The following is a 72,089-nucleotide window of genomic DNA, read 5'->3' on the forward strand; positions in this document are numbered from 1 at the left end:
TATATATTGTATGATAACAGATTTTTTGTTTTGACCGCTCAATATTTTTTCAATAATGAATATGTCAATGTTTTTTCTAAGTACCAAAAATAGAAAACGTATAAAAACACTCTTAATTTGGCTTTTTTAGGTACCTGATATGACAAGGTGGGTCCTCGAGAAAATTTTGTTGGGAACCCCTGCTCTAGATTATGGCGCAATACTTTGTATGCTACACGCAGTCGCCTTACGCTGACCTGGCGCTAGTAGCAGTGAAATGGGGTGAGTTCCAGTACACTCGCTCGCTTCTGTATCTCTCAAATGATATAGTGCTTGTTTCACCACATCACACCCTATTTATTTTTGGGAAAAAAATCGTTTTTGAACAAAATTAAATATTAGAAACAAGTGATGTTATTATAGCTGACCTCTTTTGAATGAATCTGAATTTTGCAAAGTATTCCTTAATACTACACTCACAAAATAACCATATGTATATGGATACACACAGAAAAACTTGAGAAAACGGATTTTTATAAATCATGTGGATAAATTACACAGAAACATGGAATAAAATTTTCGATTATTACAATGTTTCGTTTTTGATTTAGGTTTTTCAGTCTTTACCTGAAAGAAAAACACAAGATTTCGATTTTCAGTACTCACTTATTTAATCAGAATCGTAGACACCAACGTGAGCGTCCGTACGAACCACTTGGACTAAAACATTTGAGGTGTACGGTGGGAAGTCACTTTATGGCGTTCTCCATTATGTTTTATTACAAAACGGAAAGGAGAGAATTCACTGTAGATCGTGTGTTACTGGCTTTCTTCTCCAGCACAGCTTGTAGGCTGCCTTTCGTGCAGCCTCCATGTCCCTGAGAAGCAGGTAACTTAGCCAAAGCTTCTGTTTTCAACTTACATCTAAGAGGGACAAAACACATTCTGGTTTCTATTATCCTTCTATAGTTTAAATAAACAATAGAGAGTTACCAGAAAGAATTTCTTTTCTTCTTTTTTAAACTGAATTTAGTATTTGGAAAATTGTTATTAACTTTTTAAAAATGGTTATTGGAAATATGTTACTTCACGAAATCGCATCATTTTACTTCATTATTAAATGTGAATGACAAATTTTGCAATTTTCTTCTTTTAACTATCTATATTATGTTCTTAAGATCCACATAGGTTCTTAAATGCTCACATTTTGGGCTAGTCTACAATTCACTTTATTCCTTTAGATGTTGCTCTACTCAGAAAATTGAGTAACCTTTGTAAGTTCTATCTACATATGGATCAATTAGCGTATGGATTACTATGCTAAAGAAGTCATTTGTTCGACACCAGTTACTTTGCTTTGTCATATATATAATCATAAAGCTGTGCTCCCTGCCGCCGTTGGATAAGCGGCTGCCAGCAGCAAGTCGTATACTCTTAGCTCACTTATTTGTTACATAGTTTAATTCTTAATTTCTTTGTGTGGTTTTGGGTACTTGCATTGTTTAATTCATAAATTTCGGGAGTATTATAGTATTTGAGAGTTGTAGCATCCCGTTTTAGTACCTGAATAGCGTAAAATCACGTAGTCTCCTTCCGCCGCCGAGCAGTGTGCCAGCAGTGCGCAAACAGCAGTGTTACTGCATTTACTAGGCAGTCTTGTATTTTAATAACCGTTCAAATTTTGTGTCGAATTGTTTGTGCTCTCTGTAGATTAGTTCAGACATTCTTTGCACAACAGTTTTTAGCGTGGATAGGGACAGCAACTGCTGTGTTCGGATGCGGGCTGAGTTGGTATCCCTTCGCTCCCAGCATCAGGCAGTGTTGGCTTCGGTCACACAGCTTGAGGCTGTTGCCAATGGGCATAATTGCGGGGGTCCAAATGGGGGTTTGTCGGGGACGGCCAGCTCGTCCCACGCATCCCCCGACTGGACTACGACAGTGGTTGCTCGGGATACTGCCCGTGGTAGAGTGGGAGGTCGTCTCAAGGTGTGGCAGGGGGCGAAAGACATTCCAGAGGGCTGAACGGAAGTAGAGTCCTGCATGACCGAGTAAGCGAGCACAAAATACGAGATGGGGCGAGCACACCCTAACTGGATAGGCTGCCCGCACTAGTTCTTCTGACCGAGCGTAGAAGCGGTGGTGGTGGTGGTTAGTGTTTAACGTCCCGTCGACAACGAGGTCATTAGAGACGGAGCGCAAGCTCTGGTTAGGGAAGGATTGGGAAGGAAATCGGCCGTGCCCTTTCACAGGAACCATCCCGGCATTTGCCTGAAACGATTTAGGGAAATCACGGAAAACCTAAATCAGGATGGCTGGAGACGGGATTGAACCGTCGTCCTCCCGAATGCGAGTCCAGTGTGCTAACCACTGCGCCACCTCGCTCGGTCGTACAAGCCGTGACAGAATACGTAGTACGTAATTTCAAACACATTACACGTGTCATTATCCGTGTGAGACTGCAGCCAGTACGGGCTTGTCATTTATGTCGCGCTCTCTCTGTAATCTTGCAGCGCTAGGGAGCCAGTGCAGTAAGACGTAACATTGAAACTAATGTTTACACACTGAAAAAACGGGAAGGTCTAAAAAGCCAAGTATGGACTGCATTTCTGTTGGTTGTAGACGAAAACAATGCGTCTACTGGGTACGTATCGTGCATAAACTGCTCCACATTATTGTGTTTCCAGTCGGGAACCACTCATTTAAAGAAACACTGTTACAAGAACTGGACGTTAAGAAGACGGGAGTAAATATTATGAAAGAAATTGAGGAGAGGATGGCTAATTGGGACATTTCGCCGGACATGTTACACAGTTTTGTTTTTCTCTGACCAGAGTGTCAATGTAATAAAGGCTTTGGAAAATCACGAAAGGATTCCTTGTGCTGCTCATTGTATAAACACAGCACTTAGCCATACTTTCGATGAAGATAACTTCTTGTTAAATCATGTTCCGAACATCGCATCAACAATAAATACTCCAAAATGCATTAAGAAAAGTGGCCTCTGCTCGTCTTCGAAATCACCGTTGAAATAAGAGATCTGCACACGCTGGAACAGCTTGTACACAATGCTGGAATCCTTACACACTCAGTATAACGAAGTTGCTGCTTTGCTGACGGAAAAGGACTCCGCTTACAGATTGCAAGGATATTATAATGAGCTTGCAGGAAAAATTGCTAATTTTCTGAGGCCATTTAAAGAGGCCACAGATGAATTAGAAGGCGAAAAAGAACCGACAATCCAGTTAGTACCATAGATCCTTCAAGTACTGTGTCATCACCACCCAGAAAGAGAGATCGTTTCAAGGAATGGAGGAACAACAGATCATCTGCAGCAGATGAAGTAGATCTCTACATTTTAATGCACCCCGGAGACCATTATGACATCTAAAAGTAGTGGAGCAGACATGAAACAGATCTGCCAGCCCTGGCTGCAGTTGCAAGACGTATTTTATGTATCCCAGCAACAAGTGCACATAGTGAAAGATGCTTTAGTAAGGCCGGCATGTTACTAACAAATCGCCACAGCCAATTAAATCGGGAACGCGTTAGTGATTTACTGCTAATCAACAACAACTATAATTTTATTTCTGTTGCAAACAAGTGTAAGGTGTGACAAGTTACGTGAGAGAGAGAGAGGGGGAAGGGAGAGGGAGATGAGAGGGAGAGAAGAGAAGCGTTGGATTTGCACAGCGCAGTGCAGAGAGCCGGGGCGAGGCGACGGGAGACGTCAGCGGTGACCGGTCATGCTCGGTTATCCGCGTGTCCGGAATCCGGACAACAGACATGGGGCGAGTACGTGACCGAGGCGAGTCCTGTGGGGCCGGACACGAGCGTCTCTGTTCCCCCTTCAACAGGCGAGCCGTGACCGCTCAAACATGGAGCGTTGCTGCACTCTAAACGGAAGGCCTCTCCAGTTTGTCTGACGAACCGGTTTCAGGCTCTTGTCTCAGGCTGATACTGATCTTCGGCCGGACGTGGCTGCTTGTCCTGGCCGGCCGCGGTGGCCGCGCTGTTCTGGCGCTGCAGTCCGGAACCGCTAGGCTGCTACGGTCGCAGGTTCGAATCCTGCCTCGGGCATAGGTGTGTGTGATGTCCTTAGGTTAGTTAGGTTTAAGTAGTTCTAAGTTCTAGGGGACTTATGACCTAAGATGTTGAGTCCCATAGTGCTCAGAGCCATTTGAACCTTTTTTTTTTTGCTGCTTGTTCTGTTCCAGAGGTTGCCCGCAGTCTGCAAGATCCAGGCGATCGTAGAGGGTGGGCTTACTGGTAGTTGAGAGCTCCAACGTCAGGTGCATAATGGGGCCCCTTAGGGATATGGCACCAAGACAGAGGAAGAAAACCAATGTGTACTCCGTGTGCATACCGGGGGGAGTCATTCCAGATGTGGAAAGGGTCCTTCCGGATGCCATGAAGGGTACAGGGTGCACCCATCTGCACGTGGTCCCTCATGTCGGAGCCAATGATGTGTGTCGCTACGGATCGGAGGAAATCCTCTCTGGCTTCCGGCGGCTACCTGATTTGGTGAAGATTGCCAGTCTCGCTAGTAGGATGAAACAGAGCTCACCATCTGCAGCATCGTCGACAGGACTGACTGCGGACCTTTGGTACAGAGCCGAGTGGAGGGTCTGAATCAGAGGCTGAGACGGTTCTGCGACCGTGTGGGCTGCAGATTCCTCGACTTGCGCTATAGGGTCGTGAGGTTTAGGGTTCCGCTGGATAGGTCAGGGGTCCACCACACACAGCAGGCGGCTACACGGGTAGCAGGGGTTGTGTGGCGTGGACTGGGCGGTTTTTTAGGTTAGATGGCCGCGAGCAAGTAGAGAAAGGGCAACAGCCTCAAAGGGTGCGCGGCAAAGTCAGGACATGAGGGGGCAAAGCAGCAATCGGTATTGTAATTGTAAACTGTCGAAGCTGCGTTGGTAAAGTACCGGAACTTCAAGCGCTGATAGAAAGCTCCGAGGCTGAAATCGTTATAGGTATGGAAAGCTGGCTGAAACCAGACATAAATTCTGCGGAAATTTTTACAAAGGCTTAGTCGGTTTTTAGAAAGGATAGAGTGCACGCAACCGGTGGTGTCGTGTTTGTCGCTGTTAGTAGTAGTTTATACTGTAGTGAAGTAGAAATGGATAGTTCCTGTGAATTATTATGGGTGGAGGTTACACTCAACAACCGAGCCAGGTTAATAATTAGCTCCTTTTATCAACCTCCCGACTCAGCAGCAATAGTGGCAGAACAACTGAGAGAAAATCTGGAATACATTTCACATAAATTTTCTCAGCATGTTGTAGTCTTAGGTGGGGAATTCAATTTACCAGATACAGACTGGGACACTCAGATGCTTATGACGGGTGGTAGGGACAGAGCATCGAGTGACATTATACTGAGTGCACTATCCGAAAATTACCTCGAGCAATTAAACAGAGAATCGACTCGTGGAGATAACATCTTGGACCTACTGATAACAAACAGACCCAAACTTTTCGACTCTGTAAGCGCAGAACAGGGAATCAGTGATCAAAGGCCGTAGCAGCATCCCTGAATATGGAAGTAAATAGGAATATAAAAAAAGGGAGGAAGATTTATCTGTTTAGCAAGAGTAGTAGAAGGCACATATCAGACTACCTAACAGATCAAAACGAAAATTTCGGTTCCGACACTGACAATGTTGAGTGTTTACGGAAAAAGTTCAAGGCAATCGTAAATTGCATTTTAGACAGGTACGTGCCGAGGAAAACTGTGAGGGACGGGAAAAACCCACCGTGGTTCAACAACAAAGTTAGGAAACTACTGCGAAAGCAAAGCGAGCTTCACTACAAGTTTAAACGAAGCCAAAACCTCTCAGACAAACAGAAGCTAAATGATGTCAAAGTTAGCGTAAGGAGGGCTATGCGTGAAGCGTTGAGTGAATTCGAAAGTAAAATTCTATGTACCGAGTTGACAGAAAATCATAGGAATTTCTGGTCTTCGGTTAAATCAGTAAGTGGCTCGAAACAGCAAATCCAGACACTCCGGGATGATAATGGCATTGAAACAGAGGATGACGCGCGTAAAGCTGAAATACTAAACACCTTTTTCCAAAGCTGTTTCACAGAGGAAGACCGCACTGCAGTTCCTTCTCTAAATCCTCGCACAAAAGAAAAAATGGCTGACATCGAAATAAGTGTCTGAGGAATAGAAAAGCAACTGCAATCACTCAGCAGAGGAATGTCCACTGGACCTGACGGGATACCGATTCGATTCTACACAGAGTACGCGAAAGAACTTGGCACCCTTCTAACAGCCGTGTACCGCAAGTATCTAGAGGAACGGAAGGTTCCAAATGACTGGGAAAGAGCACAGGTAGTCCAAATATTCAAGAAGGGTCGTCGAGCAGATGCACAAAGCTATAGATCTATATCCCTGACGTCGATCTGTTGTACAATTTTAGAACATGTTTTTTGCTCCGGTATCATGTTTTTGGAAACCCAGAATCTACTCTGTAGGAACCAACATGGATTCCGGAAACAGCGATCGTGTGGGACCCAACTCGCTTTATTTGTTCATGAGACCCAGAAAATATTAGACACTGGCTCCCAGGTAGATGCTATTTTCCTTCACTTCGGGAAGGCGTTCGATACGTTTCCGCACTGTCGCCTGATAAACAAAGAGCCTACGGAATATCAGACCAGCTGTGTGGGTGGATTGAAGCATGTTGTTCTCAATGGAGAGACGTCGACAGACGTTAAAGTAACCTCTGGCGTGCCACAGGAGAGTGTTATGGGACCATTGCTTTTCACAATATATATAAATGACCTAATAGATAGTGTCGAAAGTTCCATGCGGCTTTTCGCGGATGATGCTGTAGTATACAGAGAAGTTGCAGCAGTAGAAAATTGTAGCGAAATGCAGGAAGATCTGCAGCGGATAGGCACTTGGTGCAGGGAGTGGCAACTGACCCTTAACATAGACAAATGTAATGTATTGCGAATACATAGAAAGAAGGATCCTTTATTGTATGATTATATGATAGCGGAACAAACACTGGTAGCAGTTACTTCTGTAAAGTATCTAGGAGTATGCGTGCGGAACGATTTGAAGTGGAATGATCATATAAAATTAATTGTTGGTAAGGCGGGTACCAGGTTGAGATTCATTGGGAGAGTTCTTAGAAAATGTAGTCCATCAACAAAGAAGGTGGCTTACAAATCACTCGTTCGACCTATAATTGAGTATTGCTCATCAGTGTGGGATCCGTACCAGATCGGGTTGACGGAGGAGATAGAGAAGATCCAAAGAAGAGCGGCGCGTTTCGTCACAGGATTATTTGGTAAGCATGATAGCGTTACGGAGATGTTTGGCAAACTCAAGTGGCAGACTCTGCAAGAGAGACGCTCTGTATTGCGGTGTAGCTTGATGTCAAGTTTTCGAGAGGGTGCGTTTCAGGATGAGGTATCGAATGTATTGCTTCCCCCCACTTATACCTCCCGAGGAGATCACGAATGTAAAATTAGAGAGATTAGAGGGCGCACGGAGGCTTTCAGACAGTCGTTCTTCCCGCGAACCATACGCGACTGGAACAGAAAAGGGAGGTAATGACAGTGGCACGTAAAGTGCCCTCCGCCACACACCGTCGTGTAGTTTGCGGAGTATAAATGTAGATGTAGATGTAGATTATGACATACAAACACTCTACAATCTGCATTTTTTAACCCATTTGTTTATCTGTATCGTTGTCTGCATGTGTCAATTGACCATCTGCCTTAAGCAAGACTACTCTTTTCTCAACCATTTTTACGACACGTGAGATCGGTTTTTGACCCTTTTACCATGTGTGTCAGCTTACTAACTTCATTACTCCCATTTATCTCTATTTTTTTTATTCATATATTTCGACGCTTCGTTCTCCTTTAATTTTCGTTAGCCTATTGACCTCATTATTTACATATATTTTTGTTGTGATCCTCATACCTCTTCCACATATTTCCTTTCATTAATATCAAACGCTTTCTCCTGCATCTAGTGGCACCATTTTATTACTATCCCTTAACTTCAGACGATCCTACTCCCAACTGGAAATTATTAATGTATGCAGAGTTAATTGTTTCAGATTTTAGGAATTTTCAGATTTAATAACTTCTGTCAACGCAAGTTCTCTCGTATTTCTACTGTTACTAATCCTTTGCGGATCTGATTTACTATTTGTTAACTTTTAGCCATTATTTTTGTATCTTTTGTCGTCAAAAGCTACTTGTTGTTGTTTCAACATTTAGAATTTACAACTGCAAACTACGTCTCATGTTCTCTTGTAAGTCATGGTTCAGGTATAGTCATTTACGGTAATCTTTTTACTCACTAGGAAGAAAATACGAACTAATAGAATATACAACGTGGAGTCATATATTCCATGATAGGACAGAAGAAGAGAATGAAGCTTGAAAGGGAAGTAAAGTTTCATACGGCTGGGACCACACAGTACGCCAAACTGTGTATCTGCCAAAGTATGGCAGACTACCTACAGAATCTAGTATGTATAGGACAGAAGAGGAGAATGAGACTTGAAAGGGAAATAAATTTTCATCTTGCTGGGGCCGCCCAATTGTGTATCTGCCAAAGAGCGGCAAACTCCCTACAGAATCTAGTTGCTGTCGCTTCTCAATCGATTCAAATCTAAATTGTTTCGTCGACTTAGTTCTTTGTTACTTTTCGGGTATTCCAAACAGTATGCGTTTGCCTGAGGCTTGCCTATTATCCTGAATGGTCCTTGATAAACACTCAAATTTCTGCAGAAATTTTCTTAGATTTTTCTTTAGTTCTGACTAACACTAAGCGAGGTAATATCCCAAAGATGTTCGGGCCCACATACGGTTCCTCTGCGTCGAAATGTCTTGGCTCAAGCTCGTCTAGGGATTGAACCGAACGTGTCGCATTGCACACCCTGAGTTAGACACTTGTGACCTTGTGACCCTCCGCCACACACCGTCAGGTGGCTTGCGGAGTACGGATGTAGATGTAGATGTCTGGCTGATGGCAAGTGAGCTGGTGCGCTGCTGGCACCAGTCTCCATGGATTGTCATCCAGATCGTTATGAGTCGATTTTAGATGCCTGCTTGTATGTCGTCTTCGCATCTTTGGCGGGTGGCTATTTAACTGCGGTGCGCGCGCTCAGCAGGGGCTTCCTTTGTTGTTGTATCAGCTGTGTGAGCGACAGTGACGTGTGGCGCTGTTGAGTGGCCGAGTCGGTACAACGAAGGAGCGTGGGCAGCTACCGATGGTGATTGGAATATCCTGGAGATTTGAAGGACAGATTTCCTTCGCGTCTATTACATGTCACACAAAGTGAACGAACTGGAGTCGTCGAATTGTCTCTTGGTGGGTTCTGTTCACGTTCATTGAATACCCGAGTGCACTGAAAACTATCTTGGTTGTTTCAGTTATTTGTCACTGTACTTGGTCGGGGCGCCTGATATGTTGACGGTATTTAAGGGAGTGCTAGCTACGCACAACAAATAGACATGAAGCGATGCATAACGCGTAGCCAGAGGTCATGCCAAATAGTCTGTGCAATAGTCTGTGCCTGACGTTCAAAAGCGGCCGAAATAATTACCTGTTCCTATGTTATTATCAGCGCTGCAAGACCTGAGTCAAAACAAGGCCTCGGGAGTAGACAACATTCTATTAGAACTACTGACAGCCTTGGGAGAGCAAGTCATGACAAAACTCTACCATTAGTGAGCAAGATGTATGGGACAGGCGAAATACCCTCAGACTTCAAGAAGAATATAATAATTCCAATCCCAAAGAAAGCAGGTGTTGACAGATGTGAAAATTACCGAACTATCAGTTTAATAAGTCACAGCTGCAAACTACTAACGCGAATTCTTTACAGACGAATGGAAAAACGGGTAGAAACCGAGATTGGGGAAGATCAGTTTCGATACCATAGAAATGTTGGAACACGTGAGGCAATACTGACCTTACGCCTTATCTTAGAAGAAAGATTAAGGAAAGGCAAACCTACGTTTCTAGCGTTTGTAGACTTAGAGGAAGCTTTTGACAACGTTGATAGGAATACTCTCTTTCAAATTCTAAAAGTGGCAGGGGTAAAATACAGGGAGCGAAATCTATTTACAATGTGTACAGAAACCAGATGGCAGTTACAAGAGTCGGGGGGGGGGGGGGGGGAATGAAAGGGAAGCAGTGGTTTGGGAAGGGAGTGAGACAGGGTTGTAGCCTCTCCCCGATGTTATGCAATCTGTATATTGAGCAAGCAGTAAAGGAAACAAAAGAAAAATTCGGAGTAGGTGTTAAAATCCAAGGAAAAGAAATAAAAACTTTGAGGTTCGCCGATGACACTGTAATTCTGTCAGAGACAGCAAAGGACTTGGCAGAGCAGTTGAACGGAATGGACAGTTTCTTGAAAGGAGGACAGAAGATGAACATCACCAAAAGCAAAACGAGGATAATAGAATGTAGTCGAATTAAGTCGGGTGATGCTGAGGGAATTAGATTAGGAAATGAGACACTTAAAATAGTAAAGGAGTTTTGCTATTTGGGGAGCAAAAATAACTGATGATGATCGAAGTAGAAAGGATATAAAATGTTGACTGGCAATGGCAAGGAAAGCGTTTCTGAAGAAGAAGAATTTGTTAACATCGACTATAGATTTAAGTGTCAGAAAGTCGTTTCTGTAAGTATTTGTATGGAATGTAGCCATGTGTCGAAGTGAAACGGACGATAAATAGTTTGGACAGGAGGAGAATAGAAGCGTTCGAAATGTGGTGCTACAGAAGAATGCTGAAGATTAAATGGGTAGATCACCTACCTAGTGAGGAGGTATTGAATGTGTAAGTAGGCTGTTTTGGTTTTTTTTATTGGTAACGCCGCCACTTCGTAGCGCTCTGTATGAAAATCACTGGCTGTGCCGTGTGCAGTCTGTGGCTGGTTAGCATTGTTGTAATACTCGCCATTGTAGTGTTGGGCAGCGGCAGCTGGATGCTAACAGCGGGTAGCGTTGCGCGCTTGGAGGTGAGCCGCCAGCAGTGGTGGACGTGGGAAGAGAGATGGCCGAGTTTTGAAATTTGTAAGAATTGGTGTCATGAACTGATATATATATTATGACTATAAACATAAATACATTGTTTGTTCTCTATTAAAATCTTTCATTTGCTAACTGTGCCTATCAGTAGTTAGTGACTTCCGTAGTTTGAATCTTTTATTTAGCTGGCAGTAGTGGCGCTCGCTGTATTGCAGTAGTTCGAGTATCGAAGATTTTTGTAAGGTAAGTGATTTGTGAAATATAGAGGTTAATGTTAGTCAGGGCCATTCTTTCGTAGGGATTTTTGAAAGTCAGATTGCGTTGCGCTAAAAACTATTGTGTGTCAGTTTTAAGCACAGTCATGTATAATTTTTCTAAGGGGACGTTTCATATGTCGACCTTTAGCCGAGGATACCTCACTGGAATCTTCTGATTTTTTTCTTGTAGTTTGTGTAATTAGTGTAGCTTTTGTTTATTGCTAGCGCGTAATCATAGAGAGAATTTCCTTTGTAGTTGCAGTCTTTCATTGTTGTACAGTAAAACAGGTGTGGCACGCATGTAAATTTGCACCAAGTATTTTGCAGCTGCGCTTGCAATTAACTAGATATTATTTTCAGTGCTATGTTAATGTGTTCTCTTATTTTTGCTCTTCAAATTGTGCTTTTTTGTGTTATCGTGTGAAATATTGTGATAGTAATGGCGTGTGAAAAACGTAATACTAGGCTGCAAAGTAAACTGAGAAATGACAGTGAAGACGAAAGCAGTGTGTTAGCGCCACCGTGTAATGAATTAACTGATGTTCAACATAGTAATTTGGTAATTGTGCATAGGGAAATGGAGCGGGCAGCAAACAATGGTGTAGACAGTGAAACAATTAGCGAACGGGGAAGCATTATCGATCGATCGGTCGGCAACAGCTCGCCTCAGTATTCCGAAATGACAGGACACATTCTTGCAAATACTGTAGATTCAGGTTTTGCGTTCTCACCGTTTTCTTAAATAAGTCAAGACACATTTTCTGTTTTTCAAACTGCGAATATTACTTGTTCAAATGCATTGCCGAATAGCACTAAGGAACATGTTTCAGACACCAGTGCACTGTTATTACAATTAATGCAACAAATGCGACAAAAGCTTCAAAAGTTAGACACAATGGAACAAAATCAGAGACAAACACAGCATAAGCTTCAAAAGTTAGACACAATGGAACAAAATCAGAGACAAACACAGCAAAAGCTTCAAAAGTTAGACACAATGGAACAAAATCTTCCAACGTTAGACACAATGGAACAACACCAGAGACAAACACAGCAACAGTTAGACACAATGGAACAAAATCTTCGGAAGTTAGACACCACACTTGAACAAACACATGAAGATTTAACTACTGAGTTACATAACATTCAATCGAAATGTCAAAAAATGTGTAATGACGTAAAACACAAATTTGTGAGCATTTTCAACCTATTTTTTCGCGGCATGAAAACGCATTACAGAATCACGAAGCAGCCATAAAAGAATTGCAAACTATTGTTCGTGAAAATCACGACACCTTGCAAGCTAAAATGGACTCAGTTGCATCCACCGATTCGGTTACGCAACTTGCAAGAACTCAGGAAAACTTAAAGGACACAGTAGATTCGATTTCAACACAAATGGACACTCTGAAACTTGATTCAGAAAAACACACTGAGGAAATGTGTTCACTATCGGAGAAAGTAGCTGAACTTTCGGATCAGTTCACTAATTTATCTGCAAAGGTAGATGATGATCTGAATGATACAAGACCTGTAGCCATCACTGACACAGAAGAGTATGAACAAATTAAGAATTCAAACAAAATCAGAATCAAATTAATACACAATACAAAAGAGAAATCCGGGAAGTACAAGATCAGTTGATGCAGGTAATACAAAAATTACATACTTCAGAGGACACTCGCGCTCCAACATGGGAAGAGGAACTTAGAAATACGGAAAAGCCACAAAATAATAATACATGGCATTTCGGATATCATGAAAGAAATTGGCAAGGTGCACCGAATTTTGAGATGGAACCGCCGACACGACGTAACAATGACCGATATGCTACTCGCCGACGCAATGATTTTGACTATAAACTGTTGATTACTGCACGTAAATTCAAAATATTTAAGAGTTCTGGCAACGACATTCATCCACAAGCGTGGCTCCATCAATTCTCTCATTGTGTTCCTCCCAACTGGTCTTTAGAGCACAGATTAGACTTTATTTGTGGCTACTTGGAGAATGAACCAGCTGTAAGGATGCGATGGGTCATTCACGATTGTCACAGTGAAGGAGAATTTTATCATGCCTTCCTCTCAGCATATTGGTCTCAAGCTACACAAGACAGAGTAATACATAGCATCACTTTGAACAATTTGAATTTTCCAGTCTCGTCAAATATTTGGAAGAAATGTTACATAAGAATCCATATCTTTCAAACCAATATAGCACTTCAGAACTCATCCGCATTTGCATAATGAAATTGCCTGAACATTTAAGGAATATTATTTTGGCAGGGCGTTGCAAAGACGACATTGAAGCTTTTCAGGGACTCTTACAAGAATTAGAAATTGACACAAACAGTCGCGGAATGTGAAAACAGGAAAACAATCACTACAGTTCACATCCGTCACAATTCCGTGACGACAGAAACAATAACTGGACACGACAAGTCTATTCCTACAACGCAAATCGTGACCAAAACAGACACCAACCATATGACAACCACTGGCGGAGTAATAATACACTCCTGGAAATGGAAAAAAGAACACATTGACACCGGTGTGTCAGACCCACCATACTTGCTCCGGACACTGCGAGAGGGCTGTACAAGCAATGATCACACGCACGGCACGGTGGACATAACTGGTAGCATGCCGCGACAGCGTGGACGTGAACCGTATGTGTAGTTGATGGACTTTGAGCGAGGGCGTACAGTGGGCATGCGGGAGGCTGGGTGGACGTACCGCCGAATTGCTCAACACGTGGGGCGTGAGGTCTCCACAGTACACCGATGTTATCGCCAGTGGTCGGCGGAAGGTGCACGTGCCCGTCGACCTGGGACCGGACCGCAGCGACGCACGGATGCACGCCAAGACCGTAGGATCCTACGCAGTGCCTTAGGGGACCGCACCGCCACTTCCCAGCAAATTAGGGACACTGTTGCTCCTGGGGTATCGGCGAGGACCATTCGCAACCGTCTCCATTAAGCTGGGCTACGGTCCCGCACACAGTTAGGCCGTCTTCCGCTCACGCCTCAACATCGTGCAGCCCGCCTCCAGTGGTGTCGTGACAGGCGTGAATGGAGGGACGAATGGAGACGTGTCGTCTTCAGCGATGAGAGTCGCTTCTGCCTTGGTGCCAATGATGGCCGTATGCGTGTTTGGGGCCGTGCAGATGAGCGCCACAATCAGGACTGCATACGACCGAGGCACACAGGGCCAACACCCGGCATCATGGTGTGGGGAGCGATCTCCTACATTGGCCGTACACCTCTGGTGATCGTCGAGGGGACACTGAATAGTGCATGGTACATCCAAACCGTCATCGAACCCATCGTTCTACCATTCCTAGACCGGCAAAGGGAACTTGCTGTTGAAGCAAAGCAAGCGCTGTATCATGTATAAGATACAGAGGCGAGCGAGTGCACGGGACTTACCCTAGTTCACTGCTAGTAGCGTCACGTCATCGTAACGCGCCTGCATATAGTATTGCACCACATTTAACATAAAAGTAAAAATTAAGATTTGTGTGTAAAACTTTGTTAAAGTATAGTTCTATGTAATAATGTTTCAGGTAACAAATCTTAATGTTATAAAATTAGTAGTTTACGTAAAATTCACGTTTTGAAAGAAAAATAGGAGGCGCTAAATAATGACGCTAGGAAGCCAAAATTTGGTGAGAAGGTGCAGTAAGAAGTCATTAATGAGTGGTGCTGGTTTCCAAAACCATAAAACTAAAATTGACTCCAGAATCCGCGTTTTTCGGAAAAATCAGAGGCGCGAAATAATAGAGCTACAATATTGAAAATTGGTAGGATGTTTCAGTTCACCCTAATAATAATAATGGAAATACCACAATCAGTTACCTCTTCTAGTTTTTTTAGTAATTTAGTAAAAACTACTTTTGTGAGTAAAATTACATAAACATTATAGATTAAGTACTTTAAATTTTAATGATAAAACAAATTCTTTAAGACCAATGATCAGATAGGACAATTAACAAAGCTACACCAAGTTTTAGTCTTGTAGCATAATTAACAGCTGATACAAGTCTTGATAAAGCTATGGTTCAGAGGTAACAATCTACCGTTAGTTCCATTGTAAAAATTCTAGAGAGTAAAGTTTTAATTTTAGCGGGCTGAGATTTTCTACGTGCTTCTGTACTGCTCAGATGTATGTATACAAAAATTGAGAAGTTTGTAAAGCTATTATTAAATGTGATATTTAAGATTATGTGCCTGAGATAGCGATCATTTGGAGGCTGCAGGCATCTGCATAGGAACGGAAAGAACAGATGCTCTCTTGGCGGTACGCGCCGGAGCTATATAAAAAGAGCGGCAGAGGCAGTAGTAAGCTCACTCCGCATTAGACCAACGCCTAGTCCACGCGAGCTTAACGTCCGATCGCGCCTCACCTCGGGTGACGTCATAGCGGGCTGTGACATGCGCGTACTTAGCAATGTAAACGGACATTGAAAATCGCGAGGACTGTACACCGTCCTGGATCGTTTAGACTTCGGTAACAAACTGTTATTGTGCCGTCCGTGTGAAGTATAATTCCGCGTGGCAAGTGGTGACTAACTCCACTTTTAAGGCGAGCATTAATCTTTTTTTTTAACATTATTGCGAACTATTAATAGAGCACCGTTAGTTAGAGTAATGAACTATTCAGGAGGAACTTGCTGTAGAAGTCGCCTCTGAACTATTAAACGATTGGCTGAATTAACAATATGTAATGTCTTTAGCATTTTCAGAAGTTACGAGTAATTTGTGTGAGCCTTTAAGATAATAAAATCTTGTTTGGAACTTTAAATTTTATTGAAGCAGCCCTAATCCCGTGAAGAACTATGGATATTTTTCGTTTAGCTGGGCTGTACAGGAATGTGGCCGTGCAGACTGGGAACTAAGGTCAGTAAGTTTCCCTTCGCTTTCTGACTGGCCACCAAATTAGTTGCCAGGCTCGCGTGATTTAAGGTGGCAATGTTCAACTTTCATTCAACATTAAACAACGACTTCTTCGCCGTCCCACATATGTTGCATCGGCAATAGTCTGTTACGTGAAATGAACATTCAAACAACTCATTCGACAACTTCTTCGCCGCCCCACATATGGTGCTTATCGGCCGGGAAAACTGAATTAAAAGCAAATAAAAGTGCTCGATGTGTGAAAGCGATTGGTATAAATTAACGAACTCGGTAGGCAATAACAGGACACTGAATTGAACTAGTGTGGGAACAGTGTTACCAGTAAAGGCGGGTGTAGTGTATAAACAATAAGTGTCTACCGCTGTACGTTGGTTAGTGACGATGGTGAGGAAGGCGACGATGCTGGATCGCGGCTGCCGACGGCGCTGAGACTAAAGGAAGACGATGCGCCATCGCGGAGCTGCGCTGATCTGCGAAACAGCTGCCGGCTGCGCCGAGCGGTCAACGGTGCCTTGCTGCCCCCCCCCCCCCCCTGGAGCTATTGCAGTAGGCGATTCCTGTGGCGGTACTCGACGCTACAGCTGCTGCTGCTGCCTTCAATACGTCGCGACGCGTCGCATCACGATTGCTGGTACACCGCGACGACATCATTCGTCGAAATCAAGCATTTAAGTTAAGTCAAAGACTTTTAAAATATTTATTAACTGCTGCTAACAAACTAAAAGATATGGAAAGTAGTGTACATTTCAGAAGGGAACCGGTCTCTGACCAAGAATCCTCAGGATCAGGAATTGAGTTTAATGAGGATGGTTCCATTAATCCCTCAAATATTGAACTAGAACGTAATTTGTCACCAGTAAATTATGACTTTAATTTAAATGAGAGTGCAGGGATGCAGTCAATAAGTGAAATAGAAGTAAAAAGGGAGCCAGTAGAGTTGCTAACTTTGTCAGGTAGTGAAACTGAGCTCAATATATCTCCAGCTCAGTCAAGTCAAGAGATACAAAGTATCAAGGTAGAAGCTCCGGATTGGATGCAAATACTGTTTGCCAAACTCGAATCAAACCAAAATAAAATTGAGGCTAAAATTGAGGGTAGTAATAAAGAACTAAAAGAAGAACTGCAATAAAAATGGAATAGTTTGAATTATAAGATAGATGCTATTCATCATGACATTCAAGTAAAAGTAGGGCAACAGTTAACTAAAATGCATAGTACTTTCAAATGTGAAATAGATCAAATTCAAAAAAATTATCAAGAGGCAGATGAACTTTTGGAAGTGAGGTTGTCCGAAAGATTGAGCAACGAGTCCAAACTTTGCTCTGACAAAGTTAAAGAGGTACAAATTAAAGTAGATACTTGTCAGAAAAACATTGAGAAAGTAAAAGAAACCTGTACCGAAATTCGTGGTGCAGTGGAACAAAGATGTTCTGCCAGGATAGAAGCAGTAGAGTCACAAGTAGAGGAATTAAATACTAACATTGCTAACCTAGAAAATAGAGTAACCTCTGTTAATTCTAGTCATTCTACTGTACAGCATGTGACTTCAGTTGACGCCGCTTTTATAGGGTGTCGACAGTTTTTGCGCTTTGATCCTGATAAGTACATTCACCCTCTTGAATTTTGGAATGACTTTGAGGATGTTCTCCCCAACACTTGGTCAGAAAGAGAAAAAATTTCATTTATAAGAAGTCATTTGTCAGGTGATGCTTTGCGATGGTCAGCGGATGTAATGATCAAATGTAAAACTTTATCTGAATTTAAGTCTGCATTTCTCAACGAATACTGGTCACATAACAAACAAAATGATGTGTTAAGGGAATTCTGGAGTGGTAAGAAGTTTTTCCCAGGGCGTGAATCAGTAAAGGATTTCGCTAGGAAGTGGGTTTCAAGACTGTCACATTTGACAGAAAAGATGAAGCCAGATATGATCATTATGGGTTTAGAAGGTAAGCTGTCGTGGTACTGGCAGAAGAGGATCATTTCCGCCCCTAGAGATAATATAGACAAATTTATTGAATATCTGGAAAGAGTGGAAAGAGTAGCTGCTGCTGAGGAGCAGGTGCAGCAGAATAACAAATCTTCTAACAATCACGTACAAAATAATGGAAACGTGAACGTTAGAAATATGGAAGTTAGGCACACCAAAACAAACTATCGAAACCAAAGCCGTGGCAGAGGAAGAGGGGGTAGATACTCACCACGCTTTCGTAACAACTACTATGACGAAAGTGGAGAAGTAAATACTATGCCATTAAGACAAGAAGGGAGTCATGATGCTACTATATCTAGTGGTGTCACAGATGAACACAACAGGCCGCGTGTGGGAAACTAAATCCCGTCTATGAGGAAACTGGCGCTCACCAGGCGGTAACAGTAACACAGCCAGTAACGGAAACACAGACAATCAGCCAACATACACAGACAGACAACATGGATGACGAAATAAATACAGATAATACCAGTGATGTGTTAAGCCACTCTCACAAAATAGTGGATAGTATTTTGGATACACTAGAAAAATGGGTCAAGGAAGAACAGGAACTCAAGGTAGATAATGGGGAAGAAATAGATAATGGGTTTGAGTCTGATGGGAATAATGATGAAGTAAAAGCTTACATCTTCGATGAAAATGGCAATCTAAAAGCTGAAGTAGAAGTAGCAGAAGTAGAATCAGTACTGCAAAACTTTAGAGAGGAGGAAATGATGAATGAAGGGGGTAGAAATAGTAACGAGGTGAAAGAATCTAGTAGCTGTGTAAACGTGCCACAAATGGTTGAAGGTGACGACATTCTTATGAACAGCAATATTGCGCAGGGACGCAGTTGCTCAGAGGTAGAGGATAGTTTGGCTGATGTGCAGCAAACAAAAGTAGAAAAAGTCGTCAGATGCTTCGATTTAAAGTTAGTGGACAGATTAGAGAAAGCAGCTAAGATTATAGAGCATGATGAGCCCCAGGATGTGAATGTAAATGTAATTGCAACTGATCAGAATTACTTTAGCTGGAAGAACATAGAACGAGATTTATTAGACGAGGTGTGTGAGCAACCTGTTCAATGTAAAATAACTCACCCTGTTATCAAAGTAAACATATCAGGAGTCACTGTGCGTTGTCTGCTTGACAGTGGCAGTGAAGCAAGTGCTTTATCACAAACATTTTTTGACACCATACCCAATAAAGAGAAGTTAGCAGTTATGAAAGTAAGTGGCTTAAAGATTATAGGTGCTACTGGAAAAGTCTCTAGACCAGTTCAACACGAAGCTTTGATACCCATTGGTATAAATGACGTAGTAATAGATCATCCTTGTTTGATTGTGCTAGGCTTAAGTGTTGATATGTTGATTGGTACTGATTTCTTATCAAAGTACCAGGGAAAGATCAATTTTGATCAGAACAACTTAATTTTAACTTTACCTGACTCTAAAGTGATAAGAGAGTCTTTTATAGGAAGTCATATAGGCGGTAGTAATGAAACTTGGGAACTGCCTATTAGAGTAATAAAGAATAAACCTCATGCAAATGCCTATCGTTTGGAATATCCAAAGAGTAAGAGAGAACTAGGTCTAAGAAATATTGTGGATCTAAAGGAATTTAAAATTAACAGTAATTAATTACTGTAGGGAGTCTGCCACTCTTTGGCGGATACACGGTTTGGCGTACCGTGCAGTCCCAGCTGGGTGAAACTTTATTTCCTTTTCAAGTTTCATTCCCTTCTTCTGGTCTATCATAACAGGTAAGAATCACATATGTCTTCATGTTGTATATATGCTATTAGGTTTTAAGTATTCTTAGTAAGGATCTACCTAGTGAATGGCAAAACAAAAGTCTGAGTACCAATAAGAGGCAAACATGGCTAAAATAAATAAATTAAAATATTTCATGTAATTGTAAAGGGTTAGAAACTACAACTAAGAGAGACACTTTGCAGTATACGAAGTACGGTATGAATATGAATAACCCATGAGATTATGCAGAAGGTAGTATGTTGCTAGAAATAAGGTTGTCTGAAGGAAAACAGCGTAAGAAGGTAATGCTCATAGAGGCAAGCAATGGCGTTTTAGAATTAAATAAATGGAGATGTGTGGAAGTGGTGTGAGGATCGCACCAAATATATAGAAACAGGACGTCAATAGGCTGACAAAAGGAAAAGGGAGAAAGAAGTGGAGAAATGAAGTATTTTGAATCTGGAAGAAAAGGGAGAAAATGAATAAGTTGAAGAAGTGAAGTAAGTAAATTGAAGTAAATGATGTAGGATTAAAGAATAATTCCCTCACGTCTCGTGAAATGGTGAAAAACGCTAAATCTTGCTTGAGGCAAATAAATAGTTAAACAGACAACAGAAACACACAAATATTGGAAAATGCAGAAATTTGGAATCGGTATACTGAAAATAACTAATTTCTTTAGTAATTCATACAATAAAGCAAAGTGCTGGTCAGCAAATGACTTCTTTGATGAACTAATCCATACGATAATTAAGCCAGAGTACATTAAAACTAAAAGGTTACTCAATTTTCTAAGTTGAAGCAAGATCTTAATATATTAATTTGCTAAAAGAATTTTCACTATTTAGGAACCTAAAAGATTATTTATGAAAGAAGAAAGTAGGAGCTATTGTATCAGATACGACTTAGTGCTAAATGTCTTTCTGACAACTTCACAATTAGTAAAATAGAGCCAGAATATAAACTAAAATGTACTTTGTCCTACCTTAGATATAAGTTGAAAACAGAAACTTAGACTGTATTGTCTGTTTCTCAGGGACATGCAGGCTGCATGAATGACTGACAACAAGCGGTAGGGAGATTGGAAGTAGAGACGCAAACCACAGTGAATACAATTTCCTCCCACAATTTTGTCAATCAGTGAAATTAAATGAGTGTTACAATAGGACACCCACCACAGTGCCGAGTATTATAGTAAAAGAAAAATGTGAGTGCGTTGCAGTGATAAAAGTCGTGTGTATTTTCCTTTTCAGGAAGAGACTGATTTTAAAGAAAAAAAAAATAACTATTTTGTAACCATTGAAAAATTTATATTTCCATGTAAATGTATGTAAATAATTTGTGAATGTCTTCTGTACTAGGTTTTCTATGTGTATATGAGTATGGTTATTTTGTGTATGTAGTAATAAGGAATTTCCTAAGAAGAAGCAACTTAAGTTGAAAGAGGTATACTAAAGTAATCCATCGCTTGTTTGTTCTTTTAGAAATTTAATTTTGTTCAAAAATAGATTTTCACGAAAAATTAAAAAGGGGGTGATGAAGCAAAGCAAGCGCTGTATCATGTATAAGATACAGAGGCGAGCGAGTGCACGGGACTTACCCTAGTTCACTGCTAGTAGCGTCACGTCATCGTAACGCGCCTGCATATAGTATTGCACCACATTTAACATAAAAGTAAAAATTAAGATTTGTGTGTAAAACTTTGTTAAAGTATAGTTCTATGTAATAATGTTTCAGGTAACAAATCTTAATGTTATAAAATTAGTAGGTTACATAAAATTCACATTTTGAAAGAAAAATAGGAGGAGCTAAATAATGACGCTAGGAAGCCAAAATTTGGTGAGAAGGTGCAGTAAGAAGTCATTAATGAGTGGTGCTGGTTTCCAAAACCATAAAACTAAAATTGACTCCAGAATCCGCGTTTTTCGGAAAATCAGAGGCGCGAAATAATAGAGCTACAATATTGAAAATTGGTAGGATGTTTCAGTTCACCCTAATAATAATAATGGAAATACCACAATCAGTTACCTCTTCTAGTTTTTTTAGTAATTTAGTAAAAACTACTTTTGTGAGTAAAATGTACATAAGCATTATAGATTAAGTACTTTAAATTTTAATGATAAAACAAATTCTTTAAGACCAATGATCAGATAGGACAATTAACAAAGCTACACCAAGTTTTAGTCTTGTAGCATAATTAACAGCTGATACAAGTCTTGATAAAGCTATGGTTCAGAGGTAACAATCTACCGTTAGTTCCATTGTAAAAATTCTAGAGAGTAAAGTTTTAATTTTAGCGGGCTGAGATTTTCTACGTGCTTCTGTACTGCTCAGATGTATGTATACAAAAATTGAGAAGTTTGTAAAGCTATTATTAAATGTGATATTTAAGATTATGTGCCTGAGATAGCGATCATTTGGAGGCTGCAGGCATCTGCATAGGAACGGAAAGAACAGATGCTCTCTTGGCGGTACGCGCCGGAGCTATATAAAAAGAGCGGCAGAGGCAGTAGTAAGCTCACTCCGCATTAGACCAACGCCTAGTCCACGCGAGCTTAACGTCCGATCGCGCCTCGCCTCGGGTGACGTCATAGCGGGCTGTGACATGCGCGTACTTAGCAATGTAAACGGACATTGAAAATCGCGAGGACTGTACACCGTCCTGGATCGTTTAGACTTCGGTAACAAACTGTTATTGTGCCGTCCGTGTGAAGTATAATTCCGCGTGGCAAGTGGTGACTAACTCCACTTTTAAGGCGAGCATTAATCTTTTTTTTTAACATTATTGCGAACTATTAATAGAGCACCGTTAGTTAGAGTAATGAACTATTCGGGAGGAACTTGCTGTAGAAGTCGCCTCTGAACTATTAAACGATTGGCTGAATTAACAATATGTAATGTCTTTAGCATTTTCAGAAGTTACGAGTAATTTGTGTGAGCCTTTAAGATAATAAAATCTTGTTTGGAACTTTAAATTTTATTGAAGCAGCCCTAATCCCGTGAAGAACTATGGATATTTTTCGTTTAGCTGGGCTGTACAGGAATGTGGCCGTGCAGACTGGGAACTAAGGTCAGTAAGTTTCCCTTCGCTTTCTGACTGGCCACCAAATTAGTTGCCAGGCTCGCGTGATTTAAGGTGGCAATGTTCAACTTTCATTCAACATTAAACAACGACTTCTTCGCCGTCCCACATATGTTGCATCGGCAATAGTCTGTTACGTGAAATGAACATTCAAACAACTCATTCGACAACTTCTTCCCCGCCCCACACTGTTCCAACAGGACAATGCACGTCCGCATGTATCCCGTGCCACCCAACGTGCTCTAGAAGGTGTTCGTCAACTACCCTGGCCAGCAAGACCTCCGGATCTGTCCCCCATTGAGCATGTTTGGGACTGGATGAAGCGTCGTCTCACGCGGTCTGCACGTCCAGCACGAACGCTGGTCCAACTGCGGCGCCAGGTGGAAATGGCATGGCAAGCCGTTCCACAGGACTACATCTAGCATCTCTACGATCGTCTCCATGGGAGAATAGCAGCCTGCATTGCTGCGAAAGGTGGATAGACACTGTACTAGTGCCGACATTGTGCATGCTCTGTTGCCTGTGTCTATGTGCCTGTGGTTCTGTCAGTGTGATCATGTGATGTATCTGACCCCAGGAATGTGTCAATAAAGTTTCCCCTTCCTGGGACAATGAATTCACGGTGTTCTTATTTCAATTTCCAGGAGTGTAGTTACAGAGAAAGACCGCATTTCCATAGTTATGACTATCACAGAGAGGACCATAGAAGCAGACAATATGGTAACCAGAACTATTATTATCAAGGGAGACAGAATAATTTCAGATGCAACAGTTCAGCGTGCAGTTACGATTCTGGGAGAAATTCCCCACCACATGACCGACAGACAAGGAACTATGTAAACTACCGACAAAACGACAGAGCTGAATTCCATCAGAACTGGCGAGCTTCAAACAGGTCAGGGCCTTCTCGTCAAGGTGAATTTGTACAAGTTAGGTATCCTAATCCCAATAACGGCGCGCGCCAACAAAGAGACAGACAATGACCCGCACCGCAGGCAGCCGCGTGCGCCGGCTGGCTCAGAGAAAAATAACATAGGCGCTAACCTTGAGAAAAATTCCAGTATTCTTTACCGACGTATACTGCATGATAATTGCATTCAAGTTCAAACTCTGAGTACTATAAAGGGTATAAGGTTTACACCACATTTCACATGTAAAACCGTTTATTGAAAGATAATCTGCTTTTTAACTTTGTCTTTGCCATAAAACATTTCACTTCACATTACTAGTATGCTTTGTCAGACTTATAATCTGTTAACATGAGACAATATATGAAGTTAAATATCCAACCGAGAACCAAAGGAACTTATCTAAACAGAAATTACGAATGCACTGTTGCAGCAAACAGACGACACAGTGTTATTGTGTGTGTACATTCTTGCTTGTTAGTTGCACGATTACGTAACGACCATAAGGCTTACATACTTAGAACATATACTGCTAATGAGATTTTACTGCAACATTTTGGTTTACTTGAAAATACTTTCTGGATTTAAAGTACTTTCTGAGAGATATCAGATGACACAGTGGTTAGTTTATTTGACAGCTACATGATTATATCACGACGTTACTAATGAGTGACACAATTTATATTATTGCTTTTGCTCTGTCTCTGTTTTATATCTGCACACTTTTTCTGTATTATTCTGGAAAGTAAAACATGTTTTAGTAGTTACTTTTGTGGTATAGCTACAATGAGACAGCCTTTTCCGTAGCACAACAATACGTTACAGCACAGTACTTTCTTCATCACGGCAATAAGCGTAATTACTAAGATATTTTTACGCAAAGCATTTCTCTTTCGTTTATCATGAGGTAAGAACATTAACTTCTGCGGAACTTAGCTTTCGGAGGACAATAACTACGACACTTCCACAGAGATTGTCTTACAGCAAGACGCACATTTAGCGCTACAGTACACGCATTTGAGTGATTAAGTTTGTACTTAAACCATTTATTTTTCAACACGTTTGAATTACAAAGAAAGGTTTCCGTGATACATTTCATTCCAATTCTGTAATCTGTAACACCTGAGGATATAATTACATTAATCCTCAGGGGGGTACACGCTTACTTTGTGTACCATGTGTACGGCAAGCACAAGGAGCCCTAGCTAATATGGTATTTGCTTATACAACTTTACACATCGGTACCATATTTCTCTAACACATTAATTACACAGCTATCTGATCATTTAACTGGAGAGACAAACATTTATTTTACTACATCAGTGACAGATGTTTATGTAATTACACAGTTGGATAACTTCACACTTATGAAATTGTATTTGTCTGTACTTTGTGAACTGTTCATATTTTTTCGGAACCATTGTTATACTATGAGAGGTTTGAATGATGTATTTGGTATAGGATCATGATTTTTTACTGAAATGATGAGAAACGTTTCATGTCTATTGTCTTGCTAGTTGAAAGATTGTTTACTGCACTAAGAAACGCCATATGGCTAGCGAATGACGTTTCACGCCTTGCTTTGCCTATTTTGTTTAATATCTAGTTTATAGCTGCACTGCAACATTGGTTACTATAAAATTTAATGGATGTACTAATATAAATATTTTATGCCTACAGATCCAGTAAATAATAACTGAAGGACCTCAAATAGACATTTCCCTTGACAGGAATTGCAAAAATATTTTTTTACGATTTGGTAACTTATCTGCTAGCGTATGTTCTCGTGATGCATCACTCTAGTATTAAGATGTGACATAAGTATTAAACATTTTTACTGTAATATTTTTTTCTGCTTGTGGGTTTGTCATGTTTAGATATAAGTTATTACATTTACTGCTGCTTGCTTTGCCAATTTCTATTTTTTTTGTTATTGCTGTTTGTATTAATTGTTTTGTGCTGCTGCATTGCCTCGTCCCTTAGTTTAGCATCTGAGCTCAGTAGGTTTAAGTTAGCTTAAGAGGGGGTAGACTATATAAGAAACTAATTATGATGAAATGGAAGAAAAGCATTGAGAAGCTATAAGAAAATGGTTTGGCAAAAAAAAGTTGTGTACAGTGGAGAAAAACTATTTTTGAAAGAGGATGTGAACAAAATACAGAAAGCTTGCTTGGATAGGATATTTTTGGCGGAAACAAATGTTGAGATATGACGAAAGATCTACAGAATGAAGTTTTGGGTTGGACTGCAGTGCCAAATGTTACACTGAAAACAAACCCTGTCCTTTCCTTGTCTTATCCCATTATGTGTTTGTGTACCCTTGTGTATTTATGTTCTTCCGGTCTTTATATGTCTATCTGATAAGACTTATGTTGCAGAATTTTTCTAATACTCAGCTACATGAACTATGATGAGGAATACTGTTATCCTCAAATATCATTTGCATGAATAATATGTTATTTACTTTGTAAAGATGTGTAGACATTATTTATCTGTTCTGTTTTGTTGATCATATGTGAAGTTGATGTTTCAAAAGTTATTCTCATCTTTATGTATGTACTTATGTCATAATTTTTGTAACACGGATGTGCATGTTTATTTCTATTCTATTGTAAAGCCTGTATTACTGCAACTGTTATCTGTACTATTATGTTCTTTAATGATATATTTTGTACCTTTGTTATTGTATTCTTATGTTATAAAATTGTAATTGACACCAGTTCATCAAATTAAGTAACTTGTAAGCTACATTTCACTGCACACATTTCTGTTGGTCATAGTATAAGGACAATATGTGAGAAGTAGGGACTGATAATGTTTGCAAGTGTGTTGATAATTCAGCAAGGGACTGGTTAACAGCATTGCTGGTTCTAAGGACATTTCAAACAAATTCTTTGTGAGTGGACAAGTGGTGGTTTATGGACTTGCTATATTATCCACAAGACTCTTTGATGGTGATTGTGCACCTGCACAGTCGTAACAGTTGGCTGCTAGCTATCTCTACAAGGACTGCAGTGGGTCTGCACCTCTGGTGGCCCACCAATACCATAATCTCTACTAGTACTACAATGGGTTTGCTCTGTCATGACCAACCTACCAATATTCTTCAAAACTTCGACTGACTCTGCTGTGGGTTTGCTCTGTTGTGGCCCATTACCTGTCAGCTTGTCAAGAGTCAACACTGTCTTTCCATTGGAAGGACAACACTACTTCTTCCAGACAACATGGAAATCCACAACTTCCGTGTGCGTTATCTTTTACTGCTCAGACTTTGAGAAAAAAACTGCAATTTTACTATGATAGATGATCAGGACTGTCTTTATGGAATGTGAGAAAATTTTAGCTTTTGACCAACATTGTATCAATAAGTGTGTGCATTTGATTTCTTTGTTATTGTTATTTATGAAAATTAATTTTCAAATCTGCATTGGTCACTGCCCAAAGCAATTTGTAAATTTTTTTGTGCGGAGCATGGGGGCTATGTAAGTAGGCTGTTTAGGTTTTTTTATTGGTAACGCCACGTAGCGCTCTATATGAAAATCACTGACTGTGCTCTGTGCAGTCGGCATTGTTGTAATACTCGCCATTGTAGTGTTGGGCAGCTGGATGTTAACAGCGCTTAGCGTTGCGCAGTTGGAGGTGAGCCGCCAGCAGTGGTGGATGTGAGGAAGTGAGATGGCGGAATTTTGAGAGCGGATGATCTGGATGTGTGTCCATAAGAGACAGTAAATTTGTAAGACTGGATGTCATGAACTGATATATATATATAATATGACTTTTGAACAATATTAAGGTAAATACATTGTTTGTTCTCTATCAAAATCATTCTTTTGCTAACTATGCCTGTCCATAGTTAGTGCCTTCAGTAGTTTGAATCTTTTATTTATCTGGCAGTAGTGGCGCTCGCTGTATTGCAGTAGTTCGAGTAACGAAGATTTTTGTGAAGTAAGTTATTTGTGAAACATATAGGTTAATGTTAGTCAGGGCCATTCTTTCGTAGGGATTTTTGAAAGTCAGATTGTGTTGCGCTAAAAACTATTGTGTGTCAGTTTAAGCACAGTCGTGTATAATTTTTCTAAGGAGACGTTTGAAATGCAATAGGGGAGAAGAGGAGTTTGTGGCACAACTTGACAAGAAGAAGGGACCGGTTGGTAGGACATGTTCTGAGGCATCAAGGGATCACAAATTTAGCATTGGAGGGCAGCATGGAGGGTAAAAATAGTACAGGGAGACCAAGATATGAATACATTAAGCAGATTCAGAAGGATGTAGGTTGCAGTAAGTACTGGGAGATGAAGAATCTTGCACAGGATAGAGTAGCATGGAGAGCTGCATAAAACCAGTCTCAGGACTGAAGACCACAACAACAACAACATGTTATTATCTTATTTCTTTGTTCTAGAGAAGAGACTAATCAGATTTTAAGAGCCATTACTGGGCAAGTGCTCATCTAAGGTCAGTCAGACTTGGGTTCCTTGGTACCGTGTATAATTAAAGATTTATTAATAACCAGTTGGGCAGTTGGTCTGTCGGATGCGCCAGAATGTTGTCTGCCACTAATGTGTTTATGTTTCAGGTGATTGGCAGTGGTCAGCGCGAGTAAACTCCGATCAGGGTATCACGGTGGAAACTTAAGGACCTGGGTCGGTGTTTGTGGTTACGCTGTTAATGTCCTGCAATGCCTTCTTTCCAGTGGATCGTTCTGGTTTTCTGGAAGCTTAATTGTAGTCCAAAGTTGAGTATAGCTCCATTTTACCTCATCGTCCGTGAATCTCCTCTATGTGGTAGCACCTTTCAGTCTGCTCTCATCGATCACTAATTTTCAACGTAAAAAAAAAATGTGTTGACGCCATGATAAGATTATTTAATATGCTATTATAATATTTATGAACCTCGTACCTGTGAGTATTACTAAAGAGAAGCTTAGTCAAGTGCATTAATCTGATAATACCTTAATTTGTTAGAATTGATTAAAATCTGTCCATGGAAGCAGTTTTAGAATTTGATATGGAAGCCAGTTGCTATGTATTTTTATTAAAAATGAAATTCCTCCAGATATATATATATATATATATATATATATATATATATATATATATATATATATATATATATATATATGGTGGAATTTCATTTTTAAAAAAATTATACCAGTTGTGTCCCACCTTCATCCAGTTTAAATATGGATGTATGAAGTTCCTATGTAAGTCATGAAGCATTCATTTATGTCAGCTAAATTTTATTAATCGGGTTTTATGAACATTGTTTTGATTAGTGAAAATTGTTTGAGTAAATTTTGAAAGATCTGTGTCTGTGTTTGTAGTAAAGAAGTGTATGACAACTACAAATTGGTTTTGTGTTTAATTTCCACGTGTCGAAAGGATTGATGCATCAGCAATTTTGCGAAATACGAAGTTAACATAACATATAAAGACAGTAATAATAATATCGGACTCTAAATTAATGACCCGTAAATGGTGTAGGCCACACATTTGTGATATGGTTAGAATAATGTTTATTCCCAAAACAAACTAACAGCGAAAGCGGTCGTATTTAGAGTTACTGTTACACTGGAGCGCACATCCATTTGACACGGTTCAATCATCCACAATCTTATCGCTAAATAGAAGTCTAATATTCCATCTCGTTATCTACGCGAAAAGTTAGAGTTGACACCAGGCGCGCTGCTGCTCACCGTTCAGGGACTAAGTCCCGCGATTCCACAAAACGCGAAATTTTCTAAGTCGTTTCACTTCCTAGCTACCTGAAGACCGGCTGTCCGCTTTCGCCTCTCCACCAGCACTGTACCCTTTGGTGTCTAGACCAGCACTGTCCCTCTGCCCGTCTCCGGCCGCGTCTCCAGCGTGCCGAACATCTTCACTCAACCGAGTTCCCTACCCTGAAGCCGTCCATCTGGTTGGCTACAGCTTATTCTATATTATTTTACATTTTAACCTATTTAAATCATCAAAGCTGCACCTTTTTCACGTTATAAATAAAGTATGGCTTCAAATGGCTCTAGGCACTATGGGACTTAACATCTGAGGTCATCAGTCCCCTAGACTTAAAACTACTTAAACCTAACTAACCTAAGGACATCACACACATCCATGCCCGAAGCAGGATTTGAACCTGCGACGGTAGCAGTAGCGCGGTTCCGAACTGAAGCGCCTAGAACCGCAAGGGCCAGAATGGCCGGCTCTAAATAAAGTAACAATAATGTCCATCACATAATAAACGTTAAATTCTTTTACATAAAACCAATACAATTTCCTTCTTAACTTTGAATGCCAAGGCCAGTAGCCTTGCACCAATGTGCTCTCTGATAAATAAATAAATAACAAAAGTAACTATTATCCACTAAACTTTACAACAAATATTCTCTATTACCTAATGAGTCAATAAGGTGACATGCTGTCATCGTTCAATGTGTTTTCTGTAATTAGGTTAGAGATATCGTATTTTAAAGGGGGAATCTATTTTCTGTAAAATATGACGCTTCCAGTATACAGAAATACTCGACCGAGACTTGTACTATATACGTTTGAGGAGGTACTTATGCAATAACGCAGTAATGTGTGGTTGTCAGTGGACACAAGGTCCCTGAGTCTGCCAACACTGTCAAACTGTGTCATCCTGGGAGAATGGACTTTACGTATGATTCTCAGTGGACACGAGGTCCCTAAGTCTGCAGACGTTGTCAAATTGTGTCAGTAGAGGAAAATTTGTCTTCAGGTGTGGTTCTCAGTGGATATGAAGTCCCTGAGTCTGCTTACACCGTAAATGAACTGATGTTGGATATATTAGTGGGGTTGTCAGTGGATATGAAGTTCCTGAGTCTGCTGCACTTAAAACATGGAGACCTGGTTTCTTTTGACCAGAGGGAACTGTGAACATAAAAACACAAAAAAAAAATCATGCAGTCAGACCACTACTGGTTAACGTCATGGAAACATAAGGGCCCAAATGCACAAAATAAAATATTATTTTTTACTAGTTATTAGGTTATGTTAGCTTATTGAAGACTATTTAGTGCTTAAGTAGTTATTGTTGCACATCTGTTGAAACTTATATATTTTATCTACTTATGTAAGAAACTTGTTATATTTCCTCTGATGTTTTCTTATTACATACCTGCTAGGCTAGCAACATTTTAATATAATTTTTGTAAACGGAGCCATGTTTTCTCCTATGCAATCAATTAGCCAAGCAACATTTTTGCCATTTTGTATAAAATTGTAACATTTTTCTCTTACCTATATGCCATGCAAGAAAATTTTCGTCGTTTCTGTAAAAAAATTTTACTTAGATTCTAAGCAAGAAATACTTTTAGTCATTGGATATAAATTGTAAAATTTTTTCTCTGTGCCTAATTTTTTCATCGTTTCGTAAAAAAAATTTGCAGTTTGTTCCTTGCCAATATGTTAGGCAACAATCAGCCCGAAAATTTTCAAAAATGAGGTTGGGGATTATGAAAGTTGGCAATACTCTCTTAGGATTTAAAGGTTGGCTACAGCGCGCATACACAAGCTCTGGAATCTAAGATATTGTTGCCGCGCTTCGCAGTGCACGGATTAACTAGTGGCAATTTTGAAGCCAGTGTAGGAGCCCGCCTGCTGTGGAGCGCACGTGTGTTGGGCGAGGGGTCGTCGCCGAGTTGCGGTACTGCTGTGTCCGCCAGCAGCGACACAGGATTTGCTATTGAGTTGATATTTTTTATAATTTGCAGCGCGGTTATTAGTTTAAAGAAAAGTGTTTGCGTATGTGCGTAGCAGCAGACGGTAATTTTCATAATGATATGAGTTGAATTCTTAAGGGAAACTATCGTTATGCGAATAGATGAAGTATTGATTTTTGTTATTGATTTCTTTTGTAATTATCAGGGAACTGTTTCACTATGTATTTAATTGAGAAGTATTTCAGTCTGTCTCAAGGGTTTGATTAATTTGTAATATTGCTTTAATGCCACTGGAGGCAGATTTGCATACGAAGCGATTATTCAAAGAGCTTCTAGCGTTTTGTTAATTGAATGAAAACGATTCGCTTTCAGAATATAGTTTTTTTATAAAAAAAACAAAGGAATTACTTGTTTGGATTATCATTTATCGAGTTTAGATTTGAGCAAACTCTTTCTCTTGAACTATATATGTAGTTGTATTAAGCAGCAGCAGCCACAGCAACAGCATGAATAATAGTTTTTTTATGTTTTTGTTACATAATGGAATGCAGCAGAGCAAGCAGTGGCAGCAGAAAGACCAAGTAAGTTATCTGTAGCTCACAGGACCACTTTATATATATATATATATATATATATATATATATATATATATATATATATATATAATAAAGTTTAGACGATCTCTGTAATGGTAAAGTTAACAAGAGTACAAGCACGAGATTTTCAGTAGAAAATATGAGATAATAAGATAGAGCTCGCGACTTTCACAATTTTTAATTTCATCCTTAGATTTTGGCGCTATACTTTGTACATTACGCACAGGCCCGTTATGGTGACCGGGCGCTAGCAGCTCGCCCCTGTATCCCTCAAATTATACAGCCTTTGTTTCGCCACAGAACCATCCCGGCATTTGCCTGGAGTGGTTTAAGGAAATCACGGAAAAGCTAATTCTGGATGGCCGGTCGTGGGTTTCAACCGTCATCCTCCCGGATGCGAGTCCAATGTGCTAAGCACTCTGCCACCTCGCTCGGTTATTTCTTTGAAAAACAATCACAAGATCCTAATAATATTTAAAGTGCTGTAGTGAGCTATTTATAGGTGTTCGCTGTGAAATGAGGTGTGGACCCAGTACAAAAAAATGGTTCAAATGGCTCTGAGGACTATGGGACTTAACTTCTGAGGTTATCAGTCCCCTAGAACTTAGAACTACTTACACCTAACTAACCTAAGGACATTACACACACCCATGCCCGAGGCAGCATTCGATCCTGCGACCATAGCGGTCGCGCGGTTCCAGACTGTAGCGCCTAGAACAGCTCGGCCACCCCGGCCGGCGGACCCAGTACAGTAATCAGAACAAGCAAATAAGAAGCATAGAACAATTTAGTAGGACTTAAAGTCGGTTGACTGACGATACAGTTCAAAAGATTTGAATATGCATACCTTTCCAACTCGTACTAAACACCTCGAGATAGTATTCTTCTTGAGATAGCTTGTGAGACAGGGATAAATACACGTTTGTAGAATCAGCCACAGCGTCACTCCAGCCAGCATTCCTTGTCAGAAAGTACCTTGTCGTCTGAAACTGCGCCCATTAGTACCGGATATTTGCTACTAAAAGTAGAGGATGTAAAAGTGAAATTTTTAATGAGGCTCATGAAATGGAGTACTAATCCAAAGAGAAATTGCAACCAATTTGGTATAAATTTGGATCACTTTATAGGAAAACTTACTGTGAGGTAAGACAGTCATTTTACAGCTAGACTGAGGGTGGGTGTGGGTATGGAAAGTGGTTACATGTCAAAATAATACCAAGAGACCAATATTAATGTCAAATCCACAGTTTTGTGTTTAGCCATTTAATTCTTGCAACTGGAAGTGGATGTAGGAAGTTGCTTACAAGTAATAGCAATAATAATAATAAAAGGAAAAAAAGGTGACATTAGTATCAAGTGCACAATTTTTTGGCTCACTTTGCTGAGTGGTGGCAATTCCGATACGTTTCAGACCTACCACTTTGGTGGAAAGTTGGTTGGGCAGGGGCGACGTAAAAATATTCTAAATCGATGAAAGTTGTTGTGAGATCAATAGTATTCAAAGTTTTTAAAGGTTAATATTGCAATGAGTCTCAAAAAATGGTTCAAATGGCTCTGAGCACTTTGGGACTTAACATCTATGGTCATCAGTCCCCTAGAACTTAGAACTACTTAAACCTAACTAATCTAAGGACATCACACATCACCCAGCCATCACGAGGCAGAGAAAATCCCTGACGCCGCCGGGAATCGAACCTGGGAAGCCGGGCGTGGGAAGTGAGAACGCTACCGCACGACCACGAGATGCGGGCGCAATGAGTATCAAAAAGAATTTATGTCGTAGTCGGTATAATGAACTTATACCTTGAAAAACATGTCCATAATACAAGTCTAAATTTAATCTGTAGACAGATTTCATCCTATTTCTTACTTAGTAAAAGAAAAGGACAAAAAAAGCAAAGGTCATAATTAAACAGCTGCATACAGTATTGGGGAACGGTAATATAAGTTGCAAAAAAGCGACTTTGCGATAGTTTGTGGAAAGCACAGCGTCTTATCGAACAGAAATAATGACAGTCACAAAGAAAATGAAAGAAATTAGCACGCAACGGAAATGAAGTATTAGAGAAGATGTTGGAAGACTACAATAAACTGATGGATTGAGGACTGAGAACATCAAATGAATGATCGAAGTAGATTCAGTTGATTCAGTATTGGGACAATGGATAGAAAGGAAACAAATAGAATGATGCTGCATTAGGACAAGCAGGGATGATAATTTAGAACACATCTGAAATTATGAGCATGGAGACTAGAGGAAATCGGAAAAGACATAGGCGTTGCAACTGCTGGAATGCAGAAACTACAGTGGCCAGGCAGGAAGAACAGCTAACAGAATATACAGTGACGGAAAAAAATCACAATACCAAGAAAATAATTAATGTAGAGTAATGAAATTTCGGGAATGCATTTGTCTAGGAAATATATTTAGATGATTAACATCGCAAGGTTGCTCCTGTTGTTATACAAAATTGCACCTCAGATTATAGCTCCGGGTGTTACGCTGCTTTCTCTCCGTACATTAAAGCTGATTCTTTGAGAAACAAGTGGACGTGTCATACAGAAATTTAAATCACATACTGAGGTCTAAAGTCCTTTGGTACTGTAAAAATGTTTAGCTTCCAAAAAAAGTGCAATTAAAAGATACAGCCATTTATGTCACATATTTTGGTACTCTCTAACTCACTCATTAAATTTGGTAAGAAGAAAAGTTTCACAATACAAGCAAAGGAAAAAAAATCACAAAATCATAATTTGTAATTATATCACACGAAAACAGTTTTTATCATTAGTTATCTGACTTCGGACTTGAAATTAAAACATCCTCTACTGTCTTGGAATCCATGGACTCACATCTTGCCAGTAGCATTGTCGATAACAAGCAAAAATCATCGAAATCTTCTAGTCCCAATATGGATTAACTGTCTATATATATAATTCAGTTTATCCAGATCCTTCAGTTCTCGAGCCCTACTCGTACCTTGCTAATTTTTATTCATTTGTTTACTTTTCTGTTCACGCTATCATTATCTGCGACTGCATAAATACAAGAACACATTAACTGGTTTTATTTCGTCACTGTAATTTCTTTACTGTTTCCTTCTTTTTTGCTACCTAATGCGTATCAATACATATCCATTGTATCTGCTAACATCGTCTCAATGAAATTTACGAGCAGTTTCATTTCTATTTTGTTCCTATTCTCGTGTACTTGAAATTTTCGCCTTCTCTTTCATAGCCGCCTAATTCCATTTGAGATTTTCTGTTTCTTTGCTTCCAGAAGAACAAGTGTGTGTACACACAACGTAATTATTAAGTCCATAGAACACTTCAAAACACCGATGCAGATAAATGGCCAAGAAGAATGTAACAAATGATGCAATATGCGAAAGACGAATTCTCAAAGTATGTTTACAATGTTTACAAAAATCGGATCGGTCAGACAGAGCATCGTTTGACTGTCGCAAATGCTCCCGTGTAGAGGGCATAAAAATAGACATACCTGGCGCTGAGAATCAACTGAAAGAGTTGAAAACAAATAAGTCGCCAGGTCCGGATGCAGTCCCAGTTTGGTATTACAGAGAGTATTCAGCACTAATCCCTTACGTAGGTTGGATTTATCATGACGCTATCGTCCAGCAAAAAGTCCCAAGCGACTGAAAGAAAGCAGTGGAGACACCCTTATAAAAGAACGGTAACAGAGCCGACCACCAAAGTTACAGATCAATATCCTTAACATCGGTTTCCTACAGATATCTAGAGCATATCCTAAGTTCTAACATAATAAATTTGCTTGAGACAGAATAGTTGCTTTCCACAAGTCAGCAAGAATTTAGGAACCACCGAACATGTGAAACGCAGTTAGCCATTTTCTCACACGGTATCCTGAGAACCATGGATTGAGACCAACAAGCGAATTCCATATTCCTAGATTTCGGAAAAGCGTTCGACAAGGCCTCACTGCAGAATTTTAATGAAGGGTCGAACATACCGAATTAGTTCCCAGGTATGCGAGTGTCTCGTGGGCTTGTTAATTACTAGAACTCAGTACGTTGTCGTGGAGGACGTGTGTTCGTCGGAAACAAGGGGATGCCTAGCAGCGCCTCATCAGAAAGTGATAAGATCTGACGAATCCGCAACGGTCTGCTGATGACACTATAGTGTACAGAAAGCTGTTATTCCGTGACTAAGGGTGGGAACATGACGACTGAGGCAAAATTTCCTCTTGGTGCGGTGAATGACAGCGTACTCTAAAGGTAGAAAAATATAAATTAATACAGATGAGTAGGAAAAATAATCTTGTAATCCTCGAATACAACATCAGTGGTGAGGTGTTTGACACAACCACGTAAATTAAGTATTTAGGTGTAACGCTGCAAAGCAACAGAAAATGGAATGAGCTCGTAAGGTCTGTAGTAGGTAAGGCGAACGGTCAATTTCGGTATATAGGGAGAATTCTAAAAAGGTGTAGCTCATATACAAGGGAGGCCGTTTGCAAAACACAAACACGACCCATTCTTGATTATTGCTCGAGTGTTTGGTATCCCCAACAGACCCAATTAAAGGAAGACGTCGAAGCAATTCAGAGCCGCTGCTATATTTGTTACCGGTACGTTCTATCAACACGTATTACAGAGCTGCTTCGTGAACTCAAATGGGAATTTCTGGAGGGAAAACGACGTTCTTTTAGAGAAACACTTCTGAGAAAATTTAGAGAACCGTCCTTGGCGTCTCACTGCAGAACAATTCTATTGCCGCCAACACGTAAGGACTCCGAAGACAAGATAAGAGAAACCAGGGCCTGTATGGAGGCGTATAGACGATAGATTTTTCCTTGATCCATTTGCGAGTGGAACAGGAGTGGGAATGATTAGTGGTGGTACAACGCACCCTTCGTCATACGCAATATGGTGGCTTGCGAGGTATGTATTAGGTTGGTCCATAAGTTCGTAGTGTTTTTCCGTAAGTTTAATAAACGTGACTGAAACACACAACAGAGACTTTAGTTATCAATAATATATTCTCCTTCATTATTTACAACAGTCAGACAACCATGGGCTAAGTTTCAGATTCCGCTGCTGTAGAAATCACGTGACTTTCAGGCGAAGAACTTGTCGACCCATGTTCGGAGGGCATTTTCATCCGGAAAGGAAGTTCTTTGACGGTTGCTCGATAGAGAGAGGAAAAGGTGAAAATCTGTAGGTGTAACATCTACATATACATCTACATATATACTCCGCTAGCCACCAAGCGGTGTGTGGCGGAGAGCACAATTCGCGCCAAAGTTATATTTTCCCCCTCTTTTCCACTCGCGAATCGCGCGAGGGAAAAACGACTATCTGATCGCCTCGAGTTCTAATTTCCATTATCTTTGAATGGCGATCATTGCGAGATTTGGAAGTTGCTGGTAATAATATATGCTCTACATCCTCGGCGAAGATCTGATTTCGGAATTTAGTGAGCGGCCCCTTTCGTTTAGATCGTCATCTATCCACAAGTGTGTCCCACTTCAAACTTTCTATGAGATTTGTAACGATCTCGATTTGACTAAATGTACCAGTCACGAATCTTGCCGCTCTTCTTTGGACCTTCTAAATCTCTTGAATCAGACCCAACTGGTAAGGGTCCCATACAGAGGAACAATACTGTAAGACTGGACGAACTAACGTATTATAAGCAATTTCCGTTGTCGAAGGATTCCACCAATTCTACCAATAAACAGCAATCTAGAGTTGGTCTTGCCCGTTACTTGTGTAATCTGATGATTTCATTTTAGATCATTTCGAATAGTAACGCCCAGATACTTGACGGATGTTACCGCTTCCAAAGACTGGGCATTTATTTTGTGCTCGTACATTAACGGGGATTTTTGCTGTGTTATATGCAGTAGGTTACACTTACTAATATTGAGAGATAACTGACAGTCATTGCACCACGCGTTTATTTTCTGCAAATCCTCATTGATTTGCTCACAACTTTCGTGTCATACTACTTTCCTGTGAAGTACAGCATCATCGGCAAACAGCCTAATGCCGCTGTCAATACCATCAACCAAATCGTTTATGTAAATCGTAAAAAGCAGCGGACGTATTACGCTGCCTTGGGGCACACCTGATGTTACGCTCGTTTCTGTTGAAAGGACGACATACTGCTCTCTGTCTGTTAGAAAACTTTCTATCCAACCGCATATGTCGTCGGATAGACCGTAGGCGCACCGTTTTTGGAGCGAGCGACAGCGCGGAACTGAGTCGAACGCCTTTCGAAAGTAGAGAAATATGGCATCAACCTGGGAGCTGCCAACTAGAGCATATTGTATATGATACACAAAGAGGGCCAGCTGTGTCTCGCATGACCACTTTTTCCTAAAACCGTGCTTGTTTCTGCAGATGAGCCTCGCAGAGTCTAGAAACGTGATTATGTCTGAACACAGAATATGTTCCGTGATTCTACAACAAATCGATGTCAGTGAAATTGACCGGTAATTATGTGCATCCGATTTTTATAAATTGCTATGACCTGTCCCTTGTTCCAGTATCGTGCAACTTTCCGCTGTTCCAGTGATGTCTGATAGCTGATGGATAAGAATGGTGCTATATTTGTATCGTGTAAGAAGTCCATGACTAAGGAATTTATTGCTAGCACACTCGAGCAGATGTAATTTCGATGGATTGCTCACGCGCTGCCTGCGATATGTAAGCTGTAAGAGAATCTCAAACCAGAGAGCAGTGTTGTATGCAGTAGGAACCGCGTAGCAGTTGTAGTAGTAGTAGCTAGTAGTCGTGTGTATTACGTTGGCTGGGACGGTCGGGGGGAGCGATGGTGGAGCCTGAGCGATATAACATAAGGTAAAAGCAGCCTCGCGCACATTTAATATTGTTATATCAAGTCCCATGTAAATGTTTAAAAAAAAGCTCTTAACAATAATTTTTTTATAAAAATTAACTTTTGACAATCATTCATCTCCATATAAAGAATTTACTGATTTCTCCAATCCATGGTCATCCCGATTATTGTAAAGAAAAATCAGTTGTTTCCTTTTATACATGACAAATCTATCGGCCAGCATTGCACTGGCCTGTGCCAGAAAAATTTATTATATATATTTATTATATATGCGTTATCCAACGACTTCATTGAGGTAAGAATTTTCAATTTATTCAGTATGATCTTTCAGAGCCATGACGCAGCACTGCACACATCCAAAATTTACCAGTTTAAATTCACAGTTAATTATTGAAAGGTTATAACTGAGCCACGATTTTATTCAGAGATTAGTCACATTTTATTATTGGTAGGTTACGGAATTCATCTGTTGGCAGGTTACGCTGAATGTGAATGCTATACTTATATTTTTTTTATCTGTTGGGAGGTTGCAAGCGTAGTCAACATATAATCTTATGGGGATAACGTCTGGGCCAGATGCCTTCCTGGCATCCAAGGATCTTAACTGTTTTTCAATCCCAGATAGACTAAACACTATGTCAGCCATCCTTGCGTTTGTTCCATAAATGAAAGGGGGAATGGTGCTGCAGTCCTCTACCGTAAATGCGTTTCTGAAACCTAGGTTTAGAATTTCGGCGTTCTGTTTATAATCATCCGTTACATTACCGTACAGTCAGCAAGAGAAGGTATTAAATTATTTGTAGCATTCATAGATTTTACGTACGACCAAAATTTTTTGGAGTTTTTTAGAACTTACAGATAAAATATGGCTTTCAAATTCGTTAAAAGAATCTCTCATTGACCTTTTGACAGCTGCTTTCATTTCGCATAATTTCTGTTTGTCAGCGGGGCAGTGACTACGCTGAAAACGACTGTGCAAAATTCTCTGCTTTCTCAGCAACTTCCTAATATGTTTGTTGTGGATTCCTTCCCTCCGCTATATTTTTGCTAGGCACATACTTTTCTAGCAGATGGCGGACAATACCACAGATCAGTTGAATAAGGTGGGAGCGGAATGACTTCCCAACCCAACTCCTGTATAATGTTTTCTGTCAGTCTAGCAGAATGGGGGCGGCCGTTGTCGTGGAGTAGCATTACACCACACCGCCTTCCTGGTCGTTGTTCTTGGACTGGGTCTGCAACACGTCTCAGTTGTTGGCTATAAATGTCAGCAGTGACCGTTACACCTGAAGGAAGCAACTCTCGTAGCACACCACACTGTCGCTATTCCATCAGACGCCTAACATTATCTTTTGCGGATGCGCGCACGTCATTGTACTATGAGGTCCTGCTTTGTTTGGGCTCAAACATTCCTTTCTTTTCGTTATGTTAGCATAAATACACATTTTCTCTTCACCATCAACGGAACAGGATAGGAATGGTCGGTGTTGTTCACGAGCCAATTGATACCGAGCAAGCAGAGATGCACATATGGGCACTTGGCTGTTTTTTGTGATCTTGACTAAAGCATGCGCTATCCACACATCCCATATTTGAACCTTCCCCATTGCGTGCAAATGTCGCTGGATGGTGGAATGATCGCAGTGCATTTACCAGTTCTCGAGGAGACTAACGTAGATAACCGTGAATTAATGCGTTGAAACTATCATTATTAAGCCCCGACGGCCTTCCTGAAGTGGAGAGTCACTAATGTCAAAACGATCCTTCTTAAAATGATAAAATCATTTTCTTGCCATGCTCTGTCAAACGGAATTGTCCGCACACAATGCGCAAATGTCTGTGGCTGCCTCCGCTGCTGTCACCTCCCGACTGAATTCAAACAGAAGAGTATGCGGAAAATGTTTATATTTCTCCACTTGGCACTCCATTTTCTAGCGTCCACAGATCCACTCACTATCTCCAAATGACAAAATGATAATACGTAAAGTCGAACAGCAACAGTAAACTACAAACAAAAAATTCACAATCGCTAAATAATCCCATAGTACCAAAACCAAAACTTCACGAACTTATGCACCAACCTAATATGTAGACGTTTAGTGTTCCATGTGTCCACCCTTCGTCAGATGGCACGCACCTAATCGGTAGCCCGGTTTTGCCATACCCGAGCCACCAGTAGGGAGTGACGGCAAGAGCAGTTGCTGTGATCTAGTGTTTAAAGCATTCAAGGTTTTGCGGTAGAAGTGGAATATAAAAGCTGTCCATGATGTAAGACAACTGAAAAAATGGCAAACCGTCAGGGCTGGCTACCGTGATGGACACTGGGGTAGAGCCAGGTCAGCAGCTGCAAAGCGGCCTATCCCGCGACGTCGGAAAGTCACATTCACTTCCCACACTGTTGGCTGAGCGATGTTCAATTCTATACTAGCTCCATAGAAAGACCTAGTTAGGCCGAAATACTCAATGCCTTTTTCCAAAGCGGTTTCACAGAGGAAGACTGCACTGTAGTTCCTTCTCTAGATTGTCGGACAGATAACAAAATGGTAGATATCGAAATAGATGACAGAGGGATAGAAAAAAATTAAACTTCGCTCAAAGGAGGAAAGGCCGCAGGACCTGATGGGATACCAGTTCGATTTTACACAGAGTACGGGAGGGAACTTGCCCCCCTTCATGCAGCGGTGTACCGAGGGTCTCTAGAAAAGCGTAGTGTTCCAAAAGATTGGAAAAGGGCACAGGTCATCCCTGTTTTCAAGAAGGGACTTCGAACAGATATGCAGAACCTTACAAGTGTAATGTGCTGCGAATGCATAGAAAGAAAGATCCTTTATCATTTAGCTACAGCATAGCAGGTCAGCAACTGGAAGCAGTTAGTTCCATAAATTATCTGGGAGTAGGCATGAGGAGTGATCTAAAATGAAATGAGCATGTAAAATTAATCGTCGGTAAAACAGATGCCAGACTGAGATTTATTGGAGGAATCCTAAGGAAATTCAGTCCGAAAACAAAGGAAGTAGTTTACAGTACGCTTGTTCGCCCACTGCTTGAATACTGCTCACCGATGTGGGATCTGTACCAGGTAGGGTTGATAGAAGAGGTAGAGAAGATCCAACGGAGAGCAGAGCGCTTCCATACAGGCTCATTTATTAATCGCGAAAGCGTTCCAGAGATGATAGACAAACTTCAGTGGAAGACTCTCCAAGAGACATGATCAGTAGATCGGTTCGGACTTTTGTTGAAGTTTCGAGAAAATACCTTCACCGAGGAGTCAAGCAGTATATTGCTCCCTCCTATGTATATCTCGCGAAGAAACGATGAGGATAAAATCAGAGAGATTAGAGCCCACACAGAGGCATACCGACAATCTTTCTTTCCACGAACAATACGAGACTGGAATAGAAGGGAGAACCGACAGAGGTATTCAAGGTACCCTCCGCCACACACCGTCAGATGGCTTGCGGTGTATGGATGTAGATGTAGACTTCTCAGCATCTCATCCTTAACGCCGTCAACTGTCTGTTCTGACATGAGTAGTAGGGACGAGAGTTTTGCATCGCACAACCAACCTCCTCGAATTTCTTGTAACGCTTCACTATGCTGTTGTAAAGTGGTGATTTCTTGCGAGACTTGCCACGGAAAGCTCTTTGCACTCTCGCTACTGTTTGTCAACGGGCACCTTCTAGTACGCTAAATGCCTTTTCAAATGGCTCAAATGGCTCTGAGCACCATGGGACTTAACATCTGAGGTCATCAGTCCCCTAGAACTTAGAACTACTTAAACCTAACTAACCTAAGGACATCACACACACCGATGCCCGAGGCAGGATTCGAGCCTGCGACCGTAGCGGTCGTGTGGTTCCAGTCTGAAGCGCCTAGAACCGCTCGGCCACAGCAGCCGGCAAATGTCTTTTCCCTTCCTGGTTCGCCACCATTTCCAGTAGTTACGGTCGGTGACGCCCCTGCTGAAAAAAAACATTATAGTTTCTCTTTCGTGTAATGTATGATTTGTTACATTTTGCTTAACTATTTAGCTTTAGCGATTTTTTAAATTGTTACATGGAACTTCATAGTTACCTTGTATGTTTATGACTTGCCAAAGTCGACACATGCGTGAAATGACTTATCTAATATCAGAAATGTGGATCGTTACGCTTCTCTGAAGTGTACGTATCGAGTCAGAAACCAATAAGGAAATGATAAGACCGCGGGAGATAGTATTCCTTATCACATGACACAATAGCGCAATCCCAACGACTCAAGGCAGCTGGACCCAGAACACGGGGTCTGAATCACTCAGTACCTGCCCAGTTCTTGCCGCACAGTCAACAGTTCAGCGAACAGGCGGCCCGAAACTGCTGACGTAGAATAAGGAAATACTCTAATCTGTAACGCCGAAACATGATTCCTTTATTTTCATAGGTGGTCAGCTTCTCAACAACTAAGCACGGTCTCGGTGAAATGTAGGTTACTAAAAGACCGTCTGATATTTTTCGCGTATCTTTTAAGTGATACTTCATCTACCCTGAAGAGCCAAAGAAACTAGTACACCTGCCTAATATCGTATAGGCCCCCACAAGCACGCAGAACTGCCGCACGACGACGTGGCATGGACTCGACTAATGCCTGAAGTAGTGCTGGAGAGAACTGACACCATGAATCCTGCAGGGCTGTCCATAAATCCGCAATAGCAACAGGCGCTAGACAGAGGAGATCTCTTCTGAACAGGTCGTTGCAAGGCATCCCAGATGTGCTCAATAAGGTTCATGTCTGGGCAGTTTGGTGGTCAGCGGCAGTGTTTAAACTGAGAAGAGTGTTCCTGGAGCCACTCTGTAGCAGTTCTGGATGTGTGGGGCGTCGCATTGCCCTGTTGGAATGCATTATGGGCATGAATGGATGCAGGTGATCAGACAGGTTGCTTGCGTACGTGTCACTTGCCAGAATCATATCTAGAAGTATCAGGGGTGCCATATCACTCCAACTGCACACGCCCACACCAAAGTTAAGGCTCCACCTGCTTACATGCAGGGGTCATGGATTCGTGAGGCTGTCTCCATACCCTTACACTTTCTCCGCTCGATACAATTTAAAACGAGACTCGTCCGACCAGGCAACATGTTTCCAGTCATCAACAGTACCTGAGTCGGTATTGAAAGGCCCAGAGATGAGGCGTAAAGCTTTGTGTCGTGTGTCGTGCAGTCACAAAGGTACACAAGTGGGCCTTCGGCCTCGAAAGCCCATATCGATTATGTTTTTTTGAATAGTTCTCATGCTGACACTTTTTGATGGCCCAGCACTAAAATCTGCAGCAATTTGTGGAAGGATTGCACTTCTGTCACGTTGAACGATTCTCCTCAGACGTCTGATCCCGTTCTTGTACGATCTTTTTTTCCAGTCGCAGCGATGTCGCAGTTTTGTTGTTTTACCGGATTCCTGATGCTCACGGTAATCTGGTGAAATGGTCATATGGGAAAATCCCCACTTCATCGCCACTTCGGAGATGCTGTGTGCCATCGCTCGTGCACGGACTATAACACCACGTTCAAACTCACTTGATAACTTACCACTTTAGCAGCAGTAACCGATCTAACAACTGCACCAGACACTTGTCCTATATAGGCGTTGCCGTTCGCGGCGCCTTAGTCTGCCTGTTTACAAATCTCTGTATTTGAACATGCGTGACTATACCAGTTTCTTTGGCGCTTCAATGTGTATCTACACGACTATTCTGAAATCCACACTTAAGTGTCAGTCAGAGGGTTCATAGAATCACATTCAGGCTATTCCTCCAGCGGTCCACTCTCAAATAGAGAAAATCTAAATCGTCCCATGCGAGCAATGATTTATCTTATTTTATCGCATTGGTCGTTTCTTCCCATGAGACTAGGAGTCAACAAAATATTTTCGCATTGGAGGAGAAAGTTGGTAATTGAAATTTTGTAAGAAGATCTCGCTGCAACGGATAACACCTTTATTTTTTAATCAGCGCCACACCAACTCGCTTACCACAACAGTGGCCACGCGGTTTGAGGCGCCCTGTCAAGGAATGCACTGCCCCTCCCGCCGGAGGTTCGAATCCTCCCTCGGACATGGGTGTGTATGTTGTTTTTAGCATAACTTAGTTTAAGTAGTGTGTAAGTCTAGGAAACGGTGACCTCAGCAGTTTGGTCCCTTAAGAATTCACACACCCACCCATATCAGTGACATTTTCTCCCCTGTTACTGTAATAGAAAACGAACTGCTCTTCTTTGAACTTTTTCAATGTCTGTGGTCAATTCCGTCTTGCAAGTACTCTACACTGCGCTGAAGTTCTGCTGAAGAGGAGGAACAAGCGTATCGTAGACAATCTGTTTAGTAGATCTGTTGCGTATCCTAAATGTTTTGACAGTAAAATGCCGTCTCTAGGTGGTCTTCTCCCAAACATTTTCTATGACATTCTTCCAATTTAAGTTGTTCGTAATTTAATCCCAGTTATTTAGACGAATCGACAACTTTTGCCTACTTTATCGTTCAAGCGAAATTTAACGGATTTTTTTTTTTTTTTTTTTTTTTTTTTTGCTGGTCATGTGGAGAACCTCACACTTTTTATTGTTCTGGGTCATGTTTCGTCCATGAAGATTGTAAGTAGGCTGTTTAGGTTTTTTTATTGGTAACGCCATGTACCGCTCTATATGAGATTCACTGATTGTGCTGTTCCGCACTGTTGTAATATTCGCCATTGTAGTGTTGGGCAGCTGGATGTTAACAGCGCGTAGCGTTGCGCAGTTGGAGGTGAGCCGCCAGCAGTGGTGGATGTGAGGAAGTGAGATGGAGGATTTTTTAGAGCGGATGATCTGGACGTGTGTCCATCAGAGACAGTACATTTGTAAGACTGGATGTCATGAACTGATATATACAATATGACTTTTAAACAATATTAAGGTAAATACATGGTTTGTTCTCTATCAAAATCTTTCATTTGCTAACTATGCCTATCAGTAGTTAGTGCCTTCAGTAGTTTGAATCTTTTATTTAGCTGGCAGTAGTGGCACTCGCCGAATTGCAGTAGTTCGAGTAACGAAGATTTTTGTAAGGTAAGTGATTTGTGAAACGTATAGGTTAATGTTAGTCAGGGCCATTCTTTTGTACGGATTTTTGAAAGTCAGATTGCGTTGCGCTAAAAATATTGTGTGTCAGTTTAAGCACAGTCATGTATAATTGTTCAAAGGGAACGTTTCATTTGTTGACCCTTAGCCAAGGATACCTCACTGGAATCTTCTGATTTTTCCTTGCAGTTTGTGTAATTAGTGTAGCTTTTCTTTATTGCTAGCGCGTAATAGTAGAGAGAATCTCCTTTGTAGTTGCAGTCTTTCATTGTTGTACAGTAAAACAGTTGTGGCATGCGTGTAGATTTGCACCAACTATTTCGCAGCAGCGCTTGCGATTAACTAGATATTATTTTCAGGGCTACGTTGATGAGTTTTCTTATTTTTGCTCTTTAAATTGTGCTTTTCTGTGTTATCGTGTGAAATATTGTGACAATTATGGCGTGTGAAAACGTAATACTAGGCTGCAAAGTAAACTGAGAAATGACAGTGAAGACGAAAGCAGTGTGTTAGCGCCACCGTGTAATGAATTAACTAATGTTCAACATAGTAATTTGGTAATTGTGCATAGGGAAATGGAGCGGGCAGCAAACAATGGTGTAGACAGTGAAACAATTAGCGAACGGGTAAGCATTATCGATCGATCGGTCGGCAACAGCCCGCCTCAGGAATCGGGAATGACAGCACACAATCTTGCAAATACTGCAGATTCAGGTTTTGGCTCCTCATCGCTTTCTCAAATAAGTCAAGACACATTTTCTGCTTGTCAAAATGTGAATGTTGCCAGTGCAACTTCACTGCCGAAATGCACTGAGGAACATGTTTCAGACACCAGTGCATTGTTATTACAGTTAATACAACAAATGGGACAAAGGCTACAAAAGTTGGACACAACGTTTGAACAAAATCAGAAACAAATGGGACAAAATGTTCAAAAGTTAGACACAATGGAACAAAATCTTCAAAAGTTAGACACAATGTAACAACACCAGAGACAAACACAGCAACGCTTCAAAAGTTAGACTCAGTGGAACATACGCTTGAACAAACACGTAAAGATTTAACTACTGAGTTACATAAAATCGAATAGAAATGTCAAAAAGTCTGTAATGACGTAAAAACACAAATTTGTGAGCATTCCCAACCTACTTTTTCGTGGCATGAAAACACATTACAGAATCATGAAGCAGCCATAAAAGAACTGCAAACTATTGTTCATGAAAATCATGAGACCTTGCAAGCTAATATTGACACAGTTACATCTACCGATTCGGTTACCCAACTTGCAAAAACTCAGGAAAACTTAAAGTACACAGTAGATACGATTTCAACACAAATGGACACTCTGAAACTTGGTTTGGAAAAACACACTGAGGAAATAAGAACACTATCAGAGAAAGCAGCCGAGCTTTCGGATCAGTTCATTAACTTATCTGCAAAGGTAGACGATGATCTGAATGATACAGAAGAGTGCGAACAAATTAGGAAATTCAAACAAAATCAGAATCAAATTAATACGCAACACCAAAGAGATATCCGGGAAGTACAAGATCAGTTGACGCAGGTAATACAAAAATTACATATTTCAGAGGAAACTCGCGCTCCAACACGGGAAGAAGAACTTAGAAATACGGAAAAGGCACAAAATAATAACACAGGGCATTTCGGAAACCATGAAGGAAATTGGCAAGATGCACCGAATTTTGAGATGGAACCGCCGACACGACGTAACAATGACCGATATGCTACTCGCCGACACGATGATTTTGACTATAAGCTGTTCATTACTGCACGTAAATTCAAAACATTTAAGAATTCTAGCAACGACATTCATCCACAAGCGTGGCTCTATCAATTCTCTCATTGTTTTCCTCCCAAATGGTCATTAGAGCACAGATTACAATTTATTTGTGGCTACTTGGAGAATGCACCAGCTGTAAGGATGCGATCGGTCATTCACGATTTTCACAGTGAAGGAGAATTTTATCATGCCTTCCTCTCAGCATATTGGTATCAAGCTACACAAGACAGAGTAAAACATAGCATCACTTTGAACAATTTGAATTTTCCAGTCTTGTCAAATATTTTGAAGAAATGTTACATAAGAATCCATATCTTTCAAACCCATATAGCCCTTCAGAACTCATCCGCATTTGCATAATGAAATTGCCTGAACATTTAAGGAATATTATTTTGGCAGGGCGTTGCAAAGACGACAATGAAGCTTTTCAGGGACTCTTACAAGAATTAGAAATTGACACAAACAGTCGCGGAATGTGAAAACAGGAAAAAAAGCACTACAGTTCACATCCGTCACAATTCCGTGACGACAGAAACAATAACTGGACACGACAAGTCTATTCTTACAACGCAAATCGTGACCAAAACAGACACCACCCATATGTCAACCACTGGTGGAGTAATAACACACTCCTGGAAATGGAAAAAAGAACACATTGACACCGGTGTGTCAGACCCACCATACTTGCTCCGGACACTGCGAGAGGGCTGTACAAGCAATGATCACACGCACAGCACGGCGGACACACCAGGAACCGCGATGTTGGCCGTCGAATGGCGCTAGCTGCGCAGCATTTGTGCACCGCCGCCGTCAGTGTCAGCCAGTTTGCCCTGGCATACGGAGCTCCATCGCAGTCTTTAACACTGGTAGCATGCCGCGACAGCGTGGACGTGAACCGTATGTGCAGTTGACGGACTTTGAGCGAGGGCGTATAGTGGGCATGCGGGAGGCCGGGTGGACGTACCGCCGAATTGCTCAACACGTGGGGCGTGAGGTCTCTACAGTAAATCGATGTTGTCGCCAGTGGTCGGCGGAAGGTGCACGTGCCCGTCGACCTGGGACCGGACCGCAGCGACGCACGGATGCACGCCAAGACCGTAGGATCCTACGCAGTGCCACAGGGGACCGCACCGCCACTTCCCAGCAAATTAGGGACACTGTTGCTCCTGGGGTATCGGCGAGGACCATTCGCAACCGTCTCCATGAAGCTGGGCTACGGTCCCGCACACCGTTAGGCCGTCTTCCACTCACGCCCCAACATCGTGCAGCCCGCCTCCAGTGGTGTCGCGACAGGCGTGAATGGAGGGACGAATGGAGACGTGTCGTCTTCAGCGATGAGAGTCGCTTCTGCCTTGGTGCCAATGATGGTCGTATGCGTGTTTGGCGCCGTGCAGGTGAGCGCCACAATCAGGACTGCATACGACCGAGGCACACAGGGCCAACACCTGGCATCATGGTGTGGGGAGCGATCTCCTACACTGGCCGTACACCTCTGGTGATCGTCGAGGGGACACTGAATAGTGCACGGTACATCCAAACCGTCATCGAACCCATCGGTCTACCATTCCTAGACCGGCAAGGGAACTTGCTGTTCCAACAGGACAATGCACGTCCGCATGTATCCCGTGCCACCCAACGTGCTCTAGAAGGTGTAAGTCAACTACCCTGGCCAGCAAGATCTCCGGATCTGTCCCCCATTGAGCATGTTTGGGACTGGATGAAGTGTCGTCTCACGCGGTCTGCACGTCCAGCACGAACGCTGGTCCAACTGAGGCGCCAGGTGGAAATGGCATGGCAAGCCGTTCCACAGGACTACATCCAGCATCTCTACGATCGTCTCCATGGGAGAATAGCAGCCTGCATTGCTGCGAAAGGTGGATATACGATGTACTAGTGCCGACATTGTGGATGCTCTGTTGCCTGTGTCTATGTGCCTGTAGTTCTGTCAGTGTGATCATGTGATGTATCTGACCCCAGGAATGTGTCAATAAAGTTTCCCCTTCCTGGGACAATGAATTCACGGTGTTCTTATTTCAATTTCCAGGAGTGTAGTTACAGAGAAAGACCGCATTTCCATAGTAATGACTATCACAGAGAGGACCATAGAAGCAGACAATATGGTAACCAGAGCTATTATTATGAAGGGAGACAGAATAATTTCAGATGCAACAGTTGAGCGCGCAGTTACGATTCCGGGAGAAATTCCCCACCACATGACCGACAAACAAGAAACTATGTAAACTACCGACAAAACGACAGAGCTGAATTCCATCAGAACTGGCTAGCTTCAAACAGGTCAGGGCCTTCTCGTCAAGGTGAATTTGTAGAAGTTAGGTCTCCTAATCCCAATAACGGCGCGCGCCAACAAAGAGACAGACAATGACCCGCACCGCAGGCAGCCGCGTGCGCCGGCTGGCTCAGAGAAAAATAACATAGGCACTAACCTTGAGAAAAATTCCAGTATTCTTTACCGACGTATACCGCATGATAATTGCATTCAAGTTCAAACTCTGAGTACTATAAAGGGTACAAGGTTTACACCACATTTCACATGTAAAACCGTTTATTGAAAGATAATCTGCTTTTTAACTTTGTCTTTGCCATAAAACATTTCACTTCACATTACTAGTGTGCTTTGTCAGACTTATAATCTGTTAACATGAGACAATATTTGAAGTTAAATATCCAACCGAGAACCAAGAGAACTTATCTAAACAGAAATTACGAATGCACTGTTGCAGCAAACAGACGACACAGTGTTATTGTGTGTGTACATTCTTGCTTGTTAGTTGCACGATTACGTAACGACCATAAGGTTTACATACTTAGAACATATACTGCTAATGAGATTTTACTGCAACATTTTGGTTTACTTGAAAATACTTTCTGGATTTAAAGTACTTTCTGAGAGATATCAGATGACACAGTGGTTAGTTTATTTGACAGCTACATGATTATATCACGACGTTACTAATGAGTGACACAATTTATATTATTGCTTTTGCTCTGTCTCTGTTTTATATCTTCACACTTTTTCTGTATTGTTCTGGAAAGTAAAACGTGTTTTAGTAGTAACTTTTGTGGTATAGCTACAATGAGACAGCCTTTTCCGTAGCACAACAATACGTTACAGCACAGTACTTTCTTCATCACGGCAATAAGCGTAATAACTAAGATATTTATACGCAAAGCATTTCTCTTTCGTTTATCATGAGGTAAGAACATTAACTTCTGCAGAACTTAGCTTTCGGAGGACAAAAACTACGACACTTCCACAGAGATTGTCTTACAGCAAGACGCACATTTAGCGCTACAGTACACGCATTTGAGTGATTAAGTTTGTACTTAAACCATTTATTTTTCAACATGTTTGAATTACAAAGAAAGGTTTCCGTGATACATTTCATTCCATTGCTGTAATCTGTAACACCTGAGGATATAATTACATTAATCCTCAGGGGGGTACACGCTTACTTTGTGTACCATGTGTACGGCAAGCACAAGGAGCCCTAGCTAATATGGTATTTGCTTATACAACTTTACACATCGGTACCATATTTCTCTAACACATTAATTACACAGCTATCTGATCATTTAACTGGAGAGACAAACATTTATTTTACTACATCAGTGACAGATGTTTACGTAATTACACAGTTGGATAACTTCACACTTATGAAATTGTATTTGTCTGTACTTTGTGAACTGTTCATATTTTTTCGGAACCATTGTTATACTATGAGTGGTTTGAATGATGTATTTGGTATAGGATCATGATTTTTTACTGAAATGATGAGAAACGTTTCATGTCTATTGTCTTGCTGGTTGAAAGATTGTTTACTTCACTAAGAAACGCCATATGGCTAGCGAATGACATTTCACGCCTTGCTTTGCCTATTTTGTTTAATATCAAGTTTATAGCTGCACTGCAGCATTGGTTACTATAAAATTTAATGGATGTACTAATATAAATATTTTATGCCTACAGATCCAGTAATTAATAATAACTTTATGATGCACTTAAAAAAAACGAAGGAGCTCAAATAGACCTTTCCCTTGACAGGAATTGCAAAAATATTTTTTTTTTTTCAATTTGGTAACTTATCTGCTAGCGTATGTTCTCATGATGCATCACTCTAGTATTAAGATGTGACATAGGTATTAAACGTTTTTGCTGTAATATTTTTTTCTGCTTGTGGGTTTGTCATGTTTAGATATAAGTTATTACATTTACTGCTGCTTGCTTTGCCAATTTCTATTTTTTTGTTATTGCTGTTTGTATTAATTGTTTTGTGCTGCTGCATTGCCTCGTCCTTTAGTTTAGCATCTGAGCTTAGTAGGTTTAAGTTAGAAACTAGTTAAGAAACTAGTTAAGAAAGTAACTATGATGAATTGGAAGAAAAGCATTGAGAAGCTATAAGAAAATGGTTTGGCAAAAAAAAGTAGTGTACAGTGGAGGAAAACTATTTTTGAAAGAGGATGTGAACAAAATACAGAAAGCTTGCTTGGATAGGATATTTTTGGCGGAAACAAATGTTGAGATATGACGAAAGATCTACAGAATGAAGTTTTGGGTTGGACTGCAGTGCCAAATGTTACACTGAAAACAAACCCTGTCCTTTCCTTGTCTTATCCCACTATGTGTTTGTGTACCCTTGTGTATTTATGTTCTTCCGGTCTTTATATGTCTATCTGATAAGACTTATGTTGCAGAATTTTTCTAATACTCAGCTACATGAACTATGATGAGGAATACTGTTATCTTCAAATATCATTTGCATGAATAATATGTTATTTACTTTGTAAAGATGTTTAGACATTATTTATCTGTTCTGTTTTGTTGATCATATGTGAAGTTGATGTTTCAAAAGTTATTCTGATCTTTATGTATGTACTTATGTCATAATTTTTGTAACACGGATGTGCATGTTTATTTCTATTCTATTGTAAAGCCTGTATTACTGCAACTGTTATCTGTACTATTATGTTCTTTAATGATATATTTTGTACCTTTGTTATTGTATTCTTATGTTATAAAATTGTAATTGACACCAGTTCATCAAATTAAGTAACTTGTAAGTTACATTTCACTGCATACGTTCTGTTGGTCATAGTATATGGACAATATGTGAGAAGTAGGGACTGGCAGTGTTTGCACGTGTGTTAATAATTCAGCAAGGGACTGGATAACAGCATTGCTGGTTCTAAGGACATTTCAAACAAATTCTTTGTGAGTGGACAAGTGGTGGTTTATGGACTTGCTATATTGCCCACAAGACTCTTTGATGGTGATTGTGCACCTGCACAGTCGTAACAATTGGCTGCTAGCTATCTCTACAAGGACTGAAGTGGGTCAGCACCTTTGATGACTCGCCAATACCATTATTTCTACAAGGACTGCAGTGGGTCTGCACCTCTGGTGGCCCACCAATACCATAATCTCTACTAGTACTACAATGGGTCTGCTCTGTGATGACCAACCTACCAATATTCTTCAAAACTTCCACTGACTCTGCTGTGGGTTTGCTCTGTTGTGGCCCATTACCTGTCAGCATGTCAAGAGTCAGCACTGTCTTTCCGTTGGAAGGACAAAACTACTTCTTCAAGACAGCATCGAAATCTGTGTGCATTTTCTTTTACTACTCAGACTTTGAGAAAAACACTGCAATTTTACTTTGATGAATGATCAGGACTGTCTTTATGGACTGTGAGAAAATTTTAGCTTTTGACCAACATTGTATCGATAAGTGTGTGTATTTCATTTCTTTGTTATTGTAATTATGAAAAAAATTTTCAAATCTGTATTGGCCACTGCCCAAAACAATTTGTAAATTTTTTTGTGTTGAGCATGGGGGCTATGTAAGTAGGCTGTTTTGGTTTTTTTTATTGGTAACGCCGCCGCCTCGTAGCGCTCTGTATGAAAATCACTGGCTGTGCTGTGTGCATCCTGTGGCTGGTTGGCATTGTTGTAATACTCGCCATTGTAGTGTTGGGCAGCGGCAGCTGGATGCTTACAGCGCGTAGCGTTGCGCAGTTGGAGGTGAGCCGCCAGCAGTGGTGGACATGGGGAGAGAGATGGCGGAGTTTTGAAATTTGTAAGAATTGGTGTCATTAACTGATATATATATATATTATGACTATAAAGGTAAATACATTGTTTGTTCTCTATTAAAATCTTTCATTTGCTAACTGTGAACTGTGCCTGTCAGTAGTTAGTGACTTCCGTAGTTTGAATCTTTTATTTAGCTGGCAGTAGTGGCGCTCGCTGTATTGCAGTAGTTCGAGTAACGAAGATTTTTGTGAAGTAAGTGATTTGTGAAACATATAGGTTAACGTTACTCAGGGCCATTCTTTCGTAGGGATTTTTGAAAGTCAGATTGTGTTGCGCTAAAAACTATTGTGTGTCAGTTTAAGCACAGTCGTGTATAATTTTTCTAAGGGGACGTTTCAAATGCAATAGGGGAGAAGAGGAGTTTGTAGCACAACTTGACAAGAAGAAGGGACCGGTTGATAGGGCATGTTCTGAGGCATCAAGGGATCACAAATTTAGCATTGGAGGGCAGCATGGAGGGTAAAAATCGTATAGGGAGACCAAGATATGAATACATTAAGCAGATTCAGAAGGATGTAGGTTGCAGTAAGTACTGGGAGATGAAGAATCTTGCACAGGATAGAGTAGCATGGAGAGCTGCATAAAACCAGTCTCAGGACTGAAGACCACAACAACAACAACATGTTATTATCTCATTTCTTTGTTCTAGAGAAGAGACTAATCAGATTTTAAGAGCCATTACTGGGCAAGTGCTCATCTAAGGTCAGTCATACTTGGGTTCCTTGGTACCGTGTATAATTAAAGATTTATTAATAACCAGTTGGGCAGTTGGTCTGTCGGATGCGCCAGAATGTTGTCTGCCACTAATGTGTTTATGTTTCAGGTGATTGGCAGTGGTCAGCGCGAGTAAACTCCGATCAGGGTATCACGGTGGAAACTTAAGGACCTGGGTCGGTGTTTGTGGTTATGCTGTTAATGTCCTGCAATGCCTTCTTTCCAGTGGATCGTTCTGGTTTTCTGGAGGCTTAATTGTAGTCCAAAGTTGAGTATAGCTCCATTTTACCTCATCGTCCGTGAATCTCCTCTATGTGGTAGCACCTTTCAGTCTGCTCTCATCGATCACTAATTTTCAACGTAAAAAAAAAATGTGTTGACTCCATGATAAGATTATTTAATATGCTATTATTATATTTGTGAACCTCGTACCTGTGAGTATTACTAAAGAGAAGCTTAGTCAAGTGCGTTAATCTGATAATACCTTAATTTCTTAGAATTGATTAAAATCTGTCCATGGAAGCAGTTTTAGAATTTGATATGGAAGCCAGTTGCTATGTATTTTTATTAAAAATGAAATTCCTCCAGATATATATATATATATATATATATATATATATATATATATATATATATATATATGTATATATATATATATATATGGTGGAATTTCATTTTTAAAAAAATTATACCAGTTGTGTCCCACCTTCATCCAGTTTAAATATGGATGTATGAAGTTCCTATGTAAGTCATGAAGCATTCATTTATGTCAGCTAAATTTTATTAATCGGGTTTTATGAACATTGTTTTGATTAGTGAAAATTGTTTGAGTAAATTTTGAAAGATCTGTGTCTGTGTTTGTAGTAAAGAAGTGTATGACAACTACAAATTGGTTTTGTGTTTAATTTCCATGTGTCGAAAGGATTGATGCATCAGCAATTTTGCGAAATACGAAGTTAACATAACATATAAAGACAGTAATAATAATATCGGACTCTAAATTAATGACCCGTAAATGGTGTAGGCCACACATTTGTGATATGGTTAGAATAATGTTTATTCCCAAAACAAACTAACAGCGAAAGCGGTCGTATTTAGAGTTACTGTTACACTGGAGCGCACATCCATTTGACACGGTTCAATCATCCACAATCTTATCGCTAAATAGAAGTCTAATATTCCATCTCGTTATCTACGCGAAAAGTTAGAGTTGACACCAGGCGCGCTGCTGCTCACCGTTCAGGGACTAAGTCCCGCGATTCCACAAAACGCGAAATTTTCTAAGTCGTTTCACTTCCTAGCTACCTGAAGACCGGCTGTCCGCTTTCGCCTCTCCACCAGCACTGTACCCTTTGGTGTCTAGACCAGCACTGTCCCTCTGCCCGTCTCCGGCCGCGTCTCCAGCGTGCCGAACATCTTCACTCAACCGAGTTCCCTACCCTGAAGCCGTCCTATTTAAATCATCAAAGCTGCACCATTTTCACGTTATAAATAAAGTATGGCTTCAAATGGCTCTAGGCACTATGGGACTTAACATCTGAGGTCATCAGTCCCCTAGACTTAAAACTACTTAAACCTAACTAACCTAAGGACATCAAACACATCCATGCCCGAGGCAGGATTTGAACCTGCGACCGTAGCAGTAGCGCGGTTCCGAACTGAAGCGCCTAGAACCGCTCGGCCACAACGGCCGGCTCTAAATAAAGTAACAATAATGTCCATCACATAATAAACGTTAAATTCTTTTACATAAAACCAATACAATTTCCTTCTTAACTTTGAATGCCAAGGCCAGTAGCCTTGCACCAATGTGCTCTCTGATAAATAAATAAAAAACAAAAGTAACTTTTATCCACTAAACTTTACAACAAATATTCTCTATTACCTAATGAGTCAATAAGGTGGCATGCTGTCATCGTTCAATGTGTTTTCTGTAATTAGGTTAGAGATATCGTATTTTAAAGGGGGAATCTATTTTCTGTAAAATATGACGCTTCCAGTATACAGAAATACTCGACCGAGACTTGTACTATATACGTTTGAGGAGGTACTTATGCAATAACGCAGTAATGTGTGGTTGTCAGTGGACACAAGGTTCCTGAGTCTGCCAACACTGTCAAACTGTGTCATCCTGGGAGAATGGACTTTACGTATGATTCTCAGTGGACACGATGTCCCTAAGTCTGCAGACGTTGTCAAATTGTGTCACTAGAGGAAAATTTGTCTTCAGGTGTGGTTCTCAGTGGATATGAAGTCCCTGAGTCTGCTTACACCGTAAATGAACTGATGTTGGATATATTAGTGGGGTTGTCAGTGGATATGAAGTCCCTGAGTCTGCTGCACTTACAAGATGGAGACCTGGTTTCTTTTGACCAGAGGGAACTGTGAACATAAAAACACAAAAAAATCATGCAGTCAGACCACTGCTGGTTAACGTCATGGAAACATAAGGGCCCAAATGCACAAAATAAAATATTATTTTTTACTAGTTATTAGGTTATGTTAGCTTATTGAAGACTATTTAGTGCTTAAGTAGTTATTGTTGCACATCTGTTAAAACTTATATATTTTATCTACTTATGTAAGAAACTTGTTACATTTCCTCTGATGTTTTCTTATTACATACCTGCTAGGCTAGCAACATTTTAATATTATTTTTGTAAACGGAGCCATGTTTTCTCCTATGCAATCAATTAGGCAAGCAACATTTTTGCCATTTTGTATAAAATTGTAACATTTTTCTCTTACCTATATGCCATGCAAGAAAATTTTCGTCGTTTCTGTAAAAAAATTTTACTTAGATTCTAAGTAAGAAATACTTTTAGTCATTGGATATAAATTGTAAAATTTTTTCTCTGTGCCTAATTTTTTCATCGTTTCGTAAAAAAATTTTGCAGTTTGTTCCTTGCCAATATGTTAGGCAACAATCAGACCGAAAATGTTCAAAAATGATGTTGGGGGTTATGAAAGTTGGCAATACTCTCTTAGGATTTAAAGGTTGGCTACAGCGTGCATATACAAACTGTGGAATCTAAGATATTGTTGTCGCGCTTCGCAGTGCACGGATTAACTAGTGGCAGTTTTGAAGCCAGTGTAGGAGCCCGCCTGCTGTGGAGCGCACGTGTGTTGGGCGAGGGGTCGTCGCCGAGCTGCGGTACTGCTGTGTCCGCCAGCAGCGACACAGGATTTGCTATTGAGTTGATATTTTTTATTATTTGCAGCGCGCTTATTAATTTAAAGAAAAGTGTTTGCGTATGTGCGTAGCAGCAGACGGTAATTTTCATAATGATATGAGTTGGATTCTTAAGGGAAACTATCGTTAGGCGAATAGATGAAGTATTGATTTTTGTTATTGATTTCTTTTGTAATCATCAGGGAACTGTTTCACTATGTATTTAATTGAGAAGTATTTCAGTCGGTCTCAAGGGTTTGATTAATTTGTAATATTGCTTTAATGCCACTGGAGGCAGATTTACATACGAAGCGATTATTCAAAGAGCTTCTAGCGTTTTGTTAATTGAATGAAAACGATTCGCTTTCAGAATATAGTTTTTTTATAAAAAAAACAAAGGAATTAATTGTTTGGATTATCATTTATCGAGTTTAGATTTGAGCAAACTCTTTCTCTTGAATTATATGTAGTTGTATTAAGCAGCAGCAGCCACAGCAACAGCATGAATAATAGTTTTTTTTATGTTTTTGTTAAATAATGGAATGCAGCAGATCAAGCAGTGGCAGCAGAAAGACCAAGTAAGTTATCTGTAGCTCACAGGACCACTTTATATATATATATATATATATATATATATATATATATATATATATATATATATATATATATATATATATAATAAAGTTTAGACGATCTCTGTAATGGTAAAGTTAACAAGAGTACAAGCACGAGATTTTCAGTAGAAAATATGAGATAATAAGATAGAGCTCGCGACTTTCACAATTTTTAATTTCATCCTTAGATTTTGGCGCTATACTTTGTACATTACGCACAGGCCCGTTATGGTGACCGGGCGCTAGCAGCTCGCCCCTGTATCCCTCAAATTATACAGCCTTTGTTTCGCCACAGAACCATCCCGGCATTTGCCTGGAGTGGTTTAAGGAAATCACGGAAAAGCTAATTCTGGATGGCCGGTCGTGGGTTTCAACCGTCATCCTCCCGGATGCGAGTCCAATGTGCTAAGCACTCTGCCACCTCGCTCGGTTATTTCTTTGAAAAACAATCACAAGATCCTAATAATATTTAAAGTGCTGTAGTGAGCTATTTATAGGTGTTCGCTGTGAAATGAGGTGTGGACCCAGTACAAAAAAATGGTTCAAATGGCTCTGAGGACTATGGGACTTAACTTCTGAGGTTATCAGTCCCCTAGAACTTAGAACTACTTACACCTAACTAACCTAAGGACATTACACACACCCATGCCCGAGGCAGCATTCGATCCTGCGACCATAGCGGTCGCGCGGTTCCAGACTGTAGCGCCTAGAACAGCTCGGCCACCCCGGCCGGCGGACCCAGTACAGTAATCAGAACAAGCAAATAAGAAGCATAGAACAATTTAGTAGGACTTAAAGTCGGTTGACTGACGATACAGTTCAAAAGATTTGAATATGCATACCTTTCCAACTCGTACTAAACACCTCGAGATAGTATTCTTCTTGAGATAGCTTGTGAGACAGGGATAAATACACGTTTGTAGAATCAGCCACAGCGTCACTCCAGCCAGCATTCCTTGTCAGAAAGTACCTTGTCGTCTGAAACTGCGCCCATTAGTACCGGATATTTCCTACCAAAAGTAGAGGATATGATCTGAGAAGTGAAATTTTTAATGAGACTCATGAAATGGAGTACTAATCCAAAGAGAAATTTCAACCAATTTGGTATACTTATGGATCACTTTATAGGAAAACTTACTGTGAGGTAAGACAGTCATTTTACAGCTAGACTGAGGGTGGGTCTGGGTATGGGAAGTGGTTACATGTCAAAATAATACCAAGAGACCAATATTAATGTAAAATCCACAGTTTTGTGTTTAGCCATTTAATTCTTGCAACTGGAAGTGGATGTAGGAAGTTGCTTACAAGTAATAGCAATAATAATAATAAAAGGAAAAAAAGGTGACATTAGTATCAAGTGGACAATTTTTTGGGTCACTTTGCTGAGTGGTGGCAATTCCGATACGTTTCAGACCTACCACTTTGGTGGAAAGTTGGTTGGGCAGGGGCGACGTAAAAATATTCTAAATCGATGAAAGTTGTTGTGAGATCAATAGTATTCAAAGTTTTTAAAGGTTAATATAGCAATGAGTCTCAAAAAATGGTTCAAATGGCTCTGAGCACTATGGGACTTAACATCTATGGTCATCAGTCCCCTAGAACTCAGAACTACTTAAACCTAACTAATCTAAGAACATCACACATCACCCAGCCATCACGTGGCAGAGAAAATCCCTGACGCCGCCGGGAATCGAACCCGGGAACCCGGGCGTGGGAAGTGAGAACGCTACCGCACGACCACGAGATGCGGGCGCAATGAGTATCAAAAAGAATTTATGTCGTAGCCGGTATAATGAACTTATACCTTGAAAAACATGTCCATAATACAAGTCTAAATTTAATCTGTAGACAGATTTCATCCTATTTCTTACTTAGTAAAAGAAAAGGACAAAAAAAGCAAAGGTCATAATTAAACAGCTGCATACAGTATTGGGGAACGGTAATATAAGTTGCAAAAAAGCGACTTTGCGATAGTTTGTGGAAAGCACAGCGTCTTATGGAACAGAAATAATGACAGTCACAAAGAAAATGAAAGAAATTAGCACGCAACGGAAATGAAGTATTAGAGAAGATGTTGCAAAACTACAATAAACTGATGGATTGAGGACTGAGAACATCAAATGAATGATCGAAGTAGATTCAGTTGATTCAGTATTGGGACAATGGATAGAAAGGAAACAAATAGAATGATGCTGCATTACGACAAGCATGGATGATAATTTAGAACACATCTGAAATTATGAGCATGGAGACTAGAGGAAATCGGAAAAGACATAGGCGTTGCAACTGCTGGAATGCAGAAACTACAGTGGCCAGGCAGGAAGAACAGCTAACAGAATATACAGTGACGGAAAAAAAATCACAATACCAAGAAAATAATTAATGTAGAGTAATGAAATTTCGGGAATGCATTTGTCTAGGAAATATATTTAGATGATTAACATCGCAAGATTGCTCCTGTTGTTATACAAAATTGCACCTCAGATTATAGCTCCGGGTGTTACGCTGCTTTCCCTCCGTACATTAAAGCTGATTCTTTGAGGAACAGGTGGACGTGTCATACAGAAATTTAAATCACATACTGAGGTCTAAAGTCCTTTGGTACTGTAAAAATGTTTAGCTTCCAAAAAAAGTGCAATTAAAAGATACAGCCATTTATGTCACATATTTTGGTACTCGCTAACTCACTCATTAAATCTGGTAAGAAGAAAAGTTTCACAATACAAGCAAAGGAAAAAAAATCACAAAATCATAATTTGTAATTATATCACACGAAAACAGTTTTTATCATTAGTTATCTGACTTCGGACTTGAAATTAAAACATCCTCTACTGTCTTGGAATCCATGGACTCACATCTTGCCAGGAGCATTGTCGATAACAATCAAAAATCATCGAAATCTTCTAGTCCCAATATGGATTAACTGTCTATATATATAATTCAGTTTATACAGATCCTTCAGTTCGCGAGCCCTACTCGTACCTTGCTAATTTTTATTCATTTGTTTACTTTTCTGTTCACGCTATCATTATCTGCGACTGCATAAATACAAGAACACATTAACTGGTTTTATTTCGTCACTGTAATTTCTTTACTGTTTCCTTCTTTTTTGCTACCTAATGCGTATCAATACATATCCATTGTATCTGCTAACATCGTCTCAATGAAATTTACGAGCAGTTTCATTTCTATTTTGTTCCTATTCTCGTGTACTTGAAATTTTCGCCTTCTCTTTCATAGCAGCCTAATTCCATTTGAGATTTTCTGTTTCTTTGCTTCCAGAAGATCAAGTGTGTGTACACACAACGTAATTATTAAGTCCATAGAACACTTCAAAACACCAATGCAGATAAATGGCCAAGAAGAATGTAACAAATGATGCAGTATGCGAAAGACGAATTCTCAAAGTATGTTTACAATGTTTACAAAAATCGGATCGGTCAGACAGAGCATCGTTTGACTGTCGCAAATGCTCCCGTGTGGAGGGCATAAAAATAGACATCCCTGGCGCTGAGAATCAACTGAAAGAGTTGAAAACAAATAAGTCACCAGGTCCGGATGCAGTCCCAGTTTGGTATTACAGAGAGTATTCAGCACTAATCCTTTACGTAGGTTGGATTTATCATGACGCTATCGTCCAGCAAAAAGTCCCAAGCGACTGAAAGAAAGCAGTGGAGACACCCTTATAAAAGAACGGTAACAGAACCGACCACCAAAGTTACAGATCAATATCCTTAACATCGGTTTCCTACAGATTTCTAGAGCATATCCTAAGTTCTAACATAATAAATTTGCTTGAGACAGAATAGTTGCTTTCCACAAGTCAGCAAGAATTTAGGAACCACCGAACATGTGAAACGCAGTTAGCCCTTTTCTCACACGGTATCCTGAGAACCATGGATTGAGACCAACAAGCGAATTCCATATTCCTAGATTTCGGAAAAGCGTTCGACAAGGCCCCACTGCAGAATTTTAATGAAGGGTCGAACATACCGAATTAGTTCCCAGGTATGCGAGTGTCTCGTGGGCTTGTTAATTACTAGAACTCAGTACGTTGTCGTGGAGGACGTGTGTTCGTCGGAAACAAGGGGATGCCTAGCAGCGCCTCATCAGAAAGTGATAAGATCTGACGAATCCGCAACGGTCTGCTGATGACACTATAGTGTACAGAAAGCTGTTATTCCGTGACTAAGGGTGGGAACATGACGACTGAGGCAAAATTTCCTCTTGGTGCAGTGAATGACAGCGTACTCTAAAGGTAGAAAAATATAAATTAATACAGATGAGTAGGAAAAACAATCTTGTAATCCTCGAATACAATATCAGTGGTGAGGTGTTTGACACAACCACGTAAATTAAGTATTTAGGTGTAACGCTGCAAAGCAACAGAAAATGGAATGAGCTCGTGAGGTCTTTAGTAGGTAAGGCGAACGGTCAATTTCGGTATATAGGGAGAATTCTAAAAAGGTGTAGCTCATATACAAGGGAGGCCGTTTGCAAAACACAAACACGACCCATTCTTGATTATTGCTCGAGTGTTTGGTATCCCCAACAGACCCAATTAAAGGAAGACGTCGAAGCAATTCAGAGCCGCTGCTATATTTGTTACCGGTACGTTCTATCAACACGTATTACAGAGCTGCTTCGTGAACTCAAATGGGAATTTCTGGAGGGAAAACGACGTTCTTTTAGAGAAACACTTCTGAGAAAATTTAGAGAACCGTCCTTGGCGTCTCACTGCAGAACAATTCTATTGCCGCCAACACGTAAGGACTCCGAAGACAAGATAAGAGAAACCAGGGCCTGTATGGAGGCGTATAGACGATAGGTTTTTCCTTGATCCATTTGCGAGTGGAACAGGAGTGGGAATGATTAGTGGTGGTACAACGCACCCTTCGTCATACGCAATATGGTGGCTTGCGAGGTATGCATTAGGTTGGTCCATAAGTTCGTAGTGTTTTTCCGTAAGTTTAATAAACGTGACTGAAACACACAACAGAAACTTTAGTTATCAATAATATATTCTCCTTCATTATTTACAACAGTCAGCCAACCATGGGCTAAGTTTCAGATTCCGCTGCTGTAGAAATCACGTGACTTTCAGGCGAAGAACTTGTCGACCCATGTTCGGAGGGCATTTTCATCCGGAAAGGAAGTTCTTTGACGGTTGCTCGACAGAGAGAGGAAAAGGTGAAAATCTGTAGGTGTAACATCTACATCTACATCTACATATATACTCCGCTAGCCACCAAGCGGTGTGTGGCGGAGGGCACAATTCGCGCCAAAGTTATATTTTCCCCCTCTTTGCCACTCGCGAATCGCGCGAGGGAAAAACGACTATCTGAACGCCTCAGTACGAGCTCTAATTTCCATTATCTTTGAATGGCGATCATTGCGAGATTTGGAAGTTGCTGGTAATAATATATGCTCTACATCCTCGGCGAAGATCGGATTTCGGAATTTAGTGAGCGGCCCCTTTCGTTTAGATCGTCATCTATCCACAAGTGTGTCCCACTTCAAACTTTCTATGAGATTTGTAACGATCTCGATATGATTAAATGTACCAGTCACGAATCTTGCCGCTCTTCTTTGGACCTTCTAAATCTCTTGAATCAGACCCAACTGGTAAGGGTCCCATACAGAGGAACAATACTGTAAGACTGGACGAACTAACGTATTATAAGCAATTTCCGTTGTCGAAGGATTCCATCGCTTCAGGATTCTATCAATAAACAGCAATCTAGAGTTGGTCTTGCCCGTTACTTGTGTAATCTGATGATTTCATTTTAGATCATTTCGAATAGTAACGCCCAGATACTTGACGGATGTTACCGCTTCGAAAGACTGGGCATTTATTTTGTGCTCGTACATTAACGGGGATTTTCGCCGTGTTATATTCAGTAGGTTACACTTACTAATATTGAGAGATAACTGACAGTCATTGCACCACGCGTTTATTTTCTGCAAATCCTCATTGATTTGCTCACAACTTTCGTGTCATACTACTTTCCTGTGGAGTACAGCATCATCGGCAAACAGCCTAATGCCGCTGTCAATACCATCAACCAAATCGTTTATGTAAATCGTAAAAAGCAGCGGACGTATTACGCTGCCCTGGGGCACACCTGATGTTACGCTCGTTTCTGTTGAAAGGACGACATACTGCTCTCTGTCTGTTAGAAAACTTTCTATTCAACCGCATATGTCGTCGGATAGACCGTAGGCGCACCCTTTTTGGAGCGAGCGACAGCGCGGAACTGAGTCGAACGCCTTTCGAAAGTAGAGAAATATGGCATCAACCTGGGAGCTGCCATCTAGAGCCTATTGTATATGATACACAAAGAGGGCCAGCTGTGTCTCGCATGACCACTTTTTCCTAAAACCGTGCTTGTTTCTGCAGATGAGCCTCGCAGAGTCTAGAAACGTGATTATGTCTGAACACAGAATATGTTCCGTGATTCTACAACAAATCGATGTCAGTGAAATTGGCCGGTAATTATGTGCATCCGATTTTTATAGATTGCTATGACCTGGCCCTTGTTCCAGTATCGTGCAACTTTCCGCTGTTCCAGTGATGTCTGATAGCTGATGGGTAAGAATGGTGCTATATTTGTATCGTGTAAGAAGTCCATGACTAAGGAATTTATTGCTAGCACACTCGAGCAGATGTAATTTCGATGGATTGCTCACGCGCTGCCTGCGATATGTAAGCTGTAAGAGAATCTCAAACCAGAGAGCAGTGTTGTATGCAGTAGGAACCGCGTAGCAGTTGTAGTAGTAGTAGCTAGTAGTCGTGTGTATTACGTTGGCTGGGACGGTCGGGGGGAGCGATGGTGGAGCCTGAGCGATATAACATAAGGTAAAAGCAGCCTCGCGCACATTTAATATTGTTATATCAAGTCCCATGTAAATGTTTAAAAAAAAGCTCTTAGCAATAATTTTTTTATAAAAATTAACTTTTGACAATCATTCATCTCCATGTAAAGAATTTACTAACTTCTCCAATCCATGTTCATCCCGATTATTGTAAAGAAAAATCAGTTGTTTCCTTTTATACATGACAAATCTATCGGCCAGCATTGCACTGGCCTGTGCCAGAAAAATTTATTATATATATTTATTATATATGCGTTATCCAACGACTTCATTGAGGTAAGAATTTTCAATTTATTCAGTATGATCTTTCAGAGCCATGACGCAGCACTGCACACATCCAAAATTTACCAGTTTAAATTCACAGTTAATTATTGAAAGGTTATAACTGAGCCACGATTTTATTCAGAGATTAGTCACATTTTATTATTGGTAGGTTACGGAATTCATCTGTTGGCAGGTTACGCTGAATGTGAATGCTATACTTATATTTTTTTTTATCTGTTGGGAGGTTGCAAGCGTAGTCAACATATAATCTTATGGGGATAACGTCTGGGCCAGATGCCTTCCTGGCATCCAAGGATCTTAACTGTTTTTCAATCCCAGATAGACTAAACACTATGTCAGCCATCCTTGCGTTTGTTCGATAAATGAAAGGGGGAATGGTGCTGCAGTCCTCTACCGTAAACGCGTTTCTGAAACCTAGGTTTAGAATTTCGGCGTTCTGTTTATCATCATCCGTTACATTACCGTACAGTCAGCAAGAGAAAGTATTAAATTATTTGTAGCATTCATAGATTTTACGTACGACCAAGATTATTTGGAGTTTTTTTAGAACTTACAGATAAAATATGGCTTTCAAATTCGTTAAAAGAATCTCTCATTGACCTTTTGACAGCTGCTTTCATTTCGCATAATTTCTGTTCGTCAGCGGGGCAGTGACTACGCTGAAAACGACTGTGCAAAATTCTCTGCTTTCTCAGCAACTTCCTAATATGTTTGTTGTACCAAGGTGGATTCCTTCCCTCCGCAATATTTTTGCTAGGCACTTACTTCTCTAGCAGATGGCGGACAATACCACAGATCAGGTGAATTAGGTGGGAGCGGAATGACTTCCCAACCCAACTCCTGTATAATGTTTTCTGTCAGTCTAGCAGAATGGGGGCGGCCGTTGTCTTGGAGTAGCATTACACCACACCGCCTTCCTGGCCGTTGTTCTTGGACTGGGTCTGCAACACGTCTCAGTTGTTGGCTATAAATGTCAGCAGTGACCGTTACACCTGAAGGAAGCAACTCTCGTAGCACACCACACTGTCGCTATTCCATCAGACGCCTAACATTATCTTTTGCGGATGCGCGCACGTCATTGTACTATGAGGTCCTGCTTTGTTTGGGCTCAACATTCCTTTCTTTTCGTTATGTTAGCATAAATACACATTTTCTCTTCACCATCAACGGAACAGGATAGGAATGGTCGGTGTTGTTCACGAGCCAATTGATAACGAGCAAGCAGAGATGCACATATGGGCACTTGGGTGTTTTTTGTGATCTTGACTTAAAGCATGCGCTATCCACACATCCCATATTTGAACCTTCCCCATTGCGTGCAAATGTCGCTGGATGGTGGAATGATCGCAGTGCATTTACCAGTTCTCGAGGAGACTAACGTAGATAACCGTGAATTAATGCGTTGAAACTATCATTATTAAGCCCCGACGGCCTTCCTGAAGTGGAGAGTCACTAATGTCAAAACGATCCTTCTTAAAATGATAAAATCATTTTCTTGCCATGCTCTGTCAAACGGAATTGTCCGCACACAATGCGCAAATGTTTGTGGCTGCCTCCGCTACTGTCACCTCCCGACTGAATTCAAACAGAAGAGTATGTGGAAAATGTTTATATTTCTCCACTTGGCACTCCATTTTCTAGCGTCCACAGATCCACTCACTATCTCCAAATGACAAAATGATAATACGTAAAGTCGAACAGCAACAGTAAACTACAAACAAAAAATTCACAATCGCTAAATAATCCCATAGTACCAAAACCAAAACGCCACAACTTATGCACCAACCTAATATGTAGACGTTTAGTGTTCCATGTGTCCACCCTTCGTCAGATGGCACGCACCTAATCGGTAGCCTGGTTTTGCCATACCCGAGCCACCAGTAGGGAGTGACGGCAAGAGCAGTTGCTGTGATCTAGTGTTTAAAGAATTCAAGGTTTTGCGGTAGAAGTGGAATATAAAAGCTGTCCATGATGTAAGACAACTGAAAAAATGGCAAACCGTCAGGGCTGGCGACCGTAATGGACACTGGGGTAGAGCCAGGTCAGCAGCTGCAAAGCGGCCTATCCCGCGACGTCGGAAAGTCACATTCACTTCCCACACTGTTGGCTGAGCGATGTTCAGTTCTATACTAGCTCCATAGAAAGACCTAGTTAGGCCGAAATACTCAATGCCTTTTTCCAAAGCGGTTTCACAGAGGAAGACTGCACTGTAGTTCCTTCTCTAGATTGTCGGACAGATAACAAAATGGTAGATATCGAAATAGATGACAGGGGGATAGAAAAAAATTAAACTTCGCTCAAAGGAGGAAAGGCCGCAGGACCTGATGGGATACCAGTTCGATTTTACACAGAGTACGGGAGGGAACTTGCCCCCCTTCATGCAGTGGTGTACCGCAGGTCTCTAGAAAAGCGTAGCGTTCAAAAGATTGGAAAAGGGCACAGGTCATCCCTGTTTTCAAGAAGGGACTTCGAACAGATATGCAGAACCTTAGACCTACATCTCTAACGTCGATCAGTTGTAGAATTTTGGAACCCATATTACGTTCGAGTACAATGACTTTTCTGGAGACTAGAAATCTACCCTGTAGGAATCAGCAGGGGTTTCGAAAAAGACGATCGTGTGAAACCCAGCTCGCGCTATTCGTCCACGAGACTCAGAGGGCCATAAGACACGGGTTCCCAGGCAGATGCCGTCTCTCTTGACTTCCGCAAGGTGTTTGATACAGTTCCCCACAGTCGTTTAATGAACAAAGTAAGAGAATATGGACTATAAGACCAATTGTGTGATTGGATTGAAGAGTTCCCAGCATGTCATTCTCAATGGAGCGAAGTCTTCCGAGGTAAGAGTGATTGTAGGTGTGCCACAGGGGAGTATCGTAGGACCGTTGCTATTCACAATATATATAAACGACCTTGTGGATAACATCGGAAGTTCACTGAGGCTTTTTGCGGTTGATGCTGTAGTATATCGAGAGGTTGTAACAATGGAAAATTGTAATGAAATGCGGAAGGATCTGCAACGAATTGACGCATGGTGCAGGGAATGGCAATTGAATCTCAATGTAAACAAGTGTAATGTGCTGCGAATGCATAGAAAGAAAGATCCTTTATCATTTAGCTACAGCATAGCAGGTCAGCAACTGGAAGCAGTTAGTTCCATAAATTATCTGGGAGTAGGCATGAGGAGTGATCTAAAATGAAATGAGCATGTAAAATTAATCGTCGGTAAAACAGATGCCAGACTGAGATTTATTGGAAGAATCCTAAGGAAATTCAGTCCGAAAACAAAGGAAGTAGTTTACAGTACGCTTGTTCGCCCACTGCTTGAATACTGCTCACCGGTGTGGGATCTGTACCAGGTAGGGTTGATAGAAGAGGTAGAGAAGATCCAACGGAGAGCAGAGCGCTTCCATACAGGCTCATTTATTAATCGCGAAAGCGTTCCAGAGATGATAGATAAACTCCAGTGGAAGATTCTCCAAGAGACACGCTCAGTAGCTCGGTTCGGGCTTTTGTTGAAGTTTCGAGAACATACCTTCACCGAGGAGTCAAGCAGTATATTGCTCCCTCCTATGTATATCTCGCGAAGAAACGATGAGGATAAAATCAGAGAGATTAGAGCCCACACAGAGGCATACCGACAATCTTTCTTTCCACGAACAATACGAGGCTGGAATAGAAGGGAGAACCGACAGAGGTATTCAAGGTACCCTCCGCCACACACCGTCAGGTGGCTTGCGGTGTATGGATGTAGATGTAGATGTAGACTTCTCAGCATCTCATCCTTAACGCCGTCAACTGTCTGTTCTGACATGAGTAGTAGGGACGAGAGTTTTGCATCGCACAACCAACCTCCTCGAATTTCTTGTAACGCTTCACTGCTGTTGTAAAGTGGTGATTTCTTGCGAAACTTGCCACGGAAAGCTCTTTGCACTCTCGCTACTGTTTGTCAACGGGCACCTTCTAGTACGCTAAATGCCTTTTCAAATGGCTCAAATGGCTCTGAGCACCATGAGACTTAACATCTGAGGTCATCAGTCCCCTAGAACTTAGAACTACTTAAACCTAACTAACCTAAGGACATCACACACACCGATGCCCGAGGCAGGATTCGAGCCTGCGACCGTAGCGGTCGTGTGGTTCCAGTCTGAAGCGCCTAGAACCGCTCGGCCACAGCAGCCGGCAAATGTCTCTTCCCTTCCTGGTTCGCCACCATTTCCAGTAGTTACGGTCGGTGACGCCCCTGCTGGAACCACGTTGAAAAAAAAATTACAGTTTCTCTTTCGTGTAATGTATGATTTGTTACATTTTGCTTAACTATTTAGCTTTAGCGATTTTTTAAATTGTTACATGGAACTTCATAGTTACCTTGTATGTTTATGACTTGCCAAAGTCGAGACATGCGTGTGATGACTTATCTAATATCAGAAATGTGGATCGTTACGCTTCTCTGAAGTGTACGTATCGCGTCAGAAACCAATAAGGAAATGATAAGACCGCGGGAGATAGTATTCCTTATCACATGACACAATAGCGCAATCCCAACGACTCAAGGCAGCTGGACCCAGAACACGGGGTCTGATTCACTCAGTACCTGCCCAGTTCTTGCCGCACAGTCAACAGTTCAGCGAAAAGGTGGCCCGAAACTGCTGACGTAGAATAAGGAAATACTCTAATCTGTAACGCCGAAACATGATTCCTTTATTTTCATAGGTGGTCATCTTCTCAACAACTAAGCACGGTCTCGGTGAAATGTAGGTTACTAAAAGACCGTCTGATATTTTTCGCGTATCTTTTAAGTGATACTTCATCTACCCTGAAGAGCCAAAGAAACTAGTACACCAGCCTAATATCGTATAGGCCCCCACAAGCACGCAGAACTGCCGCACGACGACGTGGCATGGACTCGACTAATGTCTGAAGTAGTGCTGGAGAGAACTGACACCATGAATCCTGCAGGGCTGTCCATAAATCCGCAATAGCAACAGGCGCTAGACAGAGGAGATGTCTTCTGAACAGCTCGTTGCAAGGCATCCCAGATGTGCTCAATAAGGTTCATGTCTGGGCAGTTTGGTGGTCAGCGGCAGTGTTTAAACTGAGAAGAGTGTTCCTGGAGCCACTCTGTAGCAGTTCTGGATGTGTGGGGCGTCGCATTGCCCGGTTGGAATGCATTATGGGCATGAATGGATGCAGGTGATCAGACAGGTTGCTTGCGTACGTGTCACTTGCCAGTATCATATCTAGAAATATCAGGGGTGCCATATCACTCCAAATGCACACTCCCACACCAAAGTTAAGGCTCCAGCTGCTTACATGCAGGGGTCATGGATTCGTGAGGCTGTCTCCATACCCTTACACTTTCTCCGCTCGATACAATTTAAAACGAGACTCGTCCGACCAGGCAACATGTTTCCAGTCATCAACAGTCCTGAGTCGGTATTGAAAGGCCCAGAGATGAGGCGTAAAGCTTTGTGTCGTGTGTCGTGCAGTCACAAAGGTACACAAGTGGGCCTTCGGCGTCGAAAGCCCATATCGATGATGTTTTGTTGAATAGTTCTCATGCTGACACTTTTTGATGGCCCAGCACTAAAATCTGCAGCAATTTGTGGAAGGATTGCACTTCTGTCACGTTGAACGATTCTCCTCAGACGTCTGATCCCGTTCATGTACGATCTTTTTTTCCAGTCGCAGCGATGTCGCAGTTTTGTTGTTTTACCGGATTCCTGATGCTCACAGTAATCTGGTGAAATGGTCATATGGGAAAATCCCCACTTCATCGCCACTTCGGAGATGCTGTGTGCCATCGCTCGTGCACGGACTATAACACCACGTTCAAACTCACTTGATAACCTACCACTTTAGCAGCAGTAACCGATCTAACAACTGCACCAGACACTTGTCCTATATAGGCGTTGCCGATCGCGGCGCCTTAGTCTGCCTGTTTACAAATCTCTGTATTTGAACATGCGTGACTATACCAGTTTCTTTGGCGCTTCAATGTGTATCTACACGACTATTCTGAAATCCACACTTAAGTGTCAGTCAGAGGGTTCATAGAATCACATTCAGGCTATTCCTCCAGCGGTCCACTCTCAAATAGAGAAAATCTAAATCGTCCCATGCGAGCAATGATTTATCTTATTTTATCGCATTGGTCGTTTCTTCCCATGAGACTAAGAGTCAACAAAATATTTTCGCATTGGAGGAGAAAGTTGGTAATTGAAATTTTGTAAGAAGATCTCGCTGCAACGGATAACGCCTTTATTTTTTAATCAGTGCCACACCAACTCGCTTACCATAACAGTGGCCACGCGGTTTGAGGCGCCATGTCACGGAATGCACTGTCCCTCCCGCCGGAGGTTCGAATCCTCCCTCGGACATGGGTGTGTATGTTGTTTTTAGCATAAGTTAGTTTAAGTAGTGTGTAAGTCTAGG

Source organism: Schistocerca gregaria, chromosome 5 (assembly GCF_023897955.1).
Source record: "Schistocerca gregaria isolate iqSchGreg1 chromosome 5, iqSchGreg1.2, whole genome shotgun sequence".
Lineage (NCBI taxonomy): Eukaryota > Metazoa > Arthropoda > Insecta > Orthoptera > Acrididae > Schistocerca > Schistocerca gregaria.